Source organism: Jaculus jaculus, chromosome X, assembly GCF_020740685.1.
Source record: "Jaculus jaculus isolate mJacJac1 chromosome X, mJacJac1.mat.Y.cur, whole genome shotgun sequence".
Taxonomy (NCBI): Eukaryota; Metazoa; Chordata; class Mammalia; order Rodentia; family Dipodidae; genus Jaculus; species Jaculus jaculus.
Genome location: NC_059125.1, coordinates 61,234,797 through 61,306,885, shown reverse-complemented (window position 1 = coordinate 61,306,885; position 72,089 = coordinate 61,234,797). Strand labels below are relative to the sequence as shown.

Genomic DNA, 72,089 nt, shown 5'->3' with positions numbered 1-72,089 from the left:
AGGAGGGTTTGGGTACAGGTGAGCCTTCTGAGGTTCAAGAAAAATGATTTTAGGGTACAATACTCTGACCCTGTACTGAGGAACTCCAATGGTGGGGGTAAATGTGGATAGGGTGAGACAGAGTATGGCCACAAGAGGCTTGGTTGTTTGTTTTAACTTTTTTTAAATTATTTTATTTATTTGAGAAAGAGATAAAAGCAGAGAGAGAGAAAGAGAGAGAGAGAGAGATTTGGTGCTCCAGGGCTTCTAGCCACTGCAAATGAGCTCCAGACACATGCACCACCATGTGCATCTGACTTACATGGGTTCTGGGGAGTCAGACGTAGGTCCTTAGGCTTCACGGGCAAGTGGCGTAACTGCTAAGTCATCTCTCCAGCCCTGTTTGTTGGTTTTTAATAGTTTGGAGCTTGGTGTGATGCCATACTCATGTAATCCTAGCACTCTGAAGCCTAAGACAGGTGAGTTCTGAGCTTGATTGAGGCTAACCTGGGCTACATAGGGAGACTTGGTCTTATTTGCTTGTTTGTTTGTATTTTGATTAATTGTTTTTATTACTTATGGACATATTCAGTTTGTAAACAGCGCATGTTGGCACCATCCATTCCTTCATCCCTGCCCCCACTCCAAAGGGACCCAACTCATTGGGATGCAAGTCATCCCCATCAGGATTGTGGGTCATGAATTTTGGGGGCAGCCATCAGTTATGGGAAAGAAGCAATGTCTCTGTGAATAATATCCCAACTTGTAGCTCTAACAATCTTTCTGCCCCCCTCTTCCATGAAATTCCCCGAGCCATGTTGGGTTTGTTTTAGGTCTACTTCAGTGGTGAGCTCTTAGGAGCCTCTGAATCTCTGGTTTGGTAGGTGTTGAGTGTCCTTAGTGTCTACCTCCTTCACCCTTGTGCTAATATCAAGTTCACCAAGAAAGCAGCACTTTTGCTCATTTCCCCAATTCCTCTGTGGTTTCAAACTGGGACCAGGGTGGGGGTGAAGTGTGATGGGTTGTTTCTCTCCTCACGTCCTGCTTCTATCTGAAAAAGAGAAGTGGGTTCTCCAGCAGAGTATGAAATCAGCACTGGTTAAATGGGATAACAATTGTTAGTTTAGAGAGAATTTAATGGGTGTAGACACTCTTGTAGCCCAAAATTAGTGGGAGCTTGATATTGGAAAGAAAACTCATTATCTGGATATGATTCTGACTTGTTTCTGAGTTCCAGATATGGGTTCCTTTCCACTGAGTGGATCTGTTAGCCAATCCAAGAGCAGTTGGTTACCTACCATGACTGTGTGCCACTACTGCACTTGTGTGAGCATCACATCAGGTTGTTTGCTACTGAGCAACTTAGACCTCAAGTTGCTTGGACAAATGTTGGCCACTTTCCCCCAGTAGCTCATGTAGCACCTTCTAGCACCAGATAGGCTGTCAAGGGACATATTCCAGCCAGGTCTTCCATGTTCCATACCAATAGCATATGGTGTCTACAGCTGTAGGCTCTTACCATTAACCTCTGGTGGGTAATCAAACACTCTGATAGAAATCTGTCTTTTTGGAGGAAAATGTGTAGTCTCTCTGATCAACAGCTCATTGTGGGTGTTAACGGCATCCTGGTACTGGGAGTTACAGGCCAATGCCAAAGGGAAAGAAAGAAGAAAAAGAAAGAAAATAGAAAATAAGAAAGAAAGGGGGCTGGAGAATTGGCTTAGCAGTTAAGGCATTTGCCTTTGAAGCCTCAGGACCCAGGTTCAATTTCCTAGGACCCATGTAAGCCAGATGCACCAGGTGGTGTTTGGAGGCTCTGGTGCACCCATTCTCATCCTATCTCTCTTTCTCTTTCTCTCATAAATAAATAAATTTAAAAAAAATTGGCTCTACTTTGGAATCAAACCTGGGCCATAAGACTTTGCAAGAAAATGTCTTTAATCACTAAGCAATCTCTCCAGCCTGACTCTGTCTTTAAAAGAGAAAGAAAGAAGGAAAGCAAAGAATCAGAGAAGAAAGGAAGGATGGAAAGAACGAAGGGAGGAAGAGAGGGAAATACAGCTTAGATTAGCTAATTCAGAGCCACAGAGGCCCCACTGACACTGGATTCTTGCAATGTCTTTTCTGACTTTCACCCAAATCAATGTTCTGTTGCTGACATTTAGCAAATAAGCAGAGTTGGAGCCCAAAGGTGAGACTTCCTTTAGTCATTACTTACTTCTTTTAGTTATGTGATCTCTCCTGTCCTGCTGAACTTCTTTCTGAGACTTCTACAGAATTTTTTCTTCCTGAAAGAATCAAGCATGTGGAAGAGAATACCCAACCTTGTATCCAAAGACAACAGTTTCTCTCAATCTGCATATCAGCAGAGCAGCCAGGACTGCAGAATGCCTGTGCTCATTCTCTGACTTTTTATTTTTCAGTACTGAGCATGGAACCCAAATCCTCATAATATGCTACGAAAGTGTTCTGTTGATGAGCCACATCCCCAGCCCTGATTCTCTGACTTATGAGTGGAAGGTTTCACATGGAAATCAAGTCACAATGGAACCGTTTTAAGCCAGTGTCCACTGGGTAATTGTATCAAATAAGTGGCTGAGGAGGTTGAGAAAAATTGAAGAGAACAATTGAAAGATATGAGGAAAAAAATTAGAACAGGCCCACTGGAAATAAACAGGCCCCCAAATCTGTTGGTTTGTGGGGAAATCCTGAAATAAGAAAAGTGATCTGGGTATGATGGCACACGCCTTTAATCCCAGCACTCAGAAGGCAGAGGTAGGAGGATTAATGTGAGTTTGAGGCCACCCTGATACAGCATCATGAATTCCGGGTCAGCCTGGAATAGAGTGAGACCCTTACTTGAAAATCCAAAAACAAACAACAAAAAAAAAAAAGAGAGAAAAAAGAAGAAAGAGAGAAAAAAAAGTGAAAATAGGAGTCCTGTGTGTGATCACAAATATTCTGTTCTCTCTCACTCAATCTTCTCTGTGCTTTCTTCTCACAAGCCCTGTCTTTCACCATGTGAAAGGCTTTCCTGAGGCAGCCTGGTTCCAGTGTGTGCTGTGGAAATGCAACTCTAAGGTCAAAAAATTCCCCTGTACTCAAAATCTCTTTGGGTTTATGTTCCACCCTGTGTACTAACTGCTAAAATCAGGCTCTTTTGATCACAGCACTTCCTGTACCATAGAGCTCCTCCCCAACCTTAGCAGCACATGGCCTCCAAACAGAGACTGCATCACCTGAATCCCTCCCTATGCCTGCTTCCACACCACTTATCTCCTCTGCTATATATAAAGTCTCTTCTTCCTTCCTTCTGTGTTCCATCTATGCTTATCATCCTTTATCCACCTCTGTCTTCTAACACTGTTGCCTATATTCCCTCCATTGTCAGAAGATTTAAGCACCTCCCCATGTTTATATGTTTCTCTTTATTCCAATTCTTTCGTGGCATTGGCTGATTTCCCATTACGTGAATAGTTCCAATTCTATCTCCAGCTTAGTGGTTCTCAATGTTCAATCCCTTGGAAAAGGTTTTTAAGAAGTGCTGGTGCTTAGAACCAGTTGAACTTGAGTCTTCCTTCAGGACTGTGATATGTGTTAGGTTGGGATGGACTCCCAAGATGGAGTCACCAAGGACAGCAGAATGGTGACAGATGTATAAGAAAGTAGATTAGGGCTGGAGAGATGGCTTAGTGGTTAAGCGCTTGCCTGTGAAGCCTAAGGACCCCGGTTCGAGGCTCGGTTCCCCAGGTCCCACGTTAGCCAAATGCACAAGGGGGCGCACATGTCTGGAGTTCGTTTGCAGAGGCTGGAAGCCCTGGTGCGCCCATTCTCTCTCTCTCCCTCTATCTGTCTTTCTCTCTGTGTCTGTCGCTCTCAAATAAATAAATAAATAAAATTAAAAGAATTACAGGATTCTCTTAAAAAAAAAAAAAGAAAGTAGATTATCCACATTCCTCAAGAAACCACCTGGTCATTATCTCCTCCTTGCCTAACAATGTCCAGGTCATGGTTTTCTGCCCCCTTATCTCCTAAGTCACATGGTCACTGTTCTGGTGTTACACCCTAGCTATTTTAAATGGTTAATGTAATGATCTCCCCTAAAGGAACTTTTCTATTCAATTTAACAAACAAGCTCTGTTTTCTTCCTCACCTTCCCCCAAATGAAAAAAGCCCTATAAAGCCTATTATCTGAAAACTCAGGTTGGCTGTGCTCCTCTCTTATGAGTCAGCCCTGGCAGCTCATGCTTTTCCTGAATAAAAGCTTTCATCTTTGCCTCAGAGTGGTTTGTGTGGTCTCGGTCACTCTCAAACCTTGCTTCTGGTCCCCTGACTCAGATAGGAGGCTTCCATTTTCCCTCTTGGGTGGCCAGACCTCCTTTCCCCTGACCAGACCACCAAGCTGCCACTGACCCTCGTTAGGCTGTGGGCCATCTCTGTCTGATACCAGCTCTCACACCCGCTGCACTTCAGCCTGGCTCTTCTTCCCTTCTTTGTCTCCTGCTTCCTCAGTAAGTGTCCCTCTCAGGTTGTCCTGCTATCGGGTTTAATTCCTCCTCATGGAGGCCATGCTGTCATGTCAGGCTACACCCCTCACCCACTTTTGGGCCCCAACCCCAGGTCTCAGGGAAGATGCACTCTTGACACCTCAGGTCTCTCTCTGTCTGGTCTAGGGTACCCTAAGGTGCACCTTTTGGTTTGGTTGCACCATCTCAGGATACTTACTCCCCCTCCCTTCTCTCCCTCTACTTCCTGAGGTCTCATCTTTCATTGCCAGAAGCTTACTCCTTCAGGAGCACACATGCCCGCCTTGCCCATTAACAAGCTAAACAGCTGACCGTTGCAACATGTATGTCCTCTGCCCAAGTGGGAGATGCAGGCCCTGTTCCCCCTAAAAGGCCAGGGGGTCATATTGGTGTTCTATGTAAACCCAGTTTAAGCCTTGGTTTCTTTCTCTCACCCTTGTTTTGCTCTTTCCCTGTCTCCTCTCACTAGCCCTTTTGGGCTAGACCAAGTTCTATTATGACTCTTTGATGACATCTAACCTCGGCATCTGATCTTTCTCTGCAACTCTACTTGGCCACAGTATAAGCTGGACAATGGATCCAAATGGACTGAAAATGGTACTTTTGATTTCCAAATTCTCATGGATTTAGAAAACTTCTGCCAATGTACAGGCAGGTTGTCCAAAATTCCCTATATCCAGGCATTTTTCACTCTGTGTACATGACCTTCTCTCTGCTCTATCTGCTCTTCTCACCAGGTCCTTCTAGCCAAGGTCTCAGGAATAGGCTGTAATTCAATCCCTCCCCCATACTTATACTCACCCTCTGCTTTTGACCCAGATGTCATAGATGACCTGGCCCCATCAGCTTCATCTGTCTTCATCTGTCTCTTGTTCTGCCTCTGTGCCCCCCGCCACCACTATCAATCATCTCCTCTCCTCCTCTGTCCCCTCCAGCCCAACATATTCATTCTCGCAGAGACAAAATGTACCCTTTATATGAGATCATGGGCTATGAAGAATTTGTTCACATTCAAATTCCATTTCCCATGTCTGATATATCCCAGGTTGAAAAATGTCTAAGGTCTTTCATTACTTATCCAACACAGTATACCAAAAATTTTGCTACCTTACTCAGGCATATGACCTAACCTGGCGTGATCTCTTTGAAGTTCTTTCCTCCACTGTCACTCCTGATGAACAGGAACATATCTGGGTGGCCACTCTGGCCAATGCTAATGAGGCTCACTTAACTGATAACACTTTTTCAGTAGGGACACTTGCTTTCCCCAGAGAGGACTCTGACTAAAAATGTCATTCTCCTACTAACTCCACCAGAAGGGTAGCCCATGATAGGATGGTTCTTTGCCTCCTGGCTGGCCTCCAAAAGGCATCCCATAAGTTTGTCAAATTTGACAAACTCCAGACACTTACCCAGAGGCCTAATGAAAATCCAGCTCAGCTTATGGTATACCTAACTGAGGCACTCACCCAATATACATGCCTCAACCCCCTTGTCCCAGGAAGGCATGATAGCTCTCAATTCCCATTTCCTATTCCAATCTACCCCTGACATCAGAAAAAAAAAAAAACAAACAAACTTGAATGCCTGGAAAAGGGCCCTCAAACCCCTCAGGGAGAGCTGAGTGAGCTGATGTTTAAAGTTTTTAATAAAGAGGACCAGAAATGGACTGAGAGGGTGGCCAGAGACAGACAGCAGTCTCAGTTCCTGGCTGCAGCCCTGAGGCCTCTTGCAAAGACAATGGGGCCACAACACTCACCACCAGAACCCTGCTTCAAGTATGCGCACACTGGTCACTGGGCAGAAGCCTGCCACAGCCCATGCCTGCCACCAGGACCCTGTCTTCACTGCAGACTTGCTGGACACTGGAAGGTTGACTGTCCTTCTTTGCCTTGATAAGGTAGGCCAGCCCCTTCCCCTCAACCCCCACAAGAGCCAATTGCTGATCTTCTGGGCCTGGCAGCCGAAGATTGATGGTGCCCTGGGACTTCGGCCTCCACCAACACTCTCCATATCACAATGGAGGAGACCAAGGTCACAGTCCAGCTAGCAGGAAGGCCTGTCTCATTTGTTATAGATATGGAGGGCCAATTGCTTAGTCCTGCCGTCCTACTCTGGTAAGATTTTTCCCTCGTAGATCTCTGTGTCGGATATTGATGGCCTATCTCACTCCCCATGCATCACCCCCCCTTACCCTGTGTAGACTGGGACACTCCCTTCTCCCACTTATTTCTCACAGTACCCTCTTGTCTTGTTACCCTCCTGGGTCAAGATCTTATGCAAAAATTCTCTCTTTCTCTCTGACTTACTACTCACACTCTGTCTTCCTCCTCACACCAGCCCCAACCTTACAAAGGATCCAAGTTTCCCCCTCCCAGTATCTGAGGTTAATCCCAGCGTGTGGGGCACTTCCACAATGGCATGCCTGTCCTCACCAGACTCAAAGACCCTCATAAACCACTAGACCCTAAGTCAGAGACAGAGGCTGCCTTCTCCAACCTGCTCTTGGAAGCTCCAGCCCTTGCACTTCCAGAACTTCAGCAGCCTTTTTGTCTTTACTCCACAGAAAAAGGGGGATGGCATTTGGAGTTCTGGGCCAAATAAAGGGTCCATCCTTTGCCCCTATAGTTTATCTTCCTAAACAACTAAAATCCTTTTTCTAGGGCTGGCAACTGTGCCTATGCACTCTTGCTGAAGCTACTCTTCTGGCCCAAGATGCACAAAAGTTCATTTTGGGGCAACAACTCACTGTTCTCTCCCCATAGGATTAAAGATTTACTCTAAATCTTGCCTGTCCTTTGACCCCATCTAAAATTCAACTCCTTCACATTACTTTCCTTGATAACCCCGACATCACACTTGACTCTTGTCCTTCACTTAACCTCACTCCTACTTAGAGACCCTAGAGGAACTCACCTATCACAATATTATCACACCTGGTATATAGAAGCCAGCTCTTTTATTAACTCACAGGGCTCTCAGATATCAGGGTATACTATTGTCTCAGATGACCAGGTAATAGAGACTGGCCCATTGCCTAAGGGGAGTACATCCCAAAAGGCTGAGCTGGTAGCTCTCACTAGAGCCCTAACCTTGGCACAAGGCAAGACAGTTTTTTTGTTTGTTTGTTTTTCCCCTCGCAAGACAGTTAACATCTACACTGACACTAAATATGCTTTCCATATTCTACATCACCATGCTGCTATCTGGAAGGAGAGAGGCTTCCTCTCAGCTAAAGGAACCCCCATTACTAATGGGCCCCTTATCCTTAAACTGCTACTTGCCTCCTATCTTCCTTCAAAGGTGGCAGTCATTCACTGGAGGGGACACTAGGCTCTAACTTCATCTGTGACCAAGGGAATCTCTTTTGCAGACAGAGTTGCCAGGAAATCCAGCCTCTACAGCACATATTCAGTTTCATCCTTTTTTCTTGCCTCTACCTCCTTCATCCCCTCATACACTCCAGAACTGTACCAAACTCTAACAAAATGTGGTGCTATCCCAGGACCACAAGGCTGGCTACTTCTGGAGGATCTCTACTGCTTGCATGATCTCCAAGCTACTACCATCCTGAGCCACCTACATAATCTATTTCATGTGGGAGCCCACCCTCTACAAAGACTCCTGACCCCGCTCCTTTTCCACCCTTGCGTCTCCTCTGTAATCTCCTCTCTGACACAGGCTTGCTCACTCTATGCCAGGGCAGCTCCATAAAGGGGAGTCTGTCCTCCTCCCTTTTTAAAACCCCACCAACACAGGGGCTCACTTCCCGAGGTGGACTGGCAGATAGATTTTACTCACATGCCTCCTCACAAAAAGACTAAATACCTTCTCACTATGGTGGAAACTTTCTCAGGATGGGTTGAAGATTTTCCTATGACAGGAGAAACTGCAAACCTCTCACATTCTTGAATCTATTCTGCCCCACTTTGGCCTTCCCCTTACCATTCAATCAGACAATGGGTCAGCTTTCATTTCCAAGGTAACTCCAGAGGTATCTAGAGCCCTGGGGATAGATTGGAAACTTCATATTCCATATAGGCCACAGTCCTCAGGCAAGGTAAAAAGAACAAATGCTATTCTCAAAACTCACTTGTCTAAACTGACTTCTAAACTCCACCTATCCTTGCCCCAGCTCCTCCCCCTTGCCTTAGCCCGAATCAGTGCTACTTCTCAGGGCCCCTCCTTCCTTAGCTCTTTTAAACTCATGCATGGACGCCCCTTCCTGTTAAACAGCCTTCCCCCACTAGCAAAAACTCCTCTCCATGAGCACTTACCATCTTTTACTTTTATCTGAAACCTTTTCCAGGAACCTGCTGACCACCTTCTTCCCGAATCATCAGAGGAAGCCACAACTCTCTCACTTAACTCTGGAGATCAAGTCTACCTTAAGCAGTCTTGCCCACAGGAACTCAAGTCACTCTGGACTGGACCTCATCTGGTGATCCTAACCATTCCCATGGCCACAAAGCTTCAGGGCATTCCCAGTTGTATCCACCTATCATAGGTCAAGAGAGTTAAGTCACCTCCATCCTACCCTACCTTATCCAGAAATAAGTACATCTCCACCCCAATGGGCTTTCTTAAACTCTCTCGTGTTCCTACTCTTCCCCTGATCCAAAAATACTACCCTTGAGTACCCTAATGTCCCTCTGCCTCCTCTCTCTGGCCCCAAGCCCTCTATCCTTCACTTCTGAATGCTCAGTCCCCACCTTCTTGTGCCTTGTGACATGCATAACAAGCTCCTTAATTCTTCCTTTTGTTCTTTCATCGGCTCTGCGGAGCTCATCTCCCCCACCTTCTCTATAACAGATGTCTCCAGTGACTGCCCTGAAGCCAGCTCAATACAGGGATGATATAGGATGTTTTGCTCAGGACCAAGTCATAACAGCATGCTACACTGGTGCTGTCAGAGGGTGCTCACTATCCATGCAACCTCTAGCCACCATGGAACCACCCCATCATCACTTGTCCTGGAGGGGAGAACCATCCATTGCATTATCCAACATCTCCCATAAGAACTCATCACCCCCTACAGTCAGCATGAAGACACTACAGAAGAAAGAGACCACTGTCCCTTATTATTAACAAAAGGTTGGAATGTTAGGTCGGGATGGACTCCCAAGATGGAGTCACCAAGGACAGCAAAATAGTGACAGAGTCATAAGGAAGTGAATTATCCACATTCCTCAAGAAACCACCAGTCATTATCCCCTCCTTGCCTAATAATGCCCCAGGTTATGGTTTTCTGCCCCCTTATCTCCTAAGTTATATGGTCAATATTCTAGTGTCACACCCTAGCTATTTTAAATGGTTAATGTAATGATCTCCCCTAAAGGAACTATTCTATTCAACTTAACAAACAAGTTCTTTTTCCTTCGTTACCTTCCTCTAACTGAAAAAGCCCTATAAAGCCCACTACCTGAAAACTCAGGTTGGCTGTGCTTCTCTCTTGTGAGTCATCCCTGGCAGCTCATGTTTTTCCCAAATAAAAGCTTTCACCTTTGCTTCAGAGTGGTTTGCATGGTCTTGTTCACTCCCAAACCTTACAGTATGACCATCACAAATGCTTGTGGTGTGCCAGGATTGTAATGAAGTCTTTTAGGTGTTTCAATTCCTACCTCCACCTGAAGCCAGCCTGGAAGAGTAACACTATGGTTGCATAGCCCCTCATCTTTACTACACTTCACAAAGCCAACTAATTATTGTATATCCAAATGACCTGAGTCTCACTGCCTTTGAATTCTGATGCCCCAAGAGTATCACTATAATCTTTCAGATTTCCTGCTTCCATCCTCTAGTACTTTTTCCATCTCATTAGAACTTCAAAGCTTTCATCACATCATTTCCTCCTAATTTATAAGCATCCCCCATCCTTGCTCCTTTCCCTACCCACCCTAACTCCCATGACTGATCACTCTCAACCAGTGGCTTCACCATCCATGTTCTCTTGCTTTTTGGCTGTTCTTACCCTACAAATCCCAAGCCTTCAACAGGAAAATCTACCACTCTGCTGTGCTGCCAGAATTTCTGGAGCAAAGATGAATGGCATTCATATGGGTACTGCTACACATTGATGTTTTCAAATTTTACTTTATTAACACAGTTGCCCCTTTACATCCTATTTGTTTCTTTCCCTTGTGCCTTACCACATTTCTAAACCTTGGCCTCTTTATGAATAGAGGTCATGAGACATGAACTCCCTTTCTGTAACTGCAAGCTTATTTGCTTCTCATAGTATCCTTTTCACCTTTTGCTCTTTTCCTACACAAGGCTAATTATTTTTTTTCTGTATTGTGTATGTTATCATAATATATTGGCTTTTTTGTTGTTGTAGAATCTTCAACTTCTATTAGGTTCTTCACACGAAAACTGAGAGCACACACACTGCAACCTTCTCCCATCTTCTAAAAATTCTCTCCTGTGCTTGTATATCCCTTCAGCCACCATCTTGAATTGTTTGATCCAAGCCAAGTGTCTTAAAAGAGTGGTCTAATTCATTCTTTCCATAGTCTCACCTTCCAGTTACTCCTTAACCCATCAATGTCAGGATCTAGCCATTCTACTAACTGCATAATGGTCAAGACAGAATCCATCCAGACATTCTGGATCTTTTGTTCATTCAAACTCTTTTATAAATCATTTATACAATATACTTCTTTTTATTTTATGTGTTTATTTGAAATGAGAGAGGAAAGAGAGAGAGAGGGAGAGAGAGAGAATGGGCAAACCACGCCCTTTTTTCACTGAAAATGAACTTTAGACACATGGTCCACTTTGTGCATCTGGCTTTATATGGGTACTGGGGAATTGTACCCAGGCAGTCAGGCTTTGCAAGCAAGTGCCTTTAACAGCTAAACCGTCTCTCCAGACCACTTCTTCCTTTTTAAAATCTACCTTGCCTTTAATGAGTCTTCTGTATCCTATCCCCCTGACTGCTTATTCTAAGTCGTCATTGCTGTATTATGTATAGTCCTTTACAGGCATTTTAAATATTTTTATGTATTTATTGTGGAGAGAAAATGGACATGGGGCATGTCAGGGCCTCTTGCCCCTATAACCACTCTAAAATAATTCCATGTGCATATGCCACTTTGTATATTTGGCTTTACATGTGTACTGGGGAATTGAATCTAGGTTGGTAGACTTTGCAAGCAAGTGCCTTTAACTGCTGAGCCATCTCTCCAGCCCCTGCATTTTTTCTCAATTTTATTAAACATTTTCCATGATTATAAAAAATATCCCATGGTAATACCCTCCACCCCCCCCCAGAAAATTTGAGAGTTCCTGATTTATCTCTAATCTTTTCTGTATATATATATATATATGTATATATATATATGTGTGTGTGTGTGTGTGTGTGTGTGTGTGTGTATGTATGTGTATATATATGTGTGTATATATATGTATGTATATATATATATATATATATATATATGTATATGTATATTATCCATAGATAGCCACAGACTGAGGGTTACCAAAATTCTTTGTCCAATCCAAGCATCTTGGCTGAGCTCCAGGCCAACATATCCCTAATCTTTCCTCCTCCACCTCCTCAAATTTTATGTACTCCAAAGGGAGGTTGTTATCTTCCTGAATCTTCTTCAATCAAACCACAAAATCAGAGTCTTGTGTTCTTTATCTTTCTTGGTGACATCATTATCCACAACAGAAACTGATGTTTAACTATCAGTGGCTTCTCTTTAGCTTTCACGTCTAATTAACCAAGTCCTAGCAATTCTAATTCCTAAATAAGCCTCTACTCTCCATTGCTACTGCCTTCATTCAACACAACAATAATGACACTGCTTACAGATCTGTCTCCCCCCTGTACTTAGGCTGCTCAGTATTGTTTTCTTCCAACAGCCAGAGTGATGGAAAACCCCTAGAATAGTGCCTGACACACAGTAGGTACTTAATGGAGTTTTGATGGATTAATGGGTGTCCAAATGCTTTCTAGAGTGACATTCCAAGCCTGTTCCTATTTCTAGCCTCATTTCTCCCCTTGCCATTTAGATGCTAACTAATAAGTACAAAAAAAGAATCTCAGAATAGGTTTTCTGATTAAAGTTGGAGTGTTCCTTTAACTTGAGCCCAGCTGCTTCTTTTTCAGCCTCATTTTATGGAAGTCTTAGAAATCTTCTGCTTTGAGAACAATTGCACACAAACTGGAGACAAGATAGATAGTATGACCTCCTTTTCTCATATCCCATGAGAGAATTCCATGATATTAGACCCACAAGGGCAGGAAGCATTAGAAGTATGGTAGAATTCAGACCATCATTGTATTTACAGATTCATTCAATTACTCAACAACTATTTATTTAACACCAATCTCCATGCCTGGTCATGAGGATATGACGGTAGGCTCTGCTACCACCAGGAATAGACATGACAGGAACATCTGACAGTGAAAAGTAGAAAGGGATGAACCTGTGTGAACATGACTTTCATGGATGTGGGGACAAAACAACTCCCATATAGGGTGAGCTGCTCCAGGGTGTCCTGGCTATTGGAGTACCCATGTGATGGGAAATCATGGCATGGTGGACAGGCAGTCCTAAGTCTGCCCCTCACTGTTTGCTCTAAGCACACTTCCCTGGATACCTAAGATAAGGCCATGGCATCTTTCCTTGCTGTGCCCATGATTGATGGCAGCATAAACTTCTTTGAGATGGTGACATGTGGAAATTACCAGAGATTCTCTCCTTTCTGAGTTTGCCCATAAATCTCAAGCTGTTCATTGGTGACTCACTCCAGTGTCCCCAAAGGAGGGCTTTTTATCCAAACCCAGAACTTTGATAATATTTTTAAAAACCACTGTTTTTAGCCAATTGCTGCCAACATGGTCGGTGGAAAAGTGTTGGTCCCTCACACAGCTACTGATCTGTGAGAACCAGGAAGTGGGTCTAGGCTGCAAAACTTGGCTCTAGAGGACTGTCTGTCCGTTGACTCCTGGCCTTCTCCCTAGGGGTCTGCTGGCATGATGGCCTCCTGTGAGCTCCTCCCCTGCCCCCTCCCTTTGTGGGCAGGGCTGTACCAGACCAAGAAGACACTGCCCCAGGGGCTTGTAATCTGAGCGAGACAGTCCAATTATCTACAATTTATGGAGCTCTATTGGAGTGAGTTCAGAAAAGAGCAACCTGAACAATTAAGGGACCGGAGGGCTTGGCTTCTGGGGCAAGATAAAAGGCAGGAGGTCTCAGTCAGCCACAGTGCCAGTAGAGGGGGGAGGGCCTGCAAGGATGCCTGCCAGCTAGGCAGTGTTAACGGGGCCAACACCTGAGAGGGAGGGGCACTGAACGAGCAGGAACAAGGCAAGGGATGTGAGCCCCCAGGAAGTGCAGAGTAGAGGCTTGGAGCGCAGATCCAGGCTCTGGGGGCCAAGCCACGTTGAGCAAGTAGTAAATTTTGGTTTTCATGGCCCAAGCCCTGGCTTGAGGGAATCCCAGGAAGCTGGGGAAGGTGAAGTGGGCATCAGGGTCGTGCCATGACAGAAAAAAAAAAAAAAAAAAAACCAAACTAAATCAAGGTTTTTTTGAATGTTTAGGTTCCATAAAAAAATACACCAAAATAGAAGACTATCTGGGAAGAAGAAGGGGTTCAGTGAAAGAGGAACCAGGTAAGAGGGATAAAAAAGGTAGTAATGGGAGGGGAATGTGATCAAAATAAATTATGTATATGTATAAAAATTGCTAATATTTTTTAAAATATTTATTTATTTATTTATTCATATGAGAAAGGAAGAGACCTCTCTGAAAACAAACTCCAGATGCATGCGCCACCTTGTGCCTCTGCCTTACGTGGGTCCTGGGGAATCGAACCTGGGTCCTTTGGCTTTGCAGGCCAAGCCATACCTCCAGCCCAATAAAAAGATTTTTAAAAGAAGGCCTTGTGATGGAGAAAATGCCATTAGATCTGAGTGCCAGAGAATCCTGGCATACCTTTCCAGCCTTGCAAACATTGTACAGGTAAGCAAATCCCTAGTGAAACTCAGGTCTTGATATAGATTGAAGACTATTTAAGGAGAAGGTCCTGCTTTAGACAAGGCTTTGTTTCTGCCAGGCTGCATGACCTTGAGCAAGTCATTTCTGTTCTCCTAATCTGTGTCCTCTTTTGAAGCAGTTTCACTCTCTCTCCTTTTTTAAATGAAATACTATGCAGAATCCTACATAGGACAGATGAAAGCAGTGCTTTATTAATAGAAATGTGTTCATAATTTAAAACCTCCTTCTTCATAATATACCTTATTATGGAGTGAATCAAGAGAATTATGAGACCATTTGATTAACCAGTGGTTTGAAATCAAGCATTCCAGATCACACCATCCCAATTCTTCTCACCTTACCATTTGCAGAACTCCCAAAGTCGACTTTGAGGTTCCTCAAGAACTCTGGGAGGAAAGCCATTACCTCAGTTGTCTCTCCACATTCCCTCCAACTTAGACTATTTGAGAACTGAGAGTGGAGGTCTTGAAAGGGCAAATGAGCCATCTTCTGGTGATCCCCAGCCCTGGGGGCTGTGTAGGCCTGGCCTGGGGATGCTCCAGTGCTTTGGATTGGCTAGGGACCTCTGAGCAGGTGAAGGAGATGGACCATGCTCAGAAGAGGCAATCCCTCTGGCTGCATTGCTCTCTCTTGGTCTGTGGGTGCACTCCTGCCAACCCCCTTCCCATGAAGCTGCAGTCCCCAGAAGAAATCACTTCTAGGTGCCAAGGAGATGACCCACACCAGGAAGTGTCAGAGGCTGAATGAAAGCAATCTGACCAGAGAAGATGAGGGCGTCTGGGCAAGGAACTGGAGAGTGGATGTGTTTTCATTACACTTTAACATGGAACAACAGATGAATACATGGTGTTACAAAGCAGGGATCTGGGTAGTACAGGTGCCAGGTTGTTTCTTGGGCAATATTCTTTGACTGGCAGTCTTCTTGGGAGAGTTCTGAGAAGAATTGTTAAAAATGATGTATCTTGGGCTGCAGAGATGGCTTAGCCATTAAGGCATTTGTCTGTAAAGCCAAAGGGCCCAGGTTCGATTCCCCAGGACCCATGTTAGCCAGATACACAAGGTGGCACATGTGTCTGGAGTTTGTTTGCAATGGCTGGAGGCCCTGGTGTGCCCATTCTCTCTGCCTTTCTCCCTCTTCCTCTCTGTCAAATAAATATATAAATAAAATATTTTAAAAATTATGTATCTCTTGTATTAGGTTCATGGTGAAAAATTCAAAAGGAATATGAGGACATATATGGCAAAAACAGCATGTCCCCCTCCCACACCAGCTCTTCCCACAGGAGAGAATTCTTTTTCCCAGAAGCAACAACTGCTACCAGCTTCTTTATACATCCTTCTCTAGATGTGCTAAATCTATACTATGTTTATGAATTCTTCCACAAACATTATATACCCATACAGACAAATCCTTGTGTGTGCTTAGATGTCCCGTCTCTCCTTCCCTTGAACATGAAATTGTCTTTTTAGTAGCTGCCTAATGTTCCATTCATATATGCATCAAAACTTATCTAGCCAACCTTCAGTTGATAACATTTCATTTCATTCTAATAGTTTCTATTATTCATGATAATGCAACAACTATTGTTGTATGTACACAATTTGAAAGAGGCATGAAAAGGCTACACAGAGTCCTTGAGTCACAATTTAAACCCATCTACAAGGTGACAACAGAGAGTGCTCTGGAAAACCATGGCCTCGTTTTCCCTCCTTTCACCATTTTTGATGCTTTCCAGAACTTCATGCTGATGAGACTAAAAACCATTCTGGAACATTAAGGCAAAGACAGCCAAAAGATCTGACTGGCTTTTTAAGGATCTCTTGAAATGTCCCCATTGGCTAATAATCCTGTTTGGTGACATTTCTTGCCCCTTGAACCATTTAAGCAGTGGCTATAGATGTAAGACTAGTTTTAGAGGCCAGGCATATCATGAAAGCCATGATGCTAGCTGTGTGTAAGATGATAAATGACAACCAAGCTGTGGCTTCAGTGTGAGGAACCAAAGGGGAAGATGTGGGAGTGGGGCTGCCGTGGAGGGCACATTTAGTTACAGCTGGCAGCAAGTCCAGGTATTTATGAAGAGGCCTGACATTTGGGTTACATATGAATCCTTCCCAGCTTGTATAGAGAAATCATAATAGAAATGCATAAATAGAGCCTGTACTAAGAGCCTGAAATATGATATTTGTTGCAGACCAATGAGGTAGAGTGCTATTGTTTATCTCCGTACTACAGATGAGCAAGAGGAAACTCAGGGATTTTAACTTTCCCGAGTCACACAGATCAAGGGGCAGAGTCAGGCTGCAGCCCTAGGTTATGTTGTGTGTGTGTGTTTGAGCAGCTAGAAGCCACCTCACATACCATCCTCAGAAATGCCACCCACTTTTTGAAGACAAAGTCTCTCATTGGCCTTGAACTCATCAAGTAGGATAGACTGGCTGAGCAATGAGCCCCTGAGATCTAACTGTCTCTACCTACTTAACTCTGGGATTATGGACACTTGCCACAACATCCAGCTTTTTCACATGGGCACAGGGGTTTGAACTCAGGTCCTTGTGCTTGCAAGGTGGGCACCTAGGCTATGCTCTTAATGAGTATATTATATTACCATTTACTGGAGAAACCTGCAATTTAAGTACTATAGAGAGCAGCACTGCCAAGCCAAATTAAATGCCTTTGGAAGCTTCCTATAGAGAACTTTGCTTTAAGGGGTCTGGAATGAGGTTAGCTGTTGCTCTGATGATTCACCAAACCTCCACATTGAGTGTCCTTGCCAGCATTCCTGCCCTGGCCAAGTCTGGCTCAGGAGTAAACCTTTCACCTGGCTTTAGTCATATTGCCTGTGTTTTCAATAGTTCTTGAGAATAAGGGAAGAGTACAAAGCTGGGTCAGGTGGAGATAGAAAGGTACTGTTACTGATCTTAAGAGTTGATATTCTTAGTTCTGGCCTTTTTCATTCTCTCTTTTGGTTATGCTAAACCCGGGACGAGGAAAATGCCATACCAATGAGTTGCGCCTCCATCCCTTGGCTTTTGGAGAGAGTCTTTCCATGCAGCCCAATTTTGTTTGGAACTCTATGTAACCCAGGCTGACCTTGAGCTTGCAGTGATCCTCCTGCCTCCAATGGGCTGGGATGGTAGGTGTGTTGCAGCATGACTCACTAGTTTTGCTCTGTGGATCATTTGTTTGTTTAGGGTATGGATGGATCTTTTGGGCCTCTATCAATCTTATTTTTTTTTAAAAATCTGGAAACCCAAACCAGCAATCCCTACTGTACAGCATTATTGTGAGGATCACAGGACATTATGTGTACATGTACAGTACAAATAGAAGAGCATATTGTTAGCAGTAGAGCTTATTTGGGGGACAGGAAGTTGTCATTTCCCAGGGAAATCTACTCTGAAATGGAGCCAGAGACAATGAGTTGCCTTTCCCTGTCATCACAACCTTTTCAGGGCTCTATCCCTGATTGCAAGCTCTTTCAAACTCCCAGCCACTTCTATGGCCATTATAGGCTGTATGTGTCCCTGGTTATTGACCCTGAGCAAGGGCCTGGGTGTCTTGAAATTCACTGGATGTTTGTCAATAAATCTCCCCTTGACAATTTTATGCTTTTTCATGTTAATTTAATTTTCAGGTTTAGGTATAGGATTCAACAAGATTAAGCCCCCCCCCCCACAACTTTTCTTCATGAAGAGCTACGAATAGTCTTGAACTGTAAATGTACTGCTCAAGAAAAAAAAAATACTACTCAAAATAAGGCCTAGCATTATGGAGAAACCTGGTCATACGTGTCATTAACCACTTTGTGACAGGATGGTGTGTTTTTGCTAAGAATAGCCTCTTGTAAGCAAGAGGAAGGGGAGGAGGTGAACAAGTTGAAGGGGAAAATTAACAATGAAGTTTCAAGAGGGGAGCAATTCGGGAGAATAAAAAAGAGGCAAAGGAGCAAACACCGATATCTACCAGTGCTTTAGGAAAGTCAGACACGAGTTCTCTGCATTTCTTATGCCTTGAGACAATGCATTCATGAATGAAGATTGTTCAAATAGATCCCCCTAGGGCTGCAGTGATGGCTTAGCGGTTAAGGTATTTGCCTGAACAACCCAAGGATCCAAGTTCAAGTCCCCAGTACCCATGTAAACCAGATGCACAAGCATCTGGAATTCATTTGCAGTGGCTAGAGGCTCTGACACGTCCATTCTCTCTCTCTCTCTCCCTTTCTCTCTCTCAAATAAATAAATAAATATTTTTTAAATCAAATAGATGCCTCTAGAAACTATTCAGAGTCCCATTGAGCCATCTACTGTTTTAGTTCCTCTCTTACTCAGGGTAGTCCACTAAGAGTAGGCCTTTGAGTCTGGATGTGAGTTGAAGCTAGTTGGGCAAAATGGAGTGGTCAGAGTGTGGAGGGCTTTGAATGCTAACTTTTGCTGTTTCCAAACCCATTACAGAGGCAGGAAGCCAGGCCAATACTCCATAAGACTCCCTGGTCCTGTGCCAGGTCGTCTGGGCTGCAAGGGCAGGAGGTTGGGAACAGGTTGGGAAGTGATGAGGATCTGGGTAGACAATAGCAGCAACAGGAGGAGAAAGGAGTGAGGAAGAGAGGGAGGGAGAGGCGAGAGGGGGCCATCTTCTAGCTCCTAAGGTGGGCGGGTGGAAGGAGGCAAGGAACTCACTGATTTCTTGCCCCTGTAGCCCGGAGGAAAGACAGCCTATTAACATAAATGGCGAATTGGCCCCTTGATGGTACTGGTTCTCCCTCACTAAAAGGCTGCGCGTGCAGCCCCCACGTGCCTTGTAGTTTCATCCTGACTGGACGGGGCGAGCCTGCCCAGAGACCACAGCTGCGGGAGCTCAGGGATCAGAGGTTCGCGGAGTGTCCAGACCTGAAGGGCTGAACCGGGGGTGGCTCTCCCCGCCGGGCTCCTCTGGCGCTCCGCCCAGGCCTCCGCTTCTGGCCAGGCGGGTGGGATCGAAAGCCCAGACGGCCAGAGGAGGAGGGCAAGCGATTGGAGGCCCAGGATGCAGATGGAGGCGGGAAAGGGCCTGGTCTTGAGGGAAATGCGCGAAGTGGGGAAAGTGACCAACGAAGGAAAGCAGGCTCGCCAAGCGGTTACGGACCCCTGTGCCAGGCCCGGTTCGGCTTTTAAGCCTCCGCCTCCGTGGCGCCTCCAGCCCGGGTAGGAGGAGCCACAGCGCCACCCAGCGGCCGGTGTCGGGGAACGACAGTCAGGGCTGTTCCCCTTGCCCCATAGGAGCCTAGAGCTGGATGGAACAGAGCCTGGGGGGAGGGTCTGGAGAAATCTTTCGAATGTGAAATTGGGGAACATACAATGGTTGATGGGCTAGATGATTTTTTACACAAGGTCAGCTAGTACTATTTCTATCCAGCTCAACAACAACCACAACATAACACCCAAATTTACTGATCTAACCTTTAAGGTCATCCTTGTTTTGACCTCAAGAATTTTCCAAGCTTTTATCTTTTGTGCACCCTCTCTTTCCCAAATGACTGCTCACCATCTCTATATTCATTCATTCCGTGAATGTAGACCAATGCACTAAAACTGACATGGACAAGGTCCGTGTGTGCTTTGAGCTTACATTCAAAGGAAGAGGGAGACAATAAGTAAGAAAACCAATCATTTCAAATGGCTCTAGGCTCTAGTCTAGGTGGTTTAAAAAGCAAGGTGGTGTGTTGGAGTATCTAAGGCAAGAAAGTCACCACTCTATCTAGAGTAGGCAAGAATGGTCTCAGAATGAGGCACAGGAGCTGAGGCCTGAATAAAAGCTATCAACATTGAGAAAATCTGGGGAAAGAAAATTTTGGGCTGAGGAACTGCATATGCAGGTTCAGCATAGCAGAGGAAAAGAAATTAGGCAGCATGGGTAGAGGTGAGTGAATAAACTGCACTGGCTGCAGCCGGAGAAGGCATGCTGCAACAGGCTATGGGGCCCTGTGGGCCATGGTAAGGCATTCAGACTTTATTCCATTTGCAATGTGAGATTGTGGAGTGATGTTAGCGGGGGAAATACATGGTCTGGCTTGCATCTTTAAAAGACCTCTCTAGGTGAGGTGCAAGATCAGAAGCAGAAAGATCAGATGTTTGCTTTGGTCCAAGAGTCAATGGTGACCTAAACTAGGTGGCATCAATGGTAGGAGACATTCTTAAACTCTGTAGGCCATTTGAATGATTTCTGTCCAATGTTTTCCTACCCAGCCAAGCCAGGAGCTTCTTGAGGACAGATGCCATTATAGAATGATCTTTTGATACCCATCCTACACCCCAAGGCAGTTAGCCTCCAGAGCTTCAATGTTGAGTGAACAGGCAGATCTCTGTGACCTACCAATGTTTTAGGAGGCAATGGCAGTAGGACAGAACCTTGAGCTGGTTATTCTGATAGGCCTCTACCTTTTCCTTTTTATCCCTTAGTGTCGCCTGAAAGAATGTAAAAATGTTTTTGGAGGAAGCAGGAGTCATGGAATTGCTCTTCTATGCTAGCAACTAGGTCCAAAGCCTTTGCATATATCACTTAATTTGAATTATTTCCAATGATATCTCTTCATTATAGAGACTGATCCCCAAAAGGCAGGAACTTGATGAAGCTGAGTAGAAAGGCAAAGTTGTCATAGCATAAAATATTCATAATTTTGAGTCCCACATAAGCCCCTCCTCCCACTTACCTCAATCTTGTTTATCCACACCCATTATGCTAAGGTCATTTTTAGTCTCTCAATAATTATTAGTATTACACAATGCAAATAAATCTTAGAGTGAAATTGCAAGGCTTGAAAAAGATTCAAGATTTTGTGAAGTCAATGAAAGTGATGTTGGAGACCATCTCTAATGTCACATAAAGTCCTTGATAAATGGGGATTTGGCAGAGATAGACCAGTTACTACTGGCAAATTGACCTGGGTAATGACAGGATCAAGGCTTCAAAGAGAATGATTCAACTCTCAAAGGATTACAAGAGGTCCTTGGGATAATTGAAGAAGCTCTCTAATTTTGGAAAAACAAAACAAAACTCTGCTTATGACTGTGCTACAAAAGTCAACATTATGCTCTCATGCACTTTGGTCAGGAAAATTACATTATCCTGCACTGTTTGATTCATTCTTTGTTCAGTCTAAGAATTAGTGCATATTTGCAATTATTTACACATTTTAAATAGAAAGTAAAATACTTCCCACATTTCCAATTGTATTTCTCAAGATAAAGTCCCAATCAAGTCCTTTCCCCTTTTTCCTGCTCTACTGTGAAATGTTGGTCCCCATTTCAAGTGGCTTCATTCTAAGTGGCCTTTTTCTAGTGCCACTTATCCTGAAATAACAAGGACTTCATGGAGCTGTAGCCTTCTTTTCACCCAGTGATTGCCAAGCCTGACCGCACATTAGAACCACTTGTGGAGTTTGTTAAACAATACTGAAGCTGGGCCCCTAACCCCATACTAATTAAATTAGACTTTGCTGTTGGGGCCTGAGCTAATTCTCTCCATGTGATTATGATGCATGGCCAGGGCTGGGAGCCACTGAAATCTTCTCTCCCTCCCACTTCATTTTGGGCTGGGAGAGTTGGAGGCTATCTGCAGTTGGACTGACCTAAGGGAGAGTGCCAGGACCTGGGTCTGGCTAGACGGGGTAACTCAGAAACGTAGCTGCAGGGGTCAATATTTGTTGAGCTATTTGTATGGCACAGCTATTGTGCCCTGTACTTCCCATATAAGTATCTCCCATGTGCTTTTACGTACAGAAGCTTAGAAAGTGTCTTTCACCTTTCTGTCTTATGCCCCAGGCCAAGATAAGACTGGCTTGCTCCTTATGGACATGTGTGAGACCAAAACACTAATGTTAAGTATATTACAGTTGTCTAATGCAAAAGCTCATATTATCTTGCAGAAGTATACTGTATCTTTCCTGCTGTACTGCCAACACCCAACACAGTGCTTGACATATCATAATTGCTCAATATGTATATTTTGAATGAATGAATAAATTGACACAGGCAGTACATAATAAGTACCATTATTAAGGTACAAAGCATTATGAAAGTACACAGGAGAAAGATTATTTTCCACTTGAGAGATCGAGGCTAATGGGAAGTGTTCTCATAGTAGAGATGGTATTTGAGCTGGGTTTTGAAGCTTAGAGAAGCCAGTGATGGGTAGAGATGGAGAGAGGGCATTTCAGGCAGAAGAAACTGATATGAGCAAAGGGCAGGAGATGAGAAAGGGCAGGGTTAATTCAGGAAAGAAGTAACCAGCTGGGGACAGACTGAGACCTGAATGCACAAGCAGTGCAGTAGAAGGTCAGATTGGTAAGAGAGGACTAGAAAACAAAGAGGCTTGAATGTAATGCTCAGAACTTTCCATATGATTGGTGTGTGTGCGAGAGAGAGAGAGAAAGGGAGAGAGAAACATTAATTCTTTTAAAATATTTTTATTAATTTATTTATTTGCAAGCAGAGATAGATAGAAGAGAGACACAGAATGGGCACACCAGGGCCTCCAGAAAATGAACTCCAGATGCATGCACCTCTTTGTGCCTCTGGCTTTACATGGGTACTAGAGAATTGAACCTGGGTCGTTATTCTTTGCAGGCAAGTGCCTTAACTTCTGAGCCCTCTCTCCAGCCCATGTTTAATATTTTTGAAGTATGTAATGTGTTAGTTTTAGGAAGATTAGCTATGTCCTTTGGGAAACTCAACCATGGTGGTAGTTCTTTAGTGGCTCCATGGTGCCTGGCACTATGCTAGATGGAAGAATGACTGAAGCCAGGGTAATTGGACAGATTTGCTGGACAACATTTGGGCTATCGTCATAGTTCAGGCAAAGGAACTGAGAACCTGAAGTGGCTTATGTGGGAATCAGGGTGGAAAGAAGGGGAGTGACTTTACACATAGTAGAAAGGGAGAATGACAGAATTTGGTGACAGTTTGGATTGGGAGTGAAAGGAAAAAGACTGAATGACTGCTGATGATAATAATTACTGGCATTTGAGTGGCTTTTTGTGCCAGCTGTTGTGCCAAGTGCTTATGTACATCATCTCATCTCACAATAAGGTGGTGACTCTACGTTAGCTCCAGTCTGCTTCCAGAGACCATATCCTAGCCTCCATGTGCTATGCTACTTTGGAGGGAGATAGAAGGGTTGTGCTCCCTTGGCACAGGAATCTGGCAGCTCAAGCTAAGTGCACTCCCCTTTTCCCTCTTTGGGCAAGAGAGGCACAGGCCTTGTTTGCTGCCCTTCTAGCAATTCCTCTCTAGTCTTCCTTCTCCTGCAGTGGTGGGCTGCATGGAGTTAGGTGGGTAGGTTAGTTGGTTGCCTTTTAAACTTGAACCTTCTTTTAGGAATTAGGGGGTTTCGTGTCAAAATTACCATCGGAATGAGAAGCTTTGGCAACATGGTCCGCATTCTCTCAGTACAACCTTGGGCTTGAGTTTCCCTGAAAATTCATGTGTTTTCCCACAGCTTTGCCCTTCTTAGTTACATGCCTGACTACAGTCAGTGCTTGGCTTTGTGTGATTTCTCATCTAGAACATTCTATCTACTACAACATTTGCCCTTTATTTTGAGATTTGAGATGACAGGAGGCCAGTCATATGGTCGGCAATTTCTGGCCCCATGCCCTTCCCAGGCCCTAGAGTGTTTCTTAGTGCAGCAAACTGGACTCCACAAAGCAACACCATGAAGGGAGGATTATCATCAAGTCTTACCATTTATTTCTTTATGGGGTTAAACAAGAGCAGAGAGGCCTCTGCCCCACAATGCAACAAAACAGAAAGCAGTACACATACAGACACTCTCACTGAAACACAGAGGCAGGTTAAGAGGGAGGGCACAGACAACTGAACCATAGCCAGGGAAGGGGGAAGGGATGGGGGACCTGGAGGACTACTAGGAAACCAGCTTGGAGACTCAGTCATAGGAACTAGTGCAAGAAAGTCCTACTCATGAAGCACAGTGTAGAAAATGGCATAAGAAAGCTGCCCAGCTCTGCTGCCTGTGAAGGAGGGCAGGGGCAGCTGGAGAGGTGGTGGAAGATCAGGGGTGGGGTGGATGTGGACAGTCAAATGACTCTGAGGTGGAGTGTGGTGCCCCTTTCCCCTGCCACTGGGCAAGGCCTTGGGCTGGTCTGAGCCAGGGGTCTCCTGGGCACTTGGTGAGGGGAAAGAGAGGATGGGAGTCTCCAAGGGTCCATTCTGGGGACATATCCTCCTTTGCTGCCCAGTCCCTTTTCCCCTCCTGAGGATGCAGGAGTTAGAAGGTAATACCTGGGGTCTCTCTGTGGACCCCAAGGGCCTGCCTCTCATTTATACATGAGCTCTTCTGGAAAGGAGGCAGCACCTCTTCCCCTCTCCAGCTGAAAAGAACACTCTAGAGATGGGGTATGTGGCCAGGCCCAAAGTGCTGAGGGCCAAACGGGAGGGAGGGGGACAGGTTATGACATGAGTAAACTGGCAGGAAAGGGTTCCATAGGCTCATGAAGCTTATTTGGGACTCAGCCGTGGCTTCTCTACAAGGAAGGTCTCCCCTTAATCCTTTAGGCTGAGCAGGCCCAGATCACCCTCACCCTCCCCTCTCAGTTTCACTGGAATGCTTCTCCAGGCCTGTCCCACCTCACTCATCCTTTCTGCTTCTGAAACCCCCTGGCCTGTCCCACACATGTCTGGCTCCTGTTCTTGTCAGTTTTTATTGGCTTATAGATGCCCAGGCAATGTGGCCTCCTCCTCCTAGCAGGTCAGTACAAGGCCAAGGGCCCCAAAGGGGCCCTCAATGTCTTTTCTCTCACTCAGCCCCTTGCTTTGACTAAACAAGTCTCTTAGCAAAGGGTCACCAACACATTATCTCTAAGAGTCTTCTTGCCAGTCTCTGGACTTTGTCCAGTAAGGGCAAGGGGTGACCTGCTAAAGGGTGAGTAGTCGTCTGGCTGTTCCACGGTGGGAAAGTAAGCCACAGGGTCAGGGATAGGAAGGGATCAATATTCTTTGGTAGGCTGGGAATGGGGACAGGGTGGGGTCGGGGAGGCTCATCTCTGGAGAGCTCTGTGGTAATGCCACCAGGTTCTCCTTCATGGGGGCCTGGGCTAGGACAAGATAGGGGAGCATGAGGACCCAGGCCAGGCCTGACCCACTTGGGCTCAAGTCCCTACTCCCCACTGAGATTGGAAATGAAAGGTCTGTGGCCCCAAGGCCATGTTCTCCAGGGCAAGAGAGGCCCTAGGGAGTGTGTGCACCTTCTGTAAGATATGGCCCTCCAGACAGCAGCAGTCCAATCATGTGCCCTCAGCCTTTTTTTTTTTTGGCTCCTGGGTTGTTTCCCCAGAGGGCTGCATTTGCACCTCTGTCTGATTTGGGTGGCACTTCTTGAACCTGCCTAAATACCAATCACTCCCCTCCCAAAAACCAGTGGCAGTAGACCATTAGGTCATCTTCCCAGGCCCTCTGTCTACTTCTCTCCTCTCCTCTCTTCTGCCCCATCCCCTATCTTTGTTCTCTTGCACCTCTCTTTCTGTATCCTGTTCCAAGCCCTCACTGCCTAGGGTGGTGGGGCACAGCTAACTGGGGCCTGGGCCTAGCTGCAACTGTGTGTGCCTCATCTCCCAGCCTGATGCTTCACCGGTGATGGTTCCACATGGCCAAAGTGTGTAGAAGTGGCAGGAGGGCAATCGCACTGTCTGCCATCGCCTGTAGGGATATGGGCGGGAGAGAATTAAGGATCTTGGCAACAAAGGAATGCGGAGGGGGAGAGCTACTTCCCCTTTGTGACCCCCAACATTCCCTGCAGGGCTGAGGCTGGGTGAGCAGCCTCCTTCCCTGGAGTCAGGGCTTTTGGCAGGGGTAGGCAATTCTTGCCCCTGCTCTCCCCCCCCCATTTTTTTTTTTTTGCTTAAGCCCCTTAGGAGGGGCTTGGAAGGGGGCACCTTCTATTCCTACCATTTTCTCCCCAGTGAATTTTGCAGCTCCCTGGGGCCCTCTGGCCATTCTGTTGGAGCTGCTTTTGGGGTGGAGGTAGGTTGGGGGTGATGTGTAGTCCCCCATTTTCCCCTGCCCCCATCTGTTCCTGCACCTCTCATGGGAGGAGCTCCCTCCCCCCCTGCCTGGAGGGGGGGCTGGAGCTGATGTCAGTGTGTGGCAGAGGTCTAGCCATCCTCCTTACTGTCATTCTTCCTGTGTCAGACCCTCCTCTAGGGCAGGCACTGTCTCCATCCCCAGTCCCCCACCACCCTGATTACTGGAGAAGGACACTACGGTATGGAGGAGCATGAGAACAAGGACACAGAGCCGGATCCTACTAGGGCTGAGGCGGGAGCCCCCAGAGACCGGCAATAGGGAAGGTTTGTGGCTTACACGGCCTGGGGGCTCATGGCGGGGGTGGAAGTGGTGGTACTGTTGGTGGTAGTGGTGGAAATAGGAGTGATGGAATTGCTGGTGGTGGGTTTTGGGAGCCTCAGTTTCCTTGAACTTCTTCTTCTCCGACTCACAGGAGACCCACTGTACATCACAGCACTTGGTTTCCAGCCGCTTTGGTGAAGTATCCAGCAACCCTGTCAATGGATAAGGAAGGTATGGGGATGCTCAGGGGGATAATAGCTCTGCCTTACCTGGAGAGGGGATGTTCAAAGCTGGGACTGCTCAGGTAGCTCCTGTCCCCCTTGACCTTCCCTTCCTGGAACCCTCTCTCTCTCTCAGGGACCCCACCAATTTCTCTAGGATGATTCCCTAGCTCAGTATATTCTGGGCAGAAATGGCCATTCTAGTTTTTTGTTTTTTTTTTTCCTGTTCAATCTGGTACTATCCTAACCTGAGGTCCTGAATGCCCACTCCTCCAGCCACTGACCTCCATCTAGTCTGGTTCCCATACTGTCCTCCCACCCCCCTGGCCTCTCCCACCTCCTCCCCTTTCCCCAGTGTCCTGCCTTTACCTGTACATATAAAGCCAGGGAGTCCTCCATACACCATTTCCTCATTGTCGGGGAGGATAAAGGGGCACCGGGTCTGCACCTCCAGGCAGTATTGCTTGCAGGGCACCCAGCGCTGGCATTCCTGCTGGGTCACGCTGAAATATTCTGAGCACAGCCAGGCCTTGTAGACAGCCTGTGGGGAAAGGAAACAGCATCAGCTCATGTGCCATGATGAGGGTGGAGATGGTGTACTAGTTGGCTTAGCCAACTTAACCCTAGTGTACAAAAAATGGAGAGAAAGGAGTTTTGGTCAAAGCCCATCCATCCTACTCTATGACCACCCATTGCAAAGCCAGGCCTCCAGGGTTCTCTAGTCTACAGTCATATAAATCTCAGAATTTGCTGGCAAAAAATCACAAAATTACCCCTATACCAATCACCTCATGCAACCATATCATTTTACGCTTGGTTCAAAAAGCAAATCTAAGTAGAAAGAACACTGCTGGAGGTATCACAAATTTCTGATCTAAAATTATACTATAGAGCCATAGTGACAAAGACAGCATGGTACTGGCACAAAACAGATGCATATTCCAATGGAATAGAAGACCTAGAAATAAACCCATACAGCTAAGGTTACCTAATTTTCAACAAAGGCATCAAAAATATAGACTGGAAAAAAAACAGCCTATTCAACAGATGGTACTAGGAAAACTGGATCTCTACCTGAAGAAGAATGAAATTAGATCTACATCTCTCATCCTGCACAAAGATCAAGTGGAATGGGGCCAGGGAAGAGGGAACATAGGAGTGTAACTTAATGGAATATGACCAATATGTTCATTCAATAAAGTTCCCAATTAATAAAAAACAACTGTAAAAAAAGTGGATCAAAGACTTTCATACAAAGCCAGAAGCAGTGAAAATACTAGAGGGAAAAAGGCAATATACTGGAAGTTATAGGTATAGGGAAGTAGTTTTTCTAAAGGATTAAGATAACACAGGAATTATTCCCAAGAATCAACAAACGGGAGTATATTAAATTAAAAAGGTTTCACATGGCAAAAGAAACTATCCGTAAACCAAACAGGAAGCCTACAAAGTAGGAGGCGATCCTTAGCAGCTATTTCTCTGACAGGGGATTGACTTAGAATATACAAAGAACCATAGAAAAGTAAACATCCCCCCCAAAAAAACCCTGCTAATCAATAAATGGGTTAATGAAATGAACAGACATTTCTCAAAAGAAGAAACATAAATGGCCAACAAGTACTTTTAAAAAATATTCGACATTCTTAGACATGAAGGAAATGCAAATTAAAACCACTTTGATATTTCATCTTGCCACAAGCAGAATGATAACTATCATCCAGAAAATAAAAGACAAAAAATGATGCAGAGGTTGTAGGAAAAGGTAAACTTTTTTAAAAAATATATTTCATTTACTTGAGAGAGAGGAAAGAAAGAAAGAGGAAAAGAGAGAGAAAAGGAGAGAATGATGCGCCAGGGCCTCCAGACACTGCGGACGAACTCCAGATGCATGCACCCCCTTGTGCTTCTGGCTTACATGGGTCCTGGAGAGTCAAACCAGGATCCTTTGGCTTTGAAGGCAAATGCCTTAACTGCTAAGCCTTCTCTCCAACCCCAACTTTTTTTGTTTTAAGTTAGCATGTTACTTGATATTTTCCTGGGAACTTCAGTAGCTCAAATTGAAGGAAAGAGGAACTCTTATTTACTGTTACTGGGAGTGTAAACTGGTGCTGCGACTATGAAAATCAATGTGAAGATTTCTTAAAAAGCTACAAATTGGACTATTTTATGACCCAGCTTGACCACTCCTGGGCATATACCTAAAGGATGCTATATGCTACCATAGAGACAGCTGCACATCCATGGTCATTGGTGCTCTATCACAATGGCTATGAAATGCAATCAACCTAAATGTCCCTCAACAGGATAATGAAAATATGGTACACATACATGATGGAGTTTTTCTTGGCTGTAACTAAATATGAGGTTATGAAATTTTCAGGAAAAAGGATGAATAGAATTGTAAATAATTCTATACTAACTACTGGGCATGCTTAATCATGCCTTTAATCCCAGCACTCGGGAGGCACAGGTAGGAGAATTGCTGTGAGTTTGAGGCCACCCTGAGAATACAGAGTTAATTCCAGGTTAGCCTGGTCTAGAGTGAGATCCTACCTCAAAAAACCAAAATAATAATAATAATTACACTAAGTGAGGTAACATGGGCCCAGAAAGCAAGAGTTGCATTGTTTCTTTCATATATGGATCCTAACTTTATGTTCGTATGTATATAAATAAGGGCATGTGAGATGGAAAGTATGGGCTGATTCCAACCTGGATACCTGGAGAGGGGAATAAGAAGGGACAAGATGTTGAGAAGAACAGCAGGAAACATGTATGAGATCATAGAAAAGACAAAGCTGTTGGGGAAGGCACATGGGACAGTGGGAAAGGGGAAAGAGGGGCAGGGAAATAAAAATTTGTTTGAACATACCATAATGAAACCTAATTCTTTTTATGCTAATAAATAAAAATAAATTAAAAGTATCTTGGCCTGGAGAGACAGTGTAGTGGTTACAGCATTTGCCTGGGTAGCCTAAAGACCCAGGTTCAATTCCCCAGGACCAACGTAAGCCAGATGCACAAAGTGAAGGTGACACATGCATCTGGAGTTCGTTTGCAATGGTTACAGGCCCTGGCGTGCACATTCTCTCTCTCCCTCTCCCTCTGCCCCCCCCCTTGAATAAATAAAGTATTTTTAAAAAATGTCTTGTCTGAGGTTGCCCATATATAACAAGGCAAATCTTATTTCTATTCAATTTGGCAAACATTTCCTTGGCTAATGGTGTTAAGCTCAATTCAAGAAAGTGATGGAAAGAATAATCCATGGTCTTTACCTCACTAGGGTATTGTGTGGATCAAATAATATATCACATTTGAAAGTGTTTTGTAAACTCTAAAGGGCAATAGAAATGTGAGGGGTTATTTTTAATATAAACAGGAATCTGCCTTACCAGGCACCACATATATCTGTGAGTTCTGCTTAATCCAGGGTCTGCTTTGTGGCTTAACTTCATTGATATATATTCTGTCCCTCATTTAGCCCACCCCCACCCTACCAGGCAGTGGGTACTAGCTACAAAGGTCCCCTGCTCCATCCTCTGTCTCTTGTCAAGTCCAGGATTTCTCAACAGCAAAACTACTGACATTTGGGAGCAGATATGCCTTTGTTCTGTGGGCTGTGCTGTCCATTGTAGGATACTTAGCAGGGTCCCTGGCCCCTTCCCACTATATACCAATAACATTGTCCCTCTCCTTCACTTTGAAAATGAAAATAAATGTCTCCAGCCATTCATTGTTAAATGTCCCCTGGGGAGTGGAGAGGTCCACATCCACACCTTTGTGCAGGTCACCATCTCTCACCTGGATGACGGTCTCCTATTTGCCTCCCACTTCCATTCTTTCTCTTTTCAACCTACTACATGGGAGTAAAGATGGATTCAAACTGTCATCAGATTGTTACTTCCCTGCTTCCAACCCTTCAACACATTTCGACTAAAGCCCAAATGTCTGAGCACAGACTTCAAACCCTTGCACAACTATGATCCTTTTCTAAACTATTTTGTTTGTTTTTTTCAAGGTAGGGTTTCACTCTAGCCAAGGCTGACCTGGAATTCACTATGGAGTCTGAGGGTGGCCTCAAACTCGCAGTAATCCTCCTTCCTCTGCCTTCAGTGCTGGGATTAAAGGCTTGCACCACCATGCCCGACTTTCCAAACTAATTTTATACCTGTCTTCAAGCTCATCATAATATACAAACACATTTTCTTCTTTTCCTTGAATGTGCCCTACTTCCTCCTACATTTAGGCCTTAACACATGCTGCTCTCCTGACCTGGCATGCTCTACCCCCACCTGTGGCATAGATGGGCTCTTCTCATCTTTCAAGTCTCAGATTAAATGTCATTTCTGTAAAAAGTGTCCTCGTGTCCACTTTTATTAGAGGATCCTGCCCTAATTATTCTCTCCTTTCATTGGTTCTTAACCACAGGTGTTAACTTTGCATGCTTGGTAGGTCTCTCTCTGTAGACTGCATTGGACTATGAGTTGCATGCATGCAAGCATGAATTTGTCTACTAGTCATTGTGCATTCAGCACAATATATGTTGAAACACTGGTTGATAGCATGAACAGGATGAGAAAATGAGGAAAGTCCCTATCTCTCACCGGATTTTCAGCTTTGTGGGTAGGCACACCTATCTTGAATCTGTGGCATATGATCTGTTCCATTAGAAACACTACACCATGGCTTATTACAGCTAAGCTAGTAGACACTGGGGGAAATTCCAGTGAGGAAATAGCAGTTGAGACAGGAGGGTGCGGATGTGCTCAGTTGATAGGGTTCTTGCCTGACATGCTCAAAGTCCTGAGTCTGATGCCTAGCACCCATACACCTGCAATCTCAGCTCCTGAAAAGTAGAGGCAGGAGGATTACGAGTTCATGGTCATCTTTGGCTACATAGTGAGTTTGAGGCCAGTATGGAATATAGTGTGGCCCTGTCTCAATAAAAAGTTGATACTGTGCCGGGCGTGGTGGCGCACGCCTTTAATCCCAGCACTCTGGAGGCAGAGGTAGGAGGATTGCCATGAGTTCAAGGCCACCCTGAGATGACAGAGTTAATTCCAGGCCAGCCTGGACCAGAGTGAGATCCTACCTCCCTACCTCGAAAAACCAAAAACAAAAAAAAAAAGTTGATACTGGACTCAAAGTAGGATTTCATAGATAAGATGGGTCAACGAGACAATATTGACAACAGATTAAGCAAAGGCAAGGAGATTGATGAATATATGATGGGCTAAGAGAACAGAATGGCTTCACATGAATGAAATGAAAGGGGACCAAAGTCCTGTTGATGGGCATTTCAGTCATTTCTAAGTTGTCACCATAAGAAATAATGCTCCACTGAATATCTTGGTGCACACCTCTACTGCACACTTGCCTTAAATGTATTTATGTACATTTATAAAGTTGAAATTTTTAGAATGAAAGGAACCTACAAAGGAATAGGAAGGGAGTCAAGGAAGGATGACAAAGAACTGATGAGGGTAAAAGGCAGGGTAAGAGAAAACCAGAAGAGTAAAATAGTAAGCGAGTGTTGGAGGGGAGAGAGGAAGTGGCAGTACAAGAGGAAATGTGGAAGGAACGGTGGGGGGAGGGTAATAAAATGTGGAGGTGTATAGGCAGGAAATAGGGTTGGAGAAAATAAAGAAAGAGTTGGATGGTTTATGGGAGGTAAAGGGGTATAGGATACGGAAGGGTAAATGGGCAGGAAGGGGACTGGAGATGACTCGATGGATGAAGTGCTTGTTGCTTAACCCTGAATACTCAAATTTGATCCCCAGACCCCACACAAAAATCTAGTAGCCATAATTGGCTTCTGCAGTCCCAGTATTCTGACAGAGAGGTGGGAGTCAGAGAGAGAAAGAGCGCACTGACTCACATGAGGTGGAAGTATCCACCTGAAAGTTGTCTTCTGATCTCCACATGCACACCATAGCAAGTGTTGTGCCTCTCCCCGCATATACACACATAGGAAGAGCAGGAAGATAACAGCATGTGGGAGCAGAAAAGGTGGTAACACTACGGATAGAGGGGCTGAAAGGAAGTAGAAAAGGCAGGGGTAACAGCAGAGAGCTGGACAAGAAGTGACAAGTTTAGATGGGAAAGATGGCAACATAAGAAAGAGGAATGAAGAAATGGAAGGAAGTGCGGCTAAGGGGATGGCTCCATCTTGCCCTGAAAAGCATGAGCACCTGAGTTTGGACCCCCAATGCCCATGTAAAAGCTGGGCCTGTGGTGCACATCTATAATCCCAGTACTGGGGAGGCAGAAGCAGAAAAGATCCCTGGGGCTTTCTGGCTAGCTAGTCAAGTATAATTGGTGCACTCCAGGTTGAGCGAGAGACTGTCTCTAAAACTAAAGTAGACAGTGATTGAGGTAGACAATGTGGACCTTTGGCCTCTGCATGTGCACCCACACACATGTGCACTTGCATGAACATACACAAACCACATACACATTTCCTAAAAAGGAAATTTAGAGGGAAAAAAAAGGAAAACTGTAGGGATGAAAGAAAGTGAAATCCCAAGAGCAAAGGGCCCAAGCCCACTGCCCTAAACTCTGAAGCCTGGACCTAGAACCAATCTCACTCTCACCCCAAACTGTGTGGAATCAGCCCATGTCCATCAGTGCAGCTAGGGCGTAGAGGGCCCTTTGAGAGTCTTCCTGGGCTCTCTCAAAGCAATGTTTCTGCTTTGAGACGAGGAGTCCCCAGTGGCATTCCTGCCCTCCTCCTTGCAGGCAACTGCAATTAGCCCAGTAACAGACTATAGCCTCTGGGCACTCCCCTCATCTGCTCCTGGGAGAGAGAGGGAGAGGAAAGGCGGGGGAGGGGAGAGGGGTGGCCTGACAGTGGGAGTGTGGCCTTTCTCCTTAATTAGCCGACCCCCCCTTCAGTCCCCACACCCCCAGCCAGAGTCACCATGGCAACAAGTGGGTGAGCAGATTGCCTGGGGAGGACACCAGGCCTGTGGGTGGTTAGGCAGGAACAGACAAGGAGCTAATGAGGGGAATGGAGGAAGAAGAGCCACACAGAGCTCAGAGGTAATCCAATTCCTGAGCCCCACAGCTGGCTAGTTGAGCTATTGCTGGCCCCATGTTTCAAGGTAGCCTGGGGTCCTTCTCAGGTAATATAGCTATTAGTTTTACCAAGTGGCAATAAATCCACCTTAGACTCGGTAGCCCTGTTCCCAAGACCATCCTGTGGACCTTGCTCTGTCTAATCAGTGTGAGGCCAGAGGTATGTGGAGGGGGGCGCATGCTGGCTGGTGGTTTGTGATGTGGGCTTGGCCACTCCTCTAGGAATAAGGGCTAGGTGTAGGAGGGCTGTAGGACTTTCTGCAGGTGGGGCTCACAGGTAAAGGAGGAAATGTCTTAGAACCAGGTACCAGGCAGTTGGGAGACTTGAGGAGACTTTTTACTTTCAAGATTCTCAACTCCGGCTGCATAGTAGAATCACTAGAGATATTTTTTCTTTACTTATTTGCAAGCAGACAGTGATAGAGAGAAGAGATACAGACAATGAGAATGGGTGCACTGGGTCTCCAGCCTCTGCACACGAACTCCAGATGCATGAGTCACTTTGTGCATCTGGCTTTACATGGGTACTGGGGAATTGAATCCAGGTCATTAGGCTTTGCAGGCAAGCACCTAAACCATTGAGATTCCTCTCCTGCCCCTAGAGAGCTTTAAAAAATATACCCACATGGCTTACATCACAACCGGACCAACAAAGTCTGAATCCTTGCAGGTAAGACCCACATGTCTACACTTTCACAAACCACCTCTAGAAATTTCTGCATGCAGCTGGGGTTGAGATAATCAAGTTTTAACATTTTATAGCTGGGGAAACTGAGGTTCAGAAAGGGAGTAGGGACCCACTTAACTGCAGACACATAAAGTAGTGGCAAAGGGAGGGACTTGAAGCTTGAAATTTGGGATTATGATTCCAACTTCAGGGATTCTCCTACTGAAAATTTATGCCAGCAACTGAATTCTAAACTAGAAGTCCAACACAGGGACTTGGGTAGAGGAGGAGGAGAATTGAGGAGAGCAAGGCCTATTCTGTGGTTTCAGGCTCTTCACACTCCAGCCCAGGAAGAAAAGGCTTCTCTGCCATGCCCTGTCCAATGGGCTAGATCCTTGAGGTAATAAGGGTAGGGGGTATAGGATAGGGTGACATGATCTGGTGGTGCCCTCCTTTCCCCACCTCAGTAAGGCCACTGCTGGGTTCAATCAAGTTCTTGCTGCTTTAGCCCAGTTGCTATGGGAACTAGGAGGGGACACAAAAGCAGAGAGTAACTAGAGGGAACACCAATTAACCCAAAAAGGAAGCTAGGAAGGCTGTCCCACTCCTCCCAGCTGGGCAGTAGAGCTGCTCCTGAAATAGGAGGGACGAGATAAGGGGGATCCCTAGCCCTCCTGGGCTCTGCAGTTGCCAGCTTAGGGAGGAGTGTAAGAACCTGGCCAGCTTCACCCTCAGCTTCCTGGCTTTCAGTCCTACCCAGAGCATTCTATTCGTACACTCTTCTGGAAAGAGATGTCTCACTTTACCAAAGACTTTGTGAATGCACACTGTCACACTTCAAAGCCAGGACTCAGGGTCAGAGGATATAGAAAGTGATGGACCTCCTGAGCTCTTTGATTTGGAGTTGGAAAAATTCTACAAGAGTGGAGATTTACTTCTTGCCAACCAGGAAGTAAGCAGTTTCCCTCCTGATTTCTAACTTGCTTCCCACTGTGGTCTGTTTCCCCAATCGAATCTTCCCTACAGGCACTTTCTTCATGGCTGCTTGTCTTTCTAATATACTCATAGGACCATTGGCCAGGAGTTTCAGGCATGGTGGGTGTGGAAACAAAGGAACAATGTGGGCTGGCCATGGGATGAAATCCACTGTCTGCAAATGCCACAGTACAGTCAGACATGCACAAAATCTACCAAAAAACCAGGAGGCACTCTGACTGTTCACCCAAAGCCTCCTTGTCTATCTTATATTGAATTATGTGAGGGACTCTGTTGGACAGAGGTCAAGAATCAAGTACTCCTCTACTTTGGACTTGCAAAGAGTTGGATCAGAATAGAGTAAGGTCATGGATATAATTCTGGGCAGAGCAGAAGTCCACTGGGATTGGCAAAGTCAGAATGAGATTAGAGGCTTTATAAGGCAAATCCAGGTTGATGACAAGGGCTTTATTTAAGGGGCTATAAAAATAAGCTACAGCTGTTCCTGCTTCTTAGAATGAGCAGTCATGAGTTAAGCAGTTTAACCTGCCCTAAAGAAACGGTGGGAAAATGGTTGGAAAGGTGAAGCCAGTACAGCTCCTGAGGGTCCTCATGTCTTCAAGCCTCTTAGGCTATCTACTATGTGCTCAAAGGCTGATGTGTCTACCCTGACCATGCGTAGCCTAGTGAAGGAGTATCTATAATATATGGACAGTTCTGAAAGGGCTTAGGTAATTCCTGTCAAATAGTTCAGCAAAGGAGTTCATAACTGGTCCAGAATGGACAGGACTGTGAGAATATCACTCTGCCTGCTGATGGAATTTCTACTCCATCACTGCCACCCAGTTTCTGATTGTAAACATTGTCATAGCATGCTCATTCTCTCACAGGGCAGCCTATATTTTCAGGCAACTCTAGCAGTTAAAGTTCTTTCTTCTTTTCAGCTAAGGTAACACCTCCCTATAAACTCATGTTTCTCACTGGCTCTTCTGGAGCCATCTAGAACTGTGTGCTTCCTGTCACTCAGGCTGGCTCTGCAGGTATTTGTAGACTTCTCTGAATCTAATCTCCTCATTCTTTTGTTCATGTACCACATGTTGAACACTTGAGTGCTTCAGCACTGTACTGGAAGCTATAGATAATGGGAATAAATAAGACAAAAAGCAACAGAAATGACTGTGTGGACCAATCATTATAAGCTGCTGTGCTAAATAGCATGTATTTGATACGATAGTAGTGTAAAGGGAAAAATATCAACTGTATTTTGAAGGCCAACATACAGGGAAACATCTCCATGTGGGAGAGACTTAAGTTGGGACTTGAAAAAAGTAGAAGTTCAGTAGGTGGAATAGAGTGGGAATAAAGTATGCTTCAAGCAAAGAAACTAGCAGATACAAAGACCCAAAAGTGTGAAATAATGATGGGCAAATCATTGTAGATAATTCAGTGTGACTAGATAGTGTATTTGGTGGTTAGTAAGGATGGTACATGAGGCTGTGAAGGAAGGCCTTGTCCTTTTCAATATGCTCTGGGAGCTGAAGAGGAATGATTTTTCCTCCTATAGGCAATGGAGAGCCTCTAATGAACTGTTAATAACAGCTTACTTAAGTATCACTTATGTCTAGCTTGTTGACACAGGCATGTAACCCCTGCTACTTGGGAGGCTGTGGCAGGAAGATCACAAGTTTGAGACAAGTTTGGGATTCTTAATGTGACTGTCTCAAGGGGAAAAAGATACCTTATTAGTTTTGTAACTAACTTTTCAGAGTCTGGTTTTTTTGAGGTGTGTAATGTGTGGTGGGGGGTATATACATGTGCATGTGTAACAGAGGAGAATCTCAAGTGTCTTTCCTCTATTGCTCATCCACATATTCCCTTGAGATGGAGTCTCTGAAAGTGAAGCTGCAATTTTCACAGGCCCCAGTGATTCTCCAGTCTCTGCTCCACACAGGACTGGGATAACAGGTATGTGTGGCCATCCCCAACTGCTTATGTGGGTCATGGGAAATCGAATTCAGGTGGTCTCAGGCCCTTTCAGCCCTTCATGCTTGCAGCAAGTGCTCGTACTCACCTCCCTACCCCCCTTTTAAGACAGGGTCTCACTGTACAGCCCTGGTTGGCCTCAAACTTACAGCCATCCTCCTTCTTCTGCTTTCCAAGTGCTGCAATTATAGGCTCACACCACCACACTTAGCGCAGACCCTCCTTCAGAGTTTAGACTACTATAACCATTGCCTCCTTGACATTTCCACCTAGCTGACCCACATGCCCCAAAGTCAAGATGACCCTAAACTAAATTCATCTTCTTTACTCTCAAGTCTTACATTTCTCCTATTGTTTTTCCTTAATAAATGAAGCCAGCTGGGCATGCATGCAACCATGAGTCCAACAGTTGAGATGTGAAGAGGTGAGAAGCAGTGAAAGTTCAAGGTCAACTTTGGCAATATAGTGACAGTGTGAGGCAAGCCTGGACTACAGGAGACCCTGTCTTAAAAAAATTGAAACTGAAATTCATTGCAACCAAGATAGAAGGCTGGTAGTTATCCCAGACCCCTTTACCAACCTTATTTTCCACATTTGTAGGTAATTCTGTTGGTTTTACCTCATTAATTTATTTTTTTCACATCTATTCCTTCTTCCTTTCTGCTGCTAAGGCCTTAGTTGAGGTCCTCATCACTTTTCACTCAGACTATTACAATAATCTCCTAACTGATCTCCTATAATCCCAGAACTGAGGAGGCAGAGGCAAGAGGAACAGGAGTCAAAGTGACCTTCACCTAAGTAAGTTCAATGCTAGCCTGAGCTACAAGAGACTCTGCCTCGAAAGAAAGAAATAAAGAAAAAGAAAGAGAGAGAGAGAGAGAGAAGGAGAGAAGAAGGGTCTGGATAAAGGTTAGTGAACCATCAGGGCTTAAGGGGTTAATCAGGGCTTAAGGGGTTTATTATTAGGAACACAGTAGGACTATGCTTTCCACTTTGAAGTTAGGCATGGACATGTGGTTTATGTAGCCAATCAAGGGTAAGTTGTAGTGACATAGATCACTTGTGGGAATAATATCTAATGGCTGATATGTGATTTGGCACATTCTCTTTCCTCTGCTTCTGACTGTGGAAACAAAAGTTTAGATGTCCTCTCTACTACCCTAGGCATAGTGACAACCATGCAAAGATGCTTTTTACATGCTGACATATTTTGAGTATGTATCATGGCAAAAAAATAACCATTTCTTGTATGAAGCCTCTGATATTTGCTGGCTATTTCTTACTACAGCATAACCTAGCTCACTATGACTGATAAAGCAATAGTAAAAGCCATGAGAGTAGACAGAGAAAGGGCTTAATAGACTCCTGGGAAAAACACAAGCATTTAAGGGCAGGTGAAGGGAGGAAATGAGATGAAGACAGATGAGTGGTTCAAGAGATCAGAGGAGATCTGGGAGTATAGTTAAGTGGTAGAGCACTTGCCCAGCATGAATAAGAACCTGTTGGAAGAGGAGATTGAAGGAGAAACAGAAGAGAATGGCATTCCATAAATTAAGAGGGGAGAGAATTTCAGACTAAAGAGTGATCAGCAGATAAGTGCTACATAGACAGCAACACATAGGTTTGAACAAATGAAGCAATCCCATCAGTTTCAGCAGAGACCAGAGGCAGAAGCCAGAGTGTAGGAAACTGAAAAGGGATTGTGAGAAGAACAAAAAGGAGACATCTATGAGCAGATGACTCTCCCAAGAAGTCAAAAATCCCCAGGTTTTGTTTATTTTAATATTTCAAGGGATTTAGTTTTCAGCCCTCTCAATTGGCTGAACAATGGCTATATGGCTGTTGACATTCACAAAAGTCCTAGATATTTTTTTTTGTCCTAGAGTTTATCAATACAAAGTGAAAAAGAAGTGTCAGTACTCCCGTCCTAGAAACCTATTCCTGTAGCCAGTAGCCAGAGATACCATTTGCTCTCTGGGGGACTGTATCACATGTCACTGATAACTCATTGCAGGTGGAAAGAGGGAGGCCTGCCTGAAGCATGGAACCAAAGAGATAGCCAAATTCAAAGTCCCAGAATAGAGTCCAAGCTTTCTAGCAAGGCCTCTGCATAAATCAAATATCCATGGATTGTAGGCTCTTTTGTTACTCATTTGTGTATTGTTTTCAAGTAGTTGGTATACAAGTGGAGGATGTTGATACATGCAGTACTTGAAGACCAACCTTCTGGCAACTACCTCAGACTGGAACAGAGTAAAGAGCTATAAGTTGAAAAACTGAAGATTATGATTATGAAGGTTATGAATGTATCTTCATGGATGCTCACCGCCAATGAAAAAACTAGGGATATGTTAGCAAAATGGTTATAGAAAACTAAGTAAATAGGAAAGGCAATTATCAACTGTAAGAACACAAGATAACCAAGGAAGAAAATGTAATCACAGTAGCATACATGACTTAGTTGTAAACAATATTTATAAACCTAACAATGTAAGTAAGTTCTACTATTTTTTTTATTTTTTTCTTTCTTTTTTTAAATTTTTATTAGCATTTTTCATGATTATAAGAAAAAAAACCATGGTAATTCCCTCCCTCCACCCCCCACACTTTCCCCTTTGAATTCCTTACTCATAAGTTTAAGGCATAAAATTTTTTATTAATTAGTTTTGTATTCAGCAAATACAGTCAGTTTGGTATAGGCTCATCCATGACCTAACCCCTCCCCTTGGCCCCTCCTTGTTTAGGTATATGGGTCATGCATTGTGAAGTTAGCCCACAGTTATGGGTAGGACAAATGTCTCTGCATGTTAAAACTGAAAACTGGGATATGCCAATATTGGATGTACTAGTTGAAGAGATGCATGTGTCCATATATTATACTACTGGTAGTAAGAGATATAAACCCTCCTCTAATAAGATAAAAAGTCAATAAATAAAATGTATGACAGAAAAATCAATAAATAGTATATTGATGTGCCATTTAGAAATGTGAAGGCAAGAGTTAACCAAAGAGAAAAGTTAAGGGAGTTGGAGGTATTTAACTCTGACGAGTAAGCTCAAGGGTGAAACAAAAGGCCACTGCTTCAATGATAAACATTGTGTTCTGTATATATTATTTAAATTATTTTTGTTCATTATTTATTTATTTGAGAGTGACAGAGAGAGAGAAAGAGGCAGACAGATAGAGAGAATGAACGTGCCAGTGCTTCCAGCCACTGCAACGAACTCCAGACACGTGTGCTAACGTGGGTCCTGGGGAATTGAGCCTTGAACTGGGGTTCTTAGGCTTCACAGGCAAGCGCTTAACCGCTAAGCCATCTCTCCAGCCCTGTATATATTATTTAAAGGACAGAAATAAGCTACTAAGATGGATAGATGAGATAGGTGACATACACATGTTATTGTGTATATTTGTGATATATCTGTCTGCTTATATGTGTGCACATACATATATACAGATTAAAAAATCAATACATAAAAGCAGTGACAGAACATTTAAGAATGTAGAGGTAAACATGAGAAGAAAGAAGAGTTCCAAGTATTTAACTCTAAGGGACAAGTGGACAAACACACACACACACACACACACACACACACACACACACACACACACACATGTGACTTTGAAAATTATTAACATACATTAATTTGATAAAATTAAATTAAAACAAACTCATCTGCAGCTGTAAACTTCCAAACAACAAAGCAAAATACCCAAAACTTGACCTGATCAATTTTGCTAGATTTGCCCTGCATAGCCCTGACCCAGAGGCCTAGCCTGGCCCTGCTAGGGGTGTCCAACCAATGGCCCAGGATAGCTATGAATACAGTCCAACACAAAATCATAAACTTACTTAAAACATGATTTTGTTTTGTTTCTGTAAGTCTATTATGTAGTTGTTGAGTGTGAACTTTGTAGATGACATGTGACAATGTCAAAAGGTTACACATGCCTGGGTGAGCCATGGAGTTGGGCCAGGTACACTTCATAAGCCAAGAGAGGAATGAGGAGTCTTACAAATAGAGAGAGGAACTAATGTGAGAAGGGGGCAGCACTGGGGGCTTCTGTGCATAATGGTTGTGCAGGTCAATACAGGAATGGTGTTGGTGTGACATGGGCAACTACAGTTTCCTTTAGGTTTCACAAGTCCCCTAGGAGGCACACTTGTTTTTACAAAAAGCCATCACCAACACTGTAAATCTAGCTCACTGTCCCTGCTTCACCTCCTTTCCCCAAGTGCTATGCCTTGCTAGGTAGATGAGAGCATGGGGAGAACAGAGGCCTGATCAAAGGTGACTATAGCACTATAGCTGTCCTCTGGTTATGAGGTGAATCAAAGACTTCAGGATCCTTCTTCCCTTTCTTCCTCTTCCCTCTTTGTTCACTTACTAAAATCTCTCCAGTCGCCTTCTAGCTTCCAATCACCACCTCTACCTCAGAAGCCTCACCTATTCAAGTACCACCTCTCCCTCCTCCTCAGCAGCCCATTTCAGTTGTGAATTGCAACTGGGTATTAAGTAATCACTTGGATCAAACACATCTAATTAAGATGAGAATAACAGCTACCCTATATTAAGTGCTTACTATAGGCTAGGCTCTATTCTAAGTACCTGATCCTGGCATTTATTAACTCATTGACTCCCACAATCACTCCCTAAGGTAGAGACAGATCTTTATATAGATAAGGGTAGATAGGACCAAAGAGTTTAAATAATTTACCCAGGGCCCACAGTCAATGATATTATGATAGTGGTTAGCATTTCTTGGGCAATTTTCATCACTCTTAAGAGATTAATGATTTATGTCCCTTAAGCTTCATGATGGTCCTATTTTTTTAGTTGTTAAGGTGAGGAAAATGAAAAGATATTGAAGAATACATTGAAAATTTAATAAGTATTCTACAGAGACAAAAGATTTCAAAGTAGAATTGAATTCAGTTTTTCCTATACTTCAATGGTCAGGTTCTTATATACCATACTACCCTTTGGGACAGTCCCTTCAATTCTCTATCACTATTAAAGCTTGTTACTCAAACACATTTATTTTTGGTGTAGCTTCAGGTTAAATTAAGGAGAAATTTCCAAGCCTAGATAGATGAAAATGCTTTCCTAAAGTCAACCTATTCAGCCCACACCCCATAGGAGTAAGGTTTTCTTTTTTGCAAGTGGGAGAGGAGAGAATATGTGGCTATTAGGCACTATAAATGATTATTTTTATCCCTTTATCAAAGTACTCCTTCCAGACCACGAATGTAATTTGAGCCCCAGTACTGAAAAACTAAACAAATGATTAAGAAGCAAAACAAATTCCCAAACCACTCTTTCTTCCTCTCCTTTTGCTAAACACACACACTGCTTTGCTTCTTCCACCCCCACCAGGGTCCAAGGCTCTAGTCTTTGTGCAAAGAGAAAAGCTGTCTTAGTGTAAATATTTTATTGCCCCTAGGATATGAGTTTTCCAGTTCCAAGTCCTACGGGGGGTGGAGGGGGAGGCTTCTGGAATAGACTTGCCCCGAATGACTATAATGCCAGAGTCCATTCCTTTGGAAATGCTTGTGGCAGCTATATCCCTCATGTACTTGACCCTTCCCCATAGTTTTTCCTACAGATGTTCTTCATTAAGAAGCTATTGCTTCAACCTGATGGAGAGTTGATGAAACCTGGGTTCTGATTCTGCCTCTGCAACTACCTAGCTCTGTAAACTTGGCCATAGCACCAAAAAGGAGGCTTGGCCACTGGTTTGCTACATGTTTGTGTATCAAGTACTATCCACCCCTGGATTTAAATTTGGATCCAAGAAGATGGTCTCTAGGTAGGCATGGATGATGGAAAGACAGGATCAACTATCTTCAAACTCGAACAGGCAGTCAAAATCCCAGGTGTCCTCTTACTAGTAATAAAACCTCAGGCAAGTTATTTCACTTCTCTGATCCACACACTTTCCTAATATGTAAAATCTCTCAGATAATAAAAGAAACAACCCTACTACCCTTCCTTCTCTGTAAATGATGTCTGTAAAGCAATAGCACAAAAATTTACCTGTAAGTACACCAGCACAGACTAGGAAATATCACTGTCTGCTGGCATGCAAATCCCTGGATTTGACCTGAATTCAAATCCTAGCTTCAACTCTATCAGCTTGATGACCTTGAGCTAGTCATTTGACTATCTCGGAGCCTGTCTACAGAAAAACAGAGATAATATGTGTATGCTTTACAAGGCAGAGGTAAAAATCAAATAAAAGATATAAAATGCTTGTGATAGCTCCTTTTATTTTCACTCTCTCCTTTCAGCTTCAAGATCCAAATAATCATGAATCTACCATAACTGTGATTGGAACAAGGTTAATATCATTAATACATATGAAAGAGAACATACAAATCAATTAGAAAAACAGAAACCAAGAACTGATGATCACAAACACACAATACAAATGGCCTATAAACAAGAAAAACAATTGTCTTATCAAAGGAATGCCAACATAAAGCCAAGGTAGTTCATTTTTTTTAAAGTAAATTAGTTTCGAGCCAGGCGTGGTGGTACATACCTTTAATCCCAGCCCTTGTGAGGCAGAGGTAGGAGGATTGCTGAGAGTTCAAGGCTACTCTGAGACTACATAGTTAATTCCAGGTCAGCCTGGACCAGAGTGAGACCCTACCTTGAAAAACCAAAATAAAATAAAATAAAGTTAATTAGTCTCACATCTTTGTCGAGGGTATAAAATACAATAATCTATTCGAGAGGGATTTAGTAATTTATGTGATCATCATTATAAAGGTTAATACTCTTTGACTTTGTAAGTCTGCTTCCAAACTTCATCCTGCATCCCATGTTGCTATGCTAATTGGACAGGATGTCAAACGCCTTCTAAATATTTATATGTGTTCCCATAGATTAATGCTGCTCTCAGCCTTGGTCATAGAAGTTTCTTTCTGCAATGGGCAGTCATTAATGCACAGATGCATAGCTGGAAAAATTACCAAGAACAAGTGATTATTGTGTGCTTGTGCCTAAACAGGACATCTAAAACACCACCTCAAAGGCTCAGGGATCCTCCTTCATGGAAGATGGGGCAGAGAGAAAATTAAGAGCATGATATAGAGAAGAGGTATGTCTTCTAGATATGACTTGGCCTTTACACTTATGAACTCACAGCACAAGATTGAGCCTGTCAACATTTCATCAAGGATGAGGGAAGGACTTATAAGACCCCACATCTCCCAGAATAGCTAATAGCAGCTAATAATTGTTGGGAGAGGGGAAAACATGTTATTCAGTGGTGTAGCCTCTGGTAAGTGGCCCATTTCACAGTAAATAACTACACATCCATGATCATGCAAACAACCCTAAATTAGCTCAGTGGGTCAGAAAAAAAAAAGCAAAAATGAGCTAGAGAGATTTCTCAGTGGATAAAGCATTCACCACTTAAGCCTGAGTTCCTGAGCTCAATACGTAGACCCCTGGTAAAAAGCCAGAAGCTATAGAGGTTTCTGTAATTGCAGTATTCTCGTGGCAGGATGGAAGGCTGAGGCAGAAGAATTCCCCTGGTACTCTCAGCAAGCACAGCCAAAAGAACAACAGAAGCAGAGCAAGATGGAGAGAAGCCCTGTCTTAAATGAGATAGACCCATGAGGATGTACCCAAAAGTTGTTCTCTGACCTTCACATGCACACCTAGGCACAGACACTCCCATTCACACACACATACGGGAACATATATATATCCTCATGCACACACACAAATGATGAATGAACAAACAAATAAATTTTAAAATCATGAACGTAAGATGAGTCTGGTAGTTTGAATGTATATCCCCCATAAACTCAGGTATATTAATAATGCTTGTAACTTGGGTCTCCAGTTGAGTGGCTGGAAGAAGTGTCACTGGGAGTGGATCCTGGGATCCAGCCCTAAGGTGTGTTTGGGGACAGATCTGAATTCCAGCCCAAAGGATTGCAGAGACGTCTAAGCTCTGGTGGGGGTCCCTACTCCTTACTGCCTATAGAATTCAACTTAAGTTGCTGGGACAAACTTCCAAACCAAGCACAGTTATAGGAGAGAGGAAATTTATTTGAAGCTTATAGATCCAGGGGAAATTTGATAATGGCAGAAGACATTATCCCCCTTTTATAGGTCGAATCAGAGAGAAAGAAAAACCATCACCAACACACCAGCCCAATAAAGCACATTTCAGGAATTCCAGGCAAACTCAGGCACTTTGCATATCTTTAAACTGGAATTCTAAATCTACCCAAACACCTTAGGGTTGGGCCCTAGGATCAGCACAGTGACACCTCCTCAAGCCAGGAGGCTGGAAATCTAAATTACAAGCTTTAAGAAAATCCTGGATATATTGAGGGATATCCATTCAAACTACCATATCCCGCCCCTGGCCCCCAATAGATTCATAACCATTGACATTGTAAATTGTGTTCAGTCTAAATTCATAGATTCCCCACAGTCTTTACCAACTTAAGATAGTTCCAAAGTCCCAAGTCTCATCTGAGATTTAAGATTGTCTCTTAGCTGTAAGTCCTGCAAAATCAACAAATGTTATATACTTTCAACATATAAAGGCACAAGAATAAACATTTTTAACTGCTATAAGGCATAGAAAGGAGAAACTGAAACAATGCAAACTCAATAACCATCAAGCAAACATCAAACATTTGCAGTTCAAGTCTATCATAACCCGTGACTGACAGTCTCCCGATTTGCCAATTCCACCCCATCAGCTGGGCTGAATAACCAGAGAAGATTTCCATACAAATTCAACAGCTTTCATGGTAACCCTTGCACAGTACTGGAATATTCAAAACATCTTCAGGTCTCCATGCAAACCACAGTCCATCTTCCAATGGCTTTGACAGCCTATCAGGATCATCATGCCCTGCCTCATGCCATGTCTCAGCAGCACCTCCTGGAACTGTGTGTACTTCACCTACTCAATGCATTTTTCATGTGTCCAAAATCAATACCAGGTATGCAGGACACAGCCATATTGTAAATTAAGGGAGGAAAAAAATGAGTGACTTTAAACAAGTCAGAACCATATCCAAACATGAGCCCACACTCCATTATCAAGCTACCAACAATCATGGGCTACAACAGGGCCTACACCTATTAAATTCTCTATAAAAAATAAGGGTTATATCATTTGCCTGGTATTAACTTTACTCTTCACTGGAGAATCTGCTTCTCTTTTTCAGATAGACGCATATCCTAAGGAGAAAACAACTCCATCATACCTCAAAAGGGGCCCAGCTGAAACTAAGAATAATTGGTGAAACAAGCCAGGGTGCTGTTTTCTTGGTGAACCAGGTACCAGCACAAGGTGAAAGAGATTGGCACAGAGAATAATCAACTCCTACCAAAGCAGAGAGCCAGAGCCTCAGAGGCCCCCAACACCTCATCACTGAAGCAGACCAAAAATGAACCCAACATGGCTCAGGGAAATTTTGCGGAAGAGGGGACAGAAAGAATGTCAGAGCCACATGTTGGGTCATGATACACAGAGACATTTCTCCTACCCAAAACTGTGGGCTAACTCCACAATGCATAACCCATACACCTCAACAAGGAGGAGCCAGGGGGAAGGGGCAGGACATTGATGAGTCTAACAATGGTACCAACTTGACTGTATTCACTGAGTACAAAACTAATTAATAATTTTTTTTTAATTTAATTTATTAGTTTTCTTTTCAGTAAATACAGGCAGTTTGGTACCATTATTTAGGCTCATCTGTGATCTACCCCTCCCATTAGACCCTCCTTGTTAATGAAAATGGGTCGTGCATTGTGGAGTTAGCCCCCAGTTATTAGTATGATAAATGTCTCTGCAAATCATGACCCAACATGTAACTCTGACATTCTTTCCGCCCCCTCTTCCGCAAGATTTCCCTGAGGCATGTTGGGTTCATTTTTGGTCTGCTTCAGTGCTGAGGTGTTGGGGGCCTCTGAGGCTTTGGCTCTCTGATTTGGTAGGAGTTGATTTTTCTCTGCGTCGATCTCCTTCCCCTTTGTGCTGGTATCAGGTTCACAGGAAAACATCACCCTTGCTTATTTCGCCAGTTGTCCTTAGTTTCAGTTGGGCCCCTTTTGAGGTATGTTGGGGCAGCTCTCTTCTTAGGATCTGCATCTATCTGGAAAAGAGAAGCAGATTCTCCAACGGAGAGTAAGTTAGCACCCGGAAAATTGAGATAACACTTACTTGATAGACAGTTTGATAGGTGTAGGCCCACTTATACCCCGTGATTGATGGTAGCTTGATATTGTAGAGTGGGCTTGTGTTTGGGTATGGTTCTGACTTGTTTCCCAGCTCCAGCTAAGGGTCTAGTACCACTGAGTGTATCAGTTAGCCAAATCAAGAGCAATTGATTCCTCACCATGGCTGTGTACCACTATTGCACTTGTGTGGGCATCACATCCGGTTATTTGTTGCTAATTAGGTTAAACAATGTGTTGCTTGGACAGATCTTGGTCATTTCCCCCAGTCGCCTATGTAGCGCCTACTGGCACTAGACACGCTGACTGTCTGGGGACTGACTCTCTCCTGGCTTCCAGCCATGTCATTCCATTTTACGCGTCAGCTGCGTATGGAGTCTTCAGCAATAGGGTCTTACCACTGGCCTTTGGTGGGTCATCAAGTACTCTGACAGAAGTCTGTCATTGTTTTGGGAAACCTTGTAGGTTTCTCTGATCAAAAGCTCATTGTGGATGGTAGGCCCAAGGTGGAAGGTGGGGGTTACAGGTCAGTGTCTTGACTGTATTCACTGAGTACAAAACTAATTAATAAAAATTTAAAAAAAAAATGAGCTGGGCATGTTGGTGCACGCCTTTAATCCCAGTACTCGGGAGGCAGAGGCAGGAGGATTGCCATGAGTTCAAGGCCACCATAAGACTACATACTTAATTCCAGGTTAGCCTGGACCAGAGTGAGACCCTACCTCGAAAAACCAAAAAAAAAAAAAAAAGAGTGATAGGGCTGGAGAGATGGCTTAGCGGTTAAGCATTTGCCTGTGAAGCCTAAGGACCCTGGTTCGAGGCTCGGTTCCCCAGGTCCCACGTTAGCCAGATGCACAAGGGGGCGCACGCATCTGGAGTTCGTTTGCAGAGGCTGGAAGCCCTGGCGCGCCCATTCTCTCTCTCTCCCTCTATCTGTCTTTCTTTCTATGTCTGTCGCTCTCAAATAAATAAATAAAAAATGAACAAAAAAATTAAAAAAAAATGAGTGACATTGAAGAGCAGCTTTCTTTCTTATAGATATCTCCTTTCAAAAGAGTTTGCATTCCTACCAATTCAGTCTTTCTGTGGAGTGGGATTGCCTCAGGCATTATCAATATTGTTTTAATGTAAAGCAGTTGGACAACTGTCCTTAAGATTGCTAATGGGTCTGACAACAGCAGCTTCAGCAACCAGTGTCCATGCCAGTAATTTTAAACTTGCTTGGGTTTTTCAAGCTTTAAACCTTAAATCTCTCAGTCACATATCCTTAGCTAAGAATATCAGTCCATTATAAATTTAACCTTGGTCACATTCTCTGGGCATGGCAGTAAAACACAGCCAGACCTTATTCCACTAGACCAGTTCCAACAAAGTTTTCTATCGTCTTTTCTTCCCATTACAAAGTTCAAAAGCCAAGCTTTCAAATACAAATCTCTCTGTACTTAGAATTTCAAAACACTCATCAGATTAGTCCATAGTACTTGACTTACCACTCCAGAAGGTATCTTCAGTTTCAAGCACTAAGTTTCCTATTCCTCCTACACATAAGTTCTAAAAGACCAAGATCCACATAGTCAGATTCATCTCGGCTACCCCACTCCTGGTACCAATTCTATAGTAGTCATATAGTCAGCTTCAGTTGCTGGGATGAACTTCCAAACTTTGCACAGTTATGGGAAAGAGGAAATTTATTTGAAGCTTAGAGATCCAGGGGAAAATCCATAATGGCAGAAAAAATTGACCCCCTTTTACAGGGCCAAGCAGAGAGAAAGAGAGAGAAAAGCCATCACCAACTCACCAACACAAGCAAGCACACTTCAGGAACTCCAGGAAATGTTCAGTAATTTTGTCTATGTTCAGACTAGAGTTACACATCCACCCCCACAGCTTAGGGCTGGACCCTAGGATCAGCCCAGTGGCACCTCCTCCAGCTAGGTGGATATCTAAACTACAAGTTTTTAATAAAATCCTAAATATATTGGGGGACATCCATTCACACTACCACACTGCCTTTTCATGCTTGCTGCCTTTGGTTTTCATGAGATCTTTGGTTTCTCTTTGTTTGGATGTATGAAAGCAGCTTCTTCCACCACTGATGGAAATTCCCTGAGGATCTATATAAGCTTGAAATAACCCCATCATCCAATAAACTGTGCTGGTTTGGATGTTTATCCCAACAATGGGAAACTGTACAACGTAAATTTGGTACCAGGAGTGTGATGTTGCTGTGCAATGAATCTGACCATGTGGATTTTTGTCTTTTAGAATTTGTGTACTGGACAAATATGTATGGAAGTGACAAACTGGTAATTAATACACCTTCCAGAGTGGAAAGCCAAGTTTTATGGGCTATTCTTGTGAGAGTTTAAGATTGCTAAATATAGAGAAAGGATGGAATTTGTAGGCTTTGCTTATGAACTTTCAAAGGAGAAGGAATGACAAGAAAGAACTTTGTTGGAACTGTGTGAGTAGTATACAGGCTGGCTGTGTTCTCATGCCCATGCCCAGAGAATGTGATAAAGGTTGTATTTGAAAGTAATGAACTGATGTTCTTAGAAAAAAGACAGGTTTTAGGTTACTGAAGCTGCTATTGTCAGACTACCACACTTAACTGTTCTACATTGAAATAGTAGAAAGATGCCTGAGGTGACTCCACCCAGGAAAGGCTGAATGGTAGGAATAAAAACTCATTTGAAAGAAGATAGCTGGAAAGAAGGAACCTGCTCTTCAAGGTTATGGTTATTCCCTCTCTATATTAACAAATGGTTATATGGCTGTACACCTGGCATTGGTTTCACAAGCATGAAAAATGTGTGAATATGGGTCATGAAATGCACATGGTTGCTGGAGCCACTGTTGAGATGCAGTGTATGTAACAGGGTGTGATGTCCCTGATAGACAGGATAATGAGGTTATTGTAAGATGGATCATGGTTTGCAATGGAGGCCCAAAGATATTTTAAGTATACCATAACTGTGCAAGGGCCACCATGGAGCATTGCTGGCTTGGATGGATTTTTCCTTGGCTAAACCCACCTGGAAGGATAGAAATAAAAAATCCAGAAACTCTCATTACTGGTTATGGATGTTGCAGTTGAATTGCAGATGTTTGGACTTGAACTGTAGATGTTTTATATTTACCTGATGGTTACTGGCCAGTCTCTCCTTGTTATGTCTTATAGCAATGGAAATGTTTGTTCTGTGCCATTATTTGTTGGAAGTATATAACTTGTTTTGATTTTACATAGCTGACAGCTAAAAGATAGTCTTGAATCTCAGATGAGAATTGTGACTTTGGGATAATCTTCAAGTTGGAAAAGACTATGGGGACCTTTGAAATTGGGCTGAATACAGTTAGCAATGTGAGATGATAATGAATTCATGAGGGCTGGGTGGAATATGGCAGTTTGAATGCATGTCCCTCATAGACTCAGGTGTTTTATTAAAGCTTGTAATTTGTGTTTCCAGTCATTTTCTGGAGGAGGTGACACTGGGGGCAGATCCTGTGGTCCTGCCCTAAAGTGGGTTAGGAGGCAGATCTTATTTCATTCCAAAAGTATGCAGAGAAGTCTAAACTCTGGAGGGGTCCCTGATGCTTACTGCCTGTTCATGCTTGTTACTTTTGGTTTTCATTGGTGTTTGGTTGTGTCTCTCTGGATGGATAGCAGCAGAATCTTTAACCACTGATGGAACTTCCCCCTATATCTGTAAGCTTGAAATAACCTCTTCTTCCCATAAACTATTCCTGGTTTGGATGTTCATCCCAGCAACATGAAGTTATCTACAACAATGTGGATTAATGGAGAAGGTTTTAGTAAGAGTATGATGGGGATAAGAAAATAGTTTGGGGGAGTAATAAGATTAAAATATATTATATACATGTATGAGAGCATGAGCGATAAATATGAAAAAAGATGCAGGTTAATATGTACAGTTCAAATTATTGTTAAAAAATTATGTACATAAATATTTTTCCAAAAACTGCTATGGGAATTGTGAATTTCAAAAAAGGAAGAAAATCTCATTTTGTATAGATGTTTATGTAAGCCTAAGAGAGCAAATTAATATGAACAATATTGTTAATGTCAGTGACCTCAGGGTAGTGAGACTGGGAAGCAGTGAATAGGAGATTAATGTTTTCTTTATAACATATCAAGTATTGTTAGACTTGATACAATGAGCTTGCATTATTTTATGATTTGAAAAACTCACCAAAGAAATGAGTAAAAATTATTGAAATAGTATGTATTAGTAAAACTCATAGGTCTGATACAAACTTATGAATAAATATATTCATCAGAGCATGGCTTATAAATAGTAAAATGTTGGCAGTAAGGTATATATCTAATAGTACATGACCACTTAAATAAATTGTATACTATTTATTTTACATAATATTGTGTACTCGTTAAGAATGGTGTTTATGGGGTTGAGGAAATAGCTCAGTATATAAAGTGTTTTCCACATAAGCATCAGGACTTGAGTTTGGACCCCCAGTAGCCATAGAGAAGCTAGGGAGGTTGTGTGTACATGTAATTCCAGCACTGGAGAGGCAGAGATAGGAAGACTACTGGGGCTCATTGGCTAGCTATGTAGCTGAATCAGTGAACTCCATGTTCAGTGAGTGACCCTGTCTCAAACAGTAAGGTAAATAGTGATCAAGGAAGGTACCCAACATTGACCTCTGACTTTCAGACACACATGAGCCCACACACATACAAACACAAAACCACACACACACATATAAAAACTAGGGTGTTTATGAACATTTAATCACATAGTAAAGTACTTGGTATATTAGTAAATTAAAAAGAGAAAGATTAAAAACTATACGAAATATGTTAAAATATACAGTCACACCAGGATGGAACTAGACAATAACAACTGTTAGCAAAGATGTGGAGAGAATGGAACCCTTGAGCACTGCTGGCATGTCTGTAAAATGATAAGGAATATAAAATGGCATAAAAGGAATTTAAAATGGTATATTTGCTTCAGAAAACAGGATGGTAATTACTCCAAAAGTTAAGCATAAGCCAGGCATTGTGATATACACCTCTAAACTGAATCCTTGGGAGGCTAAGGAGGGAAAATCATGAGTTCAAGGCCAGCCTAGGCTATATATGTTCTCTTTCAGACCGAAAGAAAGACACACAAATAAATAAATAAATAAAAATTCAGCATAGGAATTTTCCACTCCTGAATATACTCCACAGAACTGAAAGTATGGACTTAAACAAATATTTGTAGACCAGTGTTCATGACCATAAAATTCTCAATAATAAAAAGATACAAATTCCCCTGAAGTCTACCAATAAATGAACAGATAACCAAATGTGGCACATGCATGCAATGGAATATTATTCAACCATGAAAAGGAATATAATACTGATAAATGCTAAAATACGAATGAACCTTGAAAAAATAACACACACAAAAAGAACAAATAAGCTAGAGCTCCTTATGGGTGTATCTAGAATAGTCAAACTAATCAAGATAGAAGGTTATTGTTGTTACTGGTTAACAGGAAACAGAGGGAGGGTAAAATGGGTACTTATTGTTTGACAGGTACAGATTTCTGTTTGAGAACATTAAAATATTTTGAAAATGGAGAATGATAAAAACATAAATGGATAATGACGATGCTATCTAATACTAGAAATATATCCAATGCTACTAAATTGTATACTTAAATGGATAAAACGACAAAGTATATCACGCATATTTCATCACATTGTAAAAGCCCTATCTCTGGCACTTTTTCTATACTTCTACTTTCCAAAACTTCTCAAAGTCTACTTTTTTGGTAATTGTGAGGAAAAGATATTTTAAAAATATTCTCAAGCCAGGCATGGTGGTGCACACCTTTAATCCCAGCATTCCCTGAGATTACATAGTAAATTCCAGGTCAGCCTGGGTTAGAGTAAGACCCTACTTTGAAAAAGCAAAAAAAAAAAAAAAAAAAATCTGAGTCTATAATAATTCTGAAAGAATATTAGTTGAGTTCAACATTAAACTGAAATGCTCACCTTTCACAAATCAGCCAGGTAGCCATATTATCTGCTTAAAACTAAATAAGACATAAAATATGGGTAGTATTCACATAACCAAATGTCCCTCTTCAAACAAAATATGATGAGTAGGATCTTTCATTTTCTTCCTTAGGAGAAGCCTCATATCTGTATCAGTTACTTTTTCCTTGATGGGACAAAATACCCAAGCAGAAACAACTTAGTGAAGGAAAAGGCTTATTTTGGCTATCAGTTTCAGGGGGAAAATTTCATCACGGTGGGAAAAGAATGGCAGAAGCAAGACATCACATCTTCATGTCAGTGGGGAGGAAGGAGCAAAGCAAGCTATGCTGTGCTGTAAAACCTCAAGCCCTATCCACAGTGACACACTTCCTCTAGCAAAAATCCATCACCTAAAGGTTCTAGTACCTTCCCAAATGGTGCCACCAATTTGGGATTAAGTATTCAAACACATAAGTCTACGACACTTTACATCCAAACCACTACAGAATGTAAGGCTGGAGGTTCATCAAAACCCTGGCATAGGATCTGGTCATCCAAATCCCAGACCATGCCTTAGCTGGCGCTGAGGTGATAAAAATCTCACTGCATTGGGCTAGAGAGATGGCTAAGTGGTTAAGTGCTTGTCTGTGAAGTCTAAGGACCCAAGTTCGAGGCTCGATTCTCCAGGACCCATACTAGCTAGATGCACAAGGGAGCGCACCCGTCTGGGGTTCGTTTGCAGTGGCTGGAAGCCCTGGCGTGCCCATTCTCTCTCTCTGCCTCTTTCTTTGTCACTCTCAAATAAATAAATAAAAATGAACAAAAATTAAAAAAAAAATCTCACTGCATTTTTTTTGTTTGTTTGTTTTCCCTTCCATCTCTGCCATCACATTTTGGGGATGGAGTAGTGCTCAGGCCTGCATTATAACTTCCTTCCATGGTGGATAGAATAGAGTGCAGCTTAGAAAATAACAGAAATACTTTCTCCCCGAGCAAGAATAGCCCAGCTCCTCCCTTCTCCCTTTCAGACCTTGCAGGAAAGGAGGGAACAAGTATCTCCCTTAGAGCCCTTTACCCTATCTTCTGTCACTGTATCAGAAGGATAACAAAGTGATTTCAAGGACAAGACATGGGGATCTTGAACAAAAAGATACTGATGGGTCCTTACTGTGGATTTGAGTCACCCCAGAAGGTCTTCTAAGCTGCCAATACTCTCTGCTGAGCCTCCCCTCCAGTCAGATCATCTTCTCACCCAAGCCTTTCCAGAGTCAGCTCAGCATTGCCTCTGACATCTGGCAGAGAATATTAACAATTTTATACATTTGTGCACTGAGTAAAAAAAAAAAAAAAAAGAGCTAGGTTTGTGTCCCAGCTCCTTTGCCTTTTAGCTATGTAGCTTGGGCATATATGCCCCTTGCTGAGCCTCACCTATCTCATTTGTAAAATGGGGATAATGAAGGTGCTTGCATGTTAGAATAATTCTGAAGATTGAGTGTATTCATGGGCCTATACTAAGCCTCCCTCATTTCCTAAATATTCAAAAACTTATTTTAATTAATAATAATTATTATTATTTGCTTTTCCCTTTCTTCTTTGGACCCAGATGTACTCATCATTTGTACCTGAGACTTGTGGCTAGGTGCTAGTTCCTTTGTACAGAACCTATTTTAGCATGAGCTTTGGTCCTGTCAACTCTCATCCCTGTGTATTTATTTACTCTTCTCCACAGGGCAGCTTACCTGATGTTTTTGTTCTCCCCCTAAAATCTTACCTGGCTCAAGATCTCATAAATTCAGGCTTCCTGAACATCCTCATGCCCAGGGACAAAAGGCTGACCCCACATTCCTGGCATAGAGTCTGGTCTATGTGCCTATATCCAAAGAAATGCAGACATAACTTTTCCCCAGACTCCCACTGGACCAACACTGGAGAACTGTGTTCCTGGGGTCCCAGATATGTAGACTCCCTGGATTTCAGTGCACATCTACAGCCAGAATTTATGTGTCTGAGCAGAGCTGGGAGGACAGGTTACATGCCCACTATGCAGAGGCACACCACAGGTAAACTGCCTTGGGGGAGTAGCGATCACAAAAGAACTGCCCTGAGGGAGAAATTTTTCTAGGGTAAACTCCCACCCCTGAGTCTGAGGTGTCAGCCTACATCTCCATCCACACACCGAGTGGGTGTACTTTTTTCCTGAGGTACTAATGTCTGCAGCGGACACCTGCATACACTTGCATGGCTTAGAAGCACCCCCTTAGTCTTGTGATATTTTCAGAGATCCTTGGCTTTCCTTTGATCTTGGGCCTACCCACTGTCTTCCCTTTCCTTATCCCACCTCCACCATGTTCAGCAGACTCTTCCAACTAGAACATGTTATTGGGTGGGAGGTTGCTGGGCTCCTTTCCTCCCTCTTTACTCCCCCCACCCCCATCTTCAGGAGATACCAGTACATCCTTCCTGGAGGTTCCCGTTGCTATGGTGACTATAGTAGTCAGGCCACCAGCCTGCGGGAAGGATGGGAAGTAGCCATGAAGACTGGGGGATGTGTATGTCTGTGTGAATGTGGGGTGCCTATGTTTCTGTGGGTGAAGCACACATGTGCATGCCTACCTTGATTGGGTGGAGAGAAAAGATGAAAGGAGGAGACAGAGGAGAGAGGAAGGAGGGAGGGTTTAGGGACAGGAGAAGAGAGGACCAGAAGATGAAAGTGGGGAAGCAAGAGAGATGGTGATGAAAGAGATGGCGTGGAAGGGATGTGAGGGGTTAGGAGCATGAGGGTGTCCAGGAAAAGAAGTGCAGTGCCAAAAGGTTGAGGTGAGGCAGGCATTTGGGATTTGGGATGAAGGTAAGAAGGTTAAAGGGGGTGTTATGGAAGAACCAACTGTTAGAGAAGAGCAGAATAGACAGGAAGGTAAAGAATCAAAGTGAGAGAGGTAGAGTTAAGATCTGGGATGAGCAGAAGAGTATGGATACCTAGATAAGGGTTGGTGTGGGATGTAGTTTGGGAAGGGTTTAAATAAAAGACTGGCCAAATTGTAAGTTACTGGTATATGCATGGCAACATAGGTATTGGTGTAAAAATGTGAGAGGAACATGGTGGGTGGAGTCAGGGGAATGTCAGAACATAGGTGAGAGGTCTGAAGAGGTGTGTTTCAGCATGGGACCATGTTGCCACTCTCAGCCTTAATCCACTATGCTCCTGTCCATTGCTGCTTTTCTGTCTCCACTCTTACATCCCAGTTCCTGTCTCTTCCTAGTGATGAGAGGAGTATCTGTAGATCCAAAGCCCCTCTCCCAGAGCTAGCTGTGCCATGGTTCCCAGCAGGCTGCTTATTGACCACATCTCTTTTCCTGTACCTCTGAACAAAGACCATAAAAATAGCCTTTGGGGCTTCAAGAATCTTGGGTCAGAAACTGTGTCTATGGGGTAATGCTCCCTTCCTGTTGGCCTGGGCAAAAAGGACCACTATCCAACCTAGGGCTCCTGCCCTTTGCTCAGTGCTCTGAGCTCCCTGATCTTAGTACCCAGTATGCCCAATATTAGTCAGAGAGTCCTAATTGGCTATGGAACATGGGAGGAGAAAAGAAGGCAGTGAAGTGGAAATAGCTGCCAGTCAGAGTGGGAAAAGATCAGGGCACCAGTGAAGTGAGTATGGGCAGATGGTGAGGTGCTGGTTCTGGCACCCCCATCTCCCTGTGTGTGGATGTTGAGCCCCAACCTCCTTCCCCACACTTCCTCATCCAATTTGCTATTCAGGGACCAGGCTGTGCTCTCGAGGTTAACCTCTGGATTAAAACTGACCCCAGAGGTCATTTGATCCAAATCCTACACACACAATCTGGTCCTAGAATTGTTGCTGTAGAAGTTCCATTCAGAAGTCTACTTGCTAGAGACCAGATATTTGCTGGGAGCACAAGTTCATTTCCTCTAATGTAGTCTAGACTTTTCCAAGATATTACTGTCTAGGCTTCTTACAAATACTAACTTCACAGGGCTGGGCTGAGGAATTATCCCCATTTTACAGATGAGAATATGAGGCTGAGGGGGTTGAAGTCCAAAGGGTAAGGTTCACACTGATAAGAAGTAAAAAAGCTAGACTGGAATGAAGGATTTTCTAACTATAAAGTAAGAAGGACATGCTCCTGTTGTTCAAGGAGAATTTTTCTGAGGCATAAAATCTGAGACCATATTTTCCTGCATCTCCTCTTCTCCAAGTCAAACTCCTTCAGCTCTTTCCAGGGAACATGGGCTCCAGCCTCCTCCTTAACATTATCATTGTGAGCCCTAGAACCAAATATGCAAACCACTAGATATTGGCCAGTACAAAACAAACCATCACTGTCCCATCCTTCCTTACAACTAAGTTCTATCAGTGCAGCCAAATGTTGCTAAGAGAGCTGGCAATATCCTCCCCTTGGGCCTCCAGTCCCTGTTGGAAGAAAACTGTGACACAAAAGGCCAGGGTTTGCTCCCATCTCCCCAGCCTGAATGTTCTGAATTGAGAGCAAGAAAGAAGCAGAGGTGGGGGAGAAGCAACTAGAAGGAGGCAGGGGCATGGCAGGATTGAGAGGACAGAGAGCTAGAAGGGGATGGTATGGTAACCTTAGGCAGGGCTAAGGGAGCACTCGGGCTGGGGTAAGTTAGGGGAAGGGTTGTTGACAGGGATATAAGGGAGCAATGGGCCGTGGCCTTAGGAGCTGGGAGAGCCCAGGATGGGGATGGGCATCGCCTGTATTAGCTAACATCGCCCTGCTGTGAGAGGAAGTCAGTCGCACATTAAGGAAATGTTGCAGCTGGTACTAAATTAGGAGGTGTCACAGGCAGCAGTGAGGACAGGTATGATTTGTGGAGCCCTGTGTGGTCCAAAACAGGGGCAGGCATCTCAGATGGAGAGCAGGGTTTCTGGGGCCACACAGAAGGATCTGATTGAGGCATTTAGAACAAGGGCCCATGGGTCAGGGGTCATCTGGCTCTAGATCCAGGCTTCAGGCTGGGTTTCAAGAAGTAGAGGAACTCTCTACTTCCTAGGTTGGGGCTGTGGGCTCTCCACTCAGGAGGATTCTGATTGCAGGGCCTCATCTCCCGGGGATCCCATCTCAAGTAGGGACTGAGCTGGAGGGCCTAGAGCCCAGGGGCAGGATCAGAATGGGCAAAGAAGGCCTATGAAGAGTTCAAGTGAGTGGGTGAGGAGAGAAGGGGACTGCAGGAAAGGAAGAGCAAGTCTGTCTTTCCCCTTTATGCCATCATACAGCTAGATTTGAGGTCCTTGTGACTCCAAACCTCAGTTGAAGGAGAGAGCTACTGAAGAGAAGTAGGAAACACAGGAAGAAAGCTGAGACGCGGGCAAGGCCCTTCTGCCAGCACAGACAGCAGGCAACAAGAGAGCAGAAGGAATTCACTTGCTCTAGGAGGGAAAGATAAGGAGACAAGAAAAGAGGGAGGGCCGTGGAGAACTTGACAGGAGGCCATGGCAAAAGCACCACCTTAGCCAGAGAACATGTAGGTTGGAATCCTGGAATTACTGCTCATTGGCTGAGTGACCTTAGGGCAAGCTGTGTGATCCTTCCATACCTTAGCTCCTCATCAGTAAAATGGAGGTAACAATGCTAATACTACCAACCTTCCTGGACAAGTTATGAGCACATAACACATGTAAACAGGATTGAAACCCCTAAACATTACATCTATGTCAGATGAATTCTTATTACAAAATACTCTGGGCTACATTTTCCCACTTAATTTTCCCAAAAGACCGAGGGCATAGACAGAGGCAAGATAACGTTCCTATTTTACAAATGAGGAAGTGAAAGCTTAGAGGAAGTGAATGACTTGCCCAGGGTCACATGGCTAATGTGTCAGAGGTGATATGGCCTCCGGAATCAGACAGAGCTGTCTTCTACATCAAGCTGCTTGGTAAAAACAATCAATGCGAGGGATTATCATTTTGTATGGAATTAGAAATAACTTGGGAGCCAACTGTACCATGGAGAAAACCCTATGGGAAAGTTTTCAGTCATTCTGGAGATTAAGTAAAAAAAAAAAAAAAGAAAAGAAAAGTTAAGGCAGCAAAAGATAGATATCCCTCTGCTATTAGACCATGTCCCTGCACTCTCACTGAGGGTGTCTGTGGCAGACTGAGGGTATATGTCTCTATCTCTATTTGACAAACGTGTTTTTCTTCATGTGACTGTACTTCTGCCTGCATATCTCTGACACTATAGGCAGATGTGTGTGACATAGTGCCTGCTTTTATGGAACTGTTTATGGAACTGTTACCTCTCTGTATCTGTGTGACTTTGTCCAGGGTAGTGGTGTTGGTGTGTGAGCGTCTGTGTGTGTCTGTCTGTACACCTTTAAGAAGTGGAATATCTCATTTGGTAGTGTGAGTGAGGCAGTGAGTCAGCTGAGGGTGAGGGAGGCGGGAGGAGACTGCTAGGTTACGAGAATAGGAAAAGAGAAAAGGAGAAAGTGAAGTCAGGATCAAGGAGCTACCCCTCTCCCCCTCAGCCCTCTGCCCCACATACCTACGGTATCAAGGAAGACTGAAAATCTTAGAGAAGTTCACAGGGGCCATGCTGGATGCAAAGAAGCACTTTCTGCCCCTTCCCAAAGCCTTAGAGGGAGATAATTTAGGCTAGGAGGCAATTGTTTCACTCTTCAGCTCTTGGACCTTAGCTTCAGAACATGTGAGATGGCTAATTCACCTGGTCTCCTTGTCACTTGACCTTTTGACCTTGCTGCTCTCTTTCCTCCCCCAAACAAGCCACCTGGCCACACAGGGAGAATAGCATCAGGCCCCAAATGTTCACAACCTGCATCTACCTACTGTCTAGAACAACCCTGCTGAGGGTCAAGAGATTTTACAACATTTAGCTCTTCCCTAGGCACGTTCCCTCTACAGCTACCTTGTCTCTAGTTTCCTCTGAATGCCTGTTCCTAGCAGCCAGAAAGCCAGGTTTCCTTCCACTACAACCCCGGGGCACTGGGAATTTTGTAATGCACCAACCTTCCATGGCCCTTCCACAAGCTGGAATACCCTGTTCCTTTGTCAGGAGGCAGGACCCTAGAAATACCTCACTGGGAGATGATAGGAATTTCTGAATTCCCACCTGTCTAGGATCTGGCCAGCCACTTCGGGTCATATAAGGTCAACAGTGGTTATCCTATCACCAGGAGAGTTCCTCCTCTCACCCACTAGCAGGAGTGAATGAGGATCAGGTTGCCAAATATTCTTCCTCTGGCTTTTGCCCCTTTCCGACAACCCCCCCCCCAACAGTCAATTGCAGGACTTTAAATTCTGGCCCAAAAGGGGGAGGGGAAACACAGCTGGATGAGGGTGGAGACTAGGGAGCACAATCTCTCCTATTACTCCTTTTCCAGCCCAAGGACCCCTCCCTCCTCATGCCCAAACCCTAAATTCATAAAGTTGGCCAAGATACCTGACCTGAATCCCGAGGCCCATTTTTTAGGGTGGGGTCCAAACTGGCACTAACAGGGCTACACTGAGGTCCGTGAGATGGGTAGAGGGAGAGACCCTTTTTTCCCCGGTCTCATTGCCACCGCGATTGCTGCCTCCACTGCTCAGGCAGCAGTCGTGGCGATGGCTCCAGTTCCTACCTTACAGCCTTTCGAGCAGGACCGGATTGAGTACTCTTCTGCCTGTAAGTATTTATGCAGCACGAGGTCGAACTCATCATATTTTTCCTGAGCATGTCGGTCCAGTCGCTGGTACGCCTCGATGCAGTTACTACATGCCTCCCAGGCCCCAGAGCCCGGGCTGGCTACTACGGCCAGCAGGTCCCCCAGCAGGGTGTCCAGACTGCAGTCCAGGCTGTCTGGGCGGTCCATGCCCAGCAGCAAGTCCCAGACCGTGTAGGTGTCACAAAAGGAAAGAGTGAAGTTCCGAAAGTGGCCTTTGAGCAAGTTTTTTTTGGCGGAAGGGAACTCGGCCGGGGCACGGGTAGGGGAGTCAAGGGGTCGCAGAGGAGGGGCTGGAGTGGTCGGTTCGAAAAGTCTCTGCAAAGATTCCAATTTGGTGCAAGCTGCGTCCAGCCCCGTGGGCTCTGGGACGCCGCCGCAAACCGGCCCGGGGCCGGCGGCGGGGGCGGCTTTGGTCAGGTTGCTGTATCGGGGGCCGCAGGTGCCCGGGGGCGCGCCGGACTCACCGGGCGACGGCGGCGGCAGCGGCAGCACCGCACGAGGAGGCACCGGCTGCCGCTCGCGGCCGGCCCCCCAGGGCGGACGCATGGCGCTGCTCAGCTCTCTGGCCCGGGGCCGGGCCCCCGCGCACAGCCACAGATGGTCAGCGAGCAGCACGGTGAAGAAGAGCAGGGACGCCAGCGATAGTCGCCATCGCTGCGCCCGCTCGGAGTCGGCGCAAGGTTTGTCGCTCGGCCTGGGAGCCCAGCAGCAGCAGCAGCAGCAGATAGTCAGCGCGGCGGCGTCTTTCCCGGGCCACATCCAAGCGCCCCTGAACATATTTCAGGGGGGTCCGGGCGAGAGGGACTAGGCAGGCGCGAGGCCGGACGGCCGTCTCGGGAGGGCGGGCTGCGCACCGCTCCGCGCTCCTCAGAGCCGTCCAGGGTCTACCTCGGGGGCCGCATGGTGAGACAGGCCGGCCGGCCCGGGGCCCCGCTCAGGCCAGAGTCGCGGGGCGCTCTCGTGCCGTCCCGCGCCCCCTCGCAGGCAGCCAGGGCACCGCCGCCCGGCCCGCTAGACGCTGCCCGGCGTCCCGGCGGGGGACGGTGCGGGGCACTGGGGCGGTGGCGGCTGCGGCGGCGGCGCCGCACTCCTCATAGTGTCGGGCCCCTCAGCTGCCCTCGGCTCCGCGCCACTTCACTCCGCGCCTCCGGCCACCCGGCTCACTCTCCGTGCCGGCCGTCTCGGCTAGGCGCAGCTCTGCGCCCCTCAGCGCCGCCGTGCGGGCCTCGCCGCGCTTTGCTCCGCTCCCCTCGCCCCGCGCCGCTCCTCTCCCGCCCGTCCGTGCCGCTCCCTGCCTCGCTGGCGCCCGGCTAGGCCGGCCGGTCGCTTCGCCGCCGGCCCTTCGGGCTTCCCTCGCGCTCCAGCCGTCCGCCGGGGCCAGTCCCGGGCCGGCTTCGTTCTGGCTCGGCACCCACGGCTCCGGGAGTTCCGGCTCGGGCGGGCCACCTGGCTCCCGGCAGCGCCACAGACGCCGGACGCGGACGCCCGGCTTTACTTAGTGCGCCTCTCGCTTCCGCCTCTCCTTCGCACCGCTGTGGCGGCCGCCCCAAGGCACGGCCCCGTGGCTCCCGCTGGCCATGCCCCCTCAGTCTGTCGCCATCTTCCGCTGTGCGGAGAACACCTTGAGAGCCCGTGTGCGAGTGTGTTTGGGGGGAGCGGGGCGGAGAAAGAGGCACGGAAAGGAGGAGGGAGCGGGACTGGGGCCCCGACTGCGCCTGCGCCTCAGGACTCCCCCCTCCCCAACCCCAGCCCCCGCCGGCCGCAGCCTGTGCTGTTTGGGGATGTTTCCAGTCCTCCCCCAACTCCATTCACTTCAGCGCCTCGGTTCATCCGCCCGCTCCCCGCGTGCACACGGCACACGCTGAGTCCCAGGCCCCGGCGCCCTCCCTCCCCCACCAAGCCTGCGCCCGCCTCCCTCCCCAGGACCGCCCTTCGCTCCCCGCGAGGGCTAGGGGACTTCTGAGGGTGATTCTTAGAGGCAGAAGGCATTTCCAGAGCGTCTTGCTGTCTCCCTGGGTCGCCTCTCCCATCCCCATGACTAGGAGAAGCTGGAGCCGGCTGCAGATCAGACCGGTCCCGCGTCCCTAACTCCGCTGTCGCCTTCACTGTCCTGCCAGAGGCCAAGGCGACCCCTGGTGCTGAAGGACAGCTCCCAGTTTAGCGTGCAGAAGAGGACTGAGCTTGGAGAGCAGCCTGAAGGGGGCAAGACAGTGGACTAAGATGGGTATAGTTGTGTGATGGGGTGTCTTTTTTTTTGCCCTTTGGAAGAATTCTAGCGGCCTCCCCCCAACCCCCGTCCTAGCTTCCTGGCTCCCCCTACAGGCGGCCGAGAAGAGCTGAGCGAGAGTTAGCGAAGCTGCGCCGGATGGAACCATGTGCTTGGGGCTCACAGAGTCACATGGCCCTAGAAACTCAGACGTTCAATGTTCTGCCGCACTACTAACCTTGTTTAGACTCCACAAAATTTTCAGATTGCTCCTGTGCTCTATTTGCTTTCTTCACTCCCTCCTTCTCCCTTTAACTCTCACGTTGTAGCTATTAGCCAACTATTGGCCACAGAGCTTTCCTTCTAATAATACTAACAATGAAGAATAAAGCCTTTGTTGAGAGCATACTATGTGCTAGGTACTTGGCATACATTATTATTCTAATCTTCATAACAGAGTTACGAGATGGGTACAACTGTTATTTTCATTTCCATTAGAGAAAGCTAAAGTTTAGAGTGGCTAAATTGTCCAAGGTAACCATTGCAGCCAAGGTAGAAACTCAGACAACCTGGCTGTAGAGCCCTTTACAACTCCAGGAAGGTCCCAGAAAGATGAAGAGGTAGAAGAGAAGAGACTGGCCTGCCTTAAAGGAAATTCCATCTCACGAAGAAATCAGACTTGCATACAGGCTAGTTGAATTCATCAACAGGAGACTTGGATTCAAGTAACAGTTGTACTGCTGCATGCTTTGAGTGCCTTGACAGAATCCTTTCCCTTTCTGTACTGGATGGTACAGACAATTTAAAACCTGATTACTTTATGACTTGGAGCATGTTTCATTCTGCTGAGTTTTTGATTTTTATTGTCAATCTTTATACATGTATATAAAATATTTTGATCATAATCCCCTTCTATTACCTTCTCTTCACCCCCATCCTTGTCCCCCTCCCACTGAACCTCTTCTTTTCCCCAACTAGTCCCTCTTCTACTTTGATATCTTTCGTGTGTGTGACCCACTGAGTTTAATTAGTGTTGCTTGTATGAGCATATGTGGAATAATTTACCAGAGCTCCTCATGCTACCTATCATTAGCTATACCACGGAAGAAAAAGTTCCATTCTCCTAGTGATCATTAACTGACAATAACTCTGCAGAGAGGGATGGGAGCTTCATTTCCTCCTTCAACATCCATGAAAGACAGTTAGTGGGCCCAATGTTGTTCAGGACTTGTGCAGATAATGACAGTTGCTTTGAGGTCATGAATACAGTGGTCACATCATGCCTGGAAGATAATTCAAAGCACTCCTCCCCACCCTGTGACTCCTGCATTCTTTCTAGCCCTTCTTCTGCACTGCTACATGAGCCTTAGAGGAGTTGATAAAGATGACTCATTTAGCACTGAGCACTTTACAGTCACCTAGTCTCACCACTTTGATGAGTTTTGAGTCTCCTCAATAGTCACCATCATCTGTACAAAAAGAAGCTTCTCTGATGAAGGTGAGAGAAGCTCTAATATATGGGCATAGTCATACATATTTACAGGACAATTGGATTGGGATAACACATCCATTTAGGCAAACAGCAGTAGTAGTTTCTCCCTGATTTGTTATAACATAAGGTAATATCAAGGGTTAAATGAGATGGGTGAAAATTGTTAGCAAGATTAAGCAGTAGGCTGAGAAAGAGTGCATAGAAAACTTCTGGAAAGAGAAGAATTGGAGCTGATTCCTTGAAGAAGTAGCATAACTTAGGAGGGTGCATGGGAAGAATATTTTTGATAAAAAGAATTGTGAGTATAAATTTTAGGGATGGGAAGCAGCTTTGCATGTTTGTGAGTGGGACAGTTTATCATGGTTAAGACAGAGTTTGGAGGTGAAGAGAGGGTAAGACAGAGACCATTCATTATACCTAAGTACTATGTTGAGCCTAAGCAATAGAGACATTGCAGTGGTCTAGACATAGCCCTGCCTTGAAGTATTCAGGGTTGAATTAGGGAGACAAACATGTGAAAGAAGGAATTGTAGCTCAGTGCAGTAGGATGACACCAGTAAGTGTTCTCCTTTCCTTAGAGAGATGGGCCAATCAACTCTGCCAGCTTTCCTCACAGGCGATTTTTTTTTTCCCACTGCCACTTGAGTTAGGGCATTTATTCATAAATTTGCCAAGATCTGTTGATGATGTATTATGCTTCATGTGCTATTCTAGGTATCAGTAATAGAGATATGAGCACAATATGGGGCTTTGGAGTGAGGGAGATTAGTGAAGTGGCAAGGGACAGAAGGCAGAGAGAGTGGTGTGTGAAGGGTATCCCAGGCAGAGGGGAGCCAGGCAAAGCATGTACAGCAACCTGAAGAATAGTTCATTGTGACTAGGTATGAAGTGGGAACCCTGCCAAAAAGGAGGTTGAGGACTTGGCAGGAGCCAAACCTTGCAGGGTCCTGGGCACCGTGCTGAGTAGTTTGGACTTTCTCCCAAGGGCACCTGGAGCCTTGGAAGAATTTGAAAGGTTTTCAGGAGGAGGTGCCATGATCAGATTTGTATTTTCAGAAGACTGATTTGGCTGTAGCACGGAGACTAGACAGGAGGGGGGACAAGACTGGAGACAAGAGACTAGATAGGAGTCCATGTGAGAAGCATTGAGGGCTAAACAAAGGTAGCAGCACTGGAGGTGGAGAGAAGAATTACATAGGGGAGGAAAATGAAAGAGGTAGAATTGAAAAGACCTGCCTGGTGTGGTTGTGCACGCCTTTAATCCCAGCACTTGGGAGGCAGAGGTAGGTGGATTGCTGGGAGTTCGAGGCCACCCAGAGACTACATAGTGAGTTCCAGGTCAGCCTGGACTAGAGTGAGCTATAGTGAGTCCCTACCTCACAAAACAAAAAAAAAAAAAAAAAGAAAAGAGACCTATGACTGGTCTAGATGTAAGAACAGAGACAGGGCATGTGAGGGAGGGTGGAACTCTAGCACTCCATTTAGTGACACTGGTATGTCTACCTATGTCCACATAGAAACTGTCTTTTCTAAACCATTCTTTGTTTAGTCCTTGGTGAGTTCAGTGTTCTGTTTGACAAAGAAGGTTAATTGCTTACAGATAAGTAGGTTAGAGCTGATTGGCAGGAACATAGTGATTGACACCCTGGATTACCAATGAAAAAATAGCTTGCCAGGCCTAGGCTATCAGCTCTGAACACCTCTGGAACTTCCTGTGATAAGTCACTCAGGCAAAATTCCCTCCCTCTCCCCTCCCCCCACAGGGTGAAAAGAGCTTCACAAAGGTCTATTTATCACAAGAGCAGACTATAACAGTAACTTACCCACACTGTACCTGGGCGCACAAAGAAGTGGTAGCATGCTAACAATCAGAGGAGGCTCTCATTCTCTCACTCTAGAGGACAAAAAAGTGGCATGAGGGCAGGGAAAGCACTGGCTCCTAATTGGTCCCTGGAGCCCAGAAGCCAAGGTGAGGAGGAAGGCTGGAGTAGCCCATTGTTTCCTTCAAATTGTAAGCCCTAGCCAGCCTTCTTCCAAGCTCTTTCTTGCCACCTCCCCTCACTTCACCAGCAGAGGCTAAAAGCAGGTCACTCCTGACATGACTTCCACTGCCCAGGAAGAGCAGTCTCAAACCAGACAGTGTGGAAGTCAACACGGAGTAGAAGGAGGGAAAAGTTTTCCACACTAAAATACTGACAATTAGAAGACAAAGTAGGAGCCATTTAAACAGACCAATGTAGATACACAGGAGGCTTTCTCTCAAGGCCAGATATTTAAAGGTCATGGGGAAAAGCAGGAAAGAAGGGCATGAAATGAAGGATAAATCTAAGGGTGTCAGGATGGCTAAAGTACAGCTTGAGTTAAATCTTTCCTCTGCCTGCATACTACCCTGGGGACCTGCCTCCCTCCACAATCTGAGGAATTTTCCTCCTGCCTGCAGTATGCTGCCAGGAACCCAGCATCAGGTTGTCCATTTGCTACTGGTCTGAGTCTTGTCTTGTTTACCCTGGGCCTCTGCTTTGTTCCTCTCTTTTGACTGTTAGCCTTCTGTCTCATATTCTCTGAGTCCCAGTCTGAACACCCATCCGTTGTAGGGCCTAGGTTCAGTAATGCTCTTTTAACCTACCATCTGGGAGAAAGTGCTGACCTGGAACTTCAATGCAGTCACTGAAGACTATAGGCAAAAGCGGCTGTCTATTTGTATTTCTAAATGCCCCTCCTTCTTCTGATTTCTAGAGTCATGTTTGGGCTTCATTTGATCCTTAGTTTGCCTGTTATTACCCTGTTTCAGTTAAGAATGCTTTTGGACACAAACAATATACAAATTTAAACAGATAAAAATTCATTTGCTTCATTTAGCAAAACTCTATTGATAGATGGTCCAGAACATCTATGGCAGTTCAGTGATGCCTTTAACACTTTGGCTTTTGCCAGTTTTGGTAGTGCATACCAATTGGACCATGAACTCAGGAGGCTGAGCCATAAAGGATGGTGAGGTTGAAGCCAGCCTGGGAAACATAGTGAGACCCTCCCCGCACAACTAAAAGATCCTGGCTTTCCATGTCTACTATACTTGAGGTAGGCTTTTATCCATTTGCTTTGTGCTTCAGTGTCACAAAATCATTACCTAGCTCTGGCCTTTGTGTAAGTCCAAGCAAGAGGAAAGGAACAAGGTGGGCCCAAGAACATTGAATGCAAAGGACCTTGTAGACAGGCTTTGCTTTTTCATTCAAAATGGAATGCTTTGGACATTCCTAGCTGCAAAGGAAGCTGGGAAATCCAGTCATTTTGTCTGATCACATTGCTGCTATGAACAGTAGTGAGGTTCTGTAAGGAGGGAAGAAGGAGAAAATCATTACTGGGCAGACAACTAGTAGCATCTGCCACAATCTGCGGTGACCAGCTGCTTGCCTGGACTATCTTTCATTTATAACCAAACCCCTTGGATACTGGGCTTTGATTGCTGGACTGAACTTTCTCCTAGCAATTACAGCCAGTTTGTTCCTCTAGCACAGGATAGAAGAGACCTGCCTGGTTTAACAACAGCATATGTGAAAAGGACCTTGATTTGATTATAAAGTCAATGTGAGCCAACAGAGTGATGATGCTGCCAAAAAAGGTAATTAGATTTTAGGCAGCATTAATAGAAGTATGGAAGCAGAACAAGAGAAGTGATGGTTCTGCCCTTTTCTATACTCGTCACAGCCCACCTGGAGCACTGTGATCCATTCTGGACAACCCATTGAAACAGGAATACAATTACAAAGTGCAAGATGTCCAAGGGTGAGTTACTAGGCTGGTGTGATGGCAGCAACATCCTATGGGAAACAGTTGAAAGCCCCGGGCTTATTTGATCTTGAGGTAAACAGATCCAAAGAAGAACACACACAGAACATTCAAAAGTGCTTATTCAAGTGAGAGTTCAAAGTCAGGGAGATTATAGCAAGCAGAGTAGTATCAAGTGATAGGATGGGAAAGAAAATATATAACAATCAAAATGCAGCTATACCACCCCTGGGCATATACCCAAATGGCATTCTATCCTACCACAGAGATACTTGCACATCTGTGCTCATTGCTTCTCTATTCACAAAAACTGTAATCTAACTAGTTGTCCATGAACTGATGACGGGATAATGGAAATGTACATATACACAATGGGGTTTTGACTAAGCTGCAAAGAAATATTAAGTTGTCCAGTCCTATCCCTTTTCCTGAAAGTGACACAATGTTTTTTTGTGGCCAAATGAAACTTCAATATGGATACATACCATATTTTCTTTACCTAGTCATCTGTTGATGGGTACATAGACTGACTCCATAATTTAGCCATTGGGAGTAGCCCTGAGGCAAACATGGGTGACATCACTGCGTTTTCTATAACAGTAATTCTGTGAGATAGGGACTGTTATTGACCCCATTTTCCAGATGAAGAAACTGGGGGTGCAAATATGTTAAGTCACTTGTCAGAGGTCACACTAATTGTGCCTGAGGCAGAATTTGAACACATGCAGTCTAAAGTTCATGTTCATCTTTCCTGTCTTCAGAAGAGAGGGTAGTGATCCTAGGTAATTGCCTAGATTCACAAGTCACATAACGTTTTCTACTTCTTGATTGTCTCAGCATCATGACTGGATCTTAGGAGGAGGGCACTCTTGCTGTAACCTAGTATGCTGCTGGATTCTCACTTTAGAAAATGAATGAGAGGGAAAGGCCAATTTGGGCTAAAGTGCAGGCATATATTTCTCTGCCTTTAAATTGAGAAGGTATTAATATAATTAGGTGGAGTCTCCTTGGTATTGACCATAAAATGGTGTCATGTATCCCTTAGTCCCACCTATCCCAATTTACTCATGACAATTATTTATACAATTAATATGCAATAATAAAGTGTTCCTACTTGGAAAGAAAAAGAAATCAAAGGAGTTACCAGAGTTACTCCAGAGTTTGTAGGGTATACAGTCTGAAGGTACTGCACTTGCCACCAATTCTGACACAGAGAGAGCCTGCTTTCTGGTCAACAGGCCCAGGCCCAAAGTTACTAGAACTAAATCATTCCGTTCTACATGTTCCAATGTCATCAGTTTCCCCAGCTGGGCCCTCACACTGCGTCATACACTGTTCTGCATTTTTCTTATTCAACCCAGACCTCAAGTTTTTCTCCAGCTCCTTGAACCTTCTCTGTGCTAGATGCTTTTCAAACAACATTCTCAACCCCTTTTGCCTAACTGAAACCTAGATGTAGTTTGAGATCTCCATTTTCCTGCAGCCTTCCTCTGTGATTGCTGCTAAAGTTGTCTTTTCTAGCACCTTGAGGTCAGGAGTTTGAGTAGATGTCTTGCTTGCTTCCCACTGCTACTTCTAGACCTTTATGCTGTCCTCCCTTTTCCCAAAACTACTGCTCTTTCAGTCTTGCATCATTTGATATATCACGCACACCCCATTGGTATCATTAGCAATCTTCTGATCATATAATCTATAGTGGGTTGAATTTTGTTTTCTATACAGATCCACTGAGATCCTAACCCCCAAGTACCTATGAAGCTGACTGTGATGATTAATCTCTGATTATCAACTTGACAGGTTTCAGAATCCCCATGGAAACAAATGCCTTTGTATGCCTGTTAAGGACTTTATAGATTATGTTAATTGATGTGGGAAGACCTCCCTAACTATGGGTAGTGCTATGACGAGGACTTGCGGTCCTAGACCATATATAAAGCAGAAAGCTATTAAGCACCAACATGCATCATTATGCTTATTGTAGAAGATAATTGTGACCTGCTGTTTCAGGCTCCTGCTCCCATGCCTTTCCTACCAGAATGACTTCTATCTAGACAACATATGGTCACATGACAATATAAGCAGAGATATAAGTGATGCAACTACAAATTAAGTATCACTAGTGTCCACCAGAAACTAGGAGAGTCATAGAATAAAAATGCCTTGGGTACCTGCAGAAAGAATGAATCATGCCAACACCTTGATTTAGGATTTCTGGCCTCCAGAAGTGTAAGAAAGTAGACTGTTGCTTTAAGATACCTAGTTTGTAGTTAGGTGAGCTCTAGGAAAAGAACACCATCTCTTTCAATGAAGACTTTGGCTTCTATCTAATTGGCTTCCTCACCTGCCACCACAAGGACTGCCATAATCCAAAGGAATTTAAGTGTATAAACTGATTCCCTAACCATCACCTGGATCTCCTAGTTCTTAAATCCCCTCACCTCTTCCATTATATCTCAGCAACATTTCTTCTATGTCACAAACTGGATCTGTCTCACTACACATTACCAATCTCAAGCAGTACAAGCCCTCTGTGCTGCTTCATAATCCTGCTAGGTATTACATTTCTTGAGTGCTTCTCCCTCTCTTAGGATAATTAATGAAAATCTTCTCCAGTCTTTTCTTAAACTTTTAGCCTCTGTGTCTACCTTCTTACTATAAGCAAATAACCTTGTCATCTAGTTCACTGCGAAAATTCAAGTATCAGGAAGGGTGTCTTCTTCCTGCCACCATATCGACGCATTGGCTTATCTATGTCCTCTGTCGTTTCTCCCTCCTGTTACAGTGGAGGTGAGATCCCTTCTCTGCAGGGGACTATGCCTTCCACTGGTGTTTAGTAGCTCATCCCTTTCTGCTTTCTATTGTCAACTACCAATTTCTCTCCAACAC

General features: G+C 44.6%; 2 protein-coding genes across 2 annotated transcripts; one reads left to right on the top strand and one right to left on the bottom strand.

The window, feature by feature from the left end:
- Nucleotides 1–24,218: 24,218 nt before the first annotated feature.
- Nucleotides 24,219–62,556, bottom strand: Nalf2 (NALCN channel auxiliary factor 2). The gene is made up of 3 exons (XM_004660995.2): nt 61,636–62,556; nt 27,445–27,616; nt 24,219–27,066 (listed from the first exon to the last, which is right to left on the bottom strand). Exons 1-3 carry the CDS (start codon nt 62,494–62,496, stop codon nt 26,681–26,683), a joined length of 1,419 nt encoding a protein of 472 aa, XP_004661052.1. The 5' UTR covers nt 62,497–62,556; the 3' UTR covers nt 24,219–26,680.
- Nucleotides 62,557–62,619: 63 nt separating this feature from the next.
- Nucleotides 62,620–63,033, top strand: LOC105944200 (putative uncharacterized protein WWC2-AS2). Its single transcript, XM_012949302.1, has one exon. It carries the CDS (start codon nt 62,620–62,622, stop codon nt 63,031–63,033), a length of 414 nt encoding a protein of 137 aa, XP_012804756.1.
- The last annotated feature ends 9,056 nt before the right edge of the window (nt 63,034–72,089 follow it).

Coding starts and splice junctions, on each gene's coding strand:
- Nalf2 (XM_004660995.2), bottom strand. CDS start 62,496: ATGTTCAGGGGCGCTTGGATGTGGCCCGGGAAAGACGCCGCCGCGCTG. Junction 27,617..61,635: donor CCTGCTCGAAAGGCTGTAAG/GTAGGAACTGGA, acceptor CTTTCCCCACAG/GCTGTCTACAAGGCCTGGCT. Junction 27,067..27,444: donor CCCTGGCTTTATATGTACAG/GTAAAGGCAGGA, acceptor ATCCATTGACAG/GGTTGCTGGATACTTCACCA.
- LOC105944200 (XM_012949302.1), top strand. CDS start 62,620: ATGGTGAGACAGGCCGGCCGGCCCGGGGCCCCGCTCAGGCCAGAGTCG.